The 72,089-nt window shown below is 41.4% G+C and overlaps 1 gene segment (V, D, J or C); it reads right to left on the bottom strand.

The window, feature by feature from the left end:
• Positions 1-42,902: 42,902 nt before the first annotated feature.
• LOC132381565 (Ig heavy chain C region-like) lies at positions 42,903-61,876 on the bottom strand. The segment is given in 6 exon segments: positions 42,903-43,564; positions 43,926-44,246; positions 50,295-50,612; positions 52,549-52,961; positions 61,268-61,646; positions 61,775-61,876. Coding segments are annotated over 6 exon segments (1,857 nt in total).
• Between the last annotated feature and the right edge of the window lie 10,213 nt (positions 61,877-72,089).

Here is a 72,089-nt window from a genome sequence, read left to right as displayed (position 1 = left end):
TAACCAATTTCATTTTGCTCCTATGGAGAAATAAAGGGATCCGTTTTTTACAGATTTTTTTTGTGATGGTCAATTGATAACTTTTGAAGAATTAATTAACAAATACTCTCTCGCTCATACGCATCGTTTGCAATTTATTCACTAATATATTAGTCATTTTTTACAAACATATTCACCTAAATTTCCTTATCTACATGAATCTGATTTGTTCGATACCATTTTGAAGTTGAATCCTTTAATTAGAGGTTCCGTTAGCAGAATTTATAATTTATTTTTGTTACAAAAAGAGAACCTACCACTAAAGATTAAAGAAGATTGGGAGAGAGAACTTAGTATGACCTTTGTTGATGAAGATTGATTTCGAATTTGAAAAACGTAAATGCTTCTTCTATGTGTGCCAATCACTGTGTAATTCAATTTAAAATTATCCATCGTTATTATTTAACAAAGGAGAGACTACCTAAAGTATTTCCTAGTGTAGCTAATTACTGTGATAGATGTAAAACTGAAGTAACTACTTTGTCACATATGTTCTGGTCATGTTCTTCATTAAAACTGTTTGAGAAATCTTTATTTTCTACAATTTCTAAAGATCTTAAAATTAATTTATAACCTAATAGACTAACTGTTCTATTTGGAATAGTTCTTCATCATATTCAGGGTATTTCATCTTCAGATGAACATGTAATTGCATTTGTTACATTGTTGGCAAGAAGGGCTATTTTATTAAAATGTAAAGATATCTCTTCCCCTACATTAATTGAATGGTTTTCTCAAGTAATGTTATGTCTCAGTTTGGAAAAAATTAGTAGAACTTTTGAACCTCGATTCGATTCTGAGAGAAGATGGGGTTCTTTTGCCAAATATTACCAGTTAATTTGAATTATTTTATAAGGCTTCCTTCCAATCTTATTATCTTTATTTTAAATATATGAATTGGTGGTTGATGATTTTTTTTCTTTATATATTTAGATGATGGTTAAACATTTTGCTTCCATGGGTTGATTCCTATTTTTTTTTTGTAGTTAGTGGGTTTTTTTCTTAGTTAGTTGGTGTTCCTTTCTTTCCTTTTTTCTATGTATAAAAGGTTTTTTTTTCATTTTTATGTATTACGATCAGTTTTCTTTCTTCAGCTCTATTAATTGTATACAGATTAATTTGTTGAAGTTTTGTATTATTCTATAGCTGTAGAAGATTATGTATCAATAAAAAGATTCGAAAAATGAAAAAAAGAAAAAAATGAGGAACAATTCTCATTCATCGTCCTTTTTGCCTACAACTGAGCAATAATGAATCCAACCCATGGACTTGCCCAAGAGCCCATGCAGTCAAACCTTCCAGAACAACCTCTCATGAGGGACCTTGTCAAAGTCCGTTCTGAAGTCCACATACTCAATTTCCGCTGCCATACTCTCACCTATACACATGGTAATATCGCAAGTACTGCAAAAGATTTGTGAGATACTACACCCAAAGAAAATAAAAAAATAGTAGGCCACCTGGCCTGATGTGCTTTCTCCTCCATTCAGTAAGATCATGGATGATCTGGCCATGGACTTATCCCCACCTACCCGCCTTTTCCCCGTAATGCTTAAATCCCTGTCCTATGCATAAAGCTGTGTTAACTGTTCTAATTCAGATCGTAACTCTCAAAATGTTGATAGATTCTATCTGTCAGTATTTCCTTCAGCAACTTGGCCACCATCAATGTCAGAATCAGTGGTCTGTAGTTTCCTGGCTCATTCTTTCTGGAACATCACTTGTGGCCAACGATGAAACAAATATCTCTTCGAGGGCCTCCACAATCTATTTTCTAGCTTTCCAGAAGGTTTGGGAATGCCTTTAGGACTTATCCACGATAAAGCACTTTAAGTCCTCCGATAACATGACACACACAAAATGCTGGAGGAACTCAACAGGCCAGGCCGCATCTATGGAAAAGAGTACAGTCAAGGTTTTGGGACAATATCCTTCAACAGTACTGGACAAAAAAAAAGATAGGTAGATTTGAAAAGTGTTGAGAGGGGAGGGAGAAACATAAGGTGACAGGTGAAACTGGGAGCGGGAAACATGAAGTGAAGAGCTGGGAATTTGATCGGTGAAAGAGTACAGGGCGGGAGAAAGCGGAATCAGATAGGAGAGGACAGAAAGCCAAGGAAGAAAGAAAAATGGGGCGTACCACCACAGGGAAGCATTGGGCTGACAAGGAAAATTAGGTGCAAGAGGGAAAGGATGATGGAGAATGGTGAAGTGGGGGCTCTTTTGAGAAATTGAGGTTCATGCCATCAGGTTGGAGGCTACCCAAACAGAATATAAGTTGTTGTTCTTCTAACCTGAGTGTGGCCTCATTGCAACAATAGAGGAAGCCATAGATTGATATAACAGAGTAGGAATGGGAAATGGAATTAAAATGGGTAGCCAATGGGAGATCCTGGTTCTTCTGGCGAACAGGCCACACCAGGAGCACTGTACACAGTATGTGATCCCAAAATACTCACGAGTGAAGTGTTGCCTAACCTGGAATGACTGTTTAGTGCCCTGAATGATATTGCAGGAAGTGGTGTAGGGGATAGTGTAGCACCTGCTCTGCTTGCAAGGATAAGTGCCAGAAAGGAGGTCAGTGGGGAATGATGAATAAACAAAGGAGTCACGTAGGGAGTGATCCTTGCAGAGGCAGAAAGTGGGGGGATGGAAAATATGCTTGGTGGTGGGATTCCTTTCAAGATGGCAGAAATTCCCAAGAATTCCAATAGTTCCTCTCCCTGCTAATTCACAGTGGTCCAAGATAACACCACTCATTTTCCACATTTGCTTAGTTTCCATCATTTTCACTATACTAAAAGATAAACAGAAATATTCATTAAATATATGTGTGATGTTGATAAAGGGCCTCAGCCCAAAACATCAACTAATTATTCCCATAATGACTATATCAAAAGCAAAAAACAAAGGAACAGTAACTTTCATTATCTGGGCACATTCCTTAGTCTCTGAGTGACACCTGTACCCCAAATGCAGGTTTATTTCCAAGTATATCTTCCCAATCTAGGTATGCCATAGGCAGTTGGTATACACAATTCGGAAACTTAATTTCTAGATTGTTCTTACCCATTGCTGGGACTACCTTGAAATATAACAATATATGGCTGATATCCACAAAGTGTTCATCCTGTCCACCTTCTTCATTCCATTAGATTGACCATCCCTTGCAGGATTATCTCCCCGGAAAGTAATCTGTACTGAAAGCATTAAGAAAATTCCACCCAGGCTGAGCAGTTCACATTAATATAACATTCAGTATCCATGCTAACCTTGGGTAAACTGAAATTCCCTTCTACCCCAAGAAAGTAACCACTAGAATAATACACTTAAGACCATGAATTTTATTTTCTATATCTGCATTCAATCAAAGATAACTACTTCAAGGATTGGGAAGTACATCTAATTTAGGTTTCAGCATTGGCCTTTATTATAGACGTTGAGAGGTCAAATTGAATTCATTATCAAAGCATTAACATGTCACCTTGAAATTAGTTTTCTTTCACACTTTGACAGAAAAGTAAAGAAATACAATAGAATTAATGAGAAACTGTACATAACAAAGACTGACAGTAATAAACATAAAAAAAAACTTAAGAAGGTAAATGAAAACAAATAACATGATTTGTTGAGTACTTCAAAATGAGTCTAGAAGTTGTGGAGTCAATTCAGCAGAGACGAGTGAGGTTATCCACACTGGTTGAGCAGCCTGATGCTTGTAGGGTAATAACTGTCCCCAAACCTGGTTGTGTGGTAATTGCGAGAAGAGGGCACAGACTGGATGATGAGAATGCTTGATGTTGCTTTTTGTTTTGTGGCAGTCCTTCTTATAAATGGTGGGAAGGGTATTGCCTCTGATCAACAAGGCTGTATTGACAAATTTATATCTGACATTCCAATCATGGGCATTGATGTTCCCATATCAGATCAGTAAAGGTACTCTTCACTGTGCATGTATAGAAATTTGTCAAACGTTTAGAGGACATGTTGAATTGACTGAAGCTTTTAAACTTCTAGACTTCTTTGTGATGGCACTTACATGCCAGTCTCAGGACAGATCCTCTGATATGGTAATTCCAAATAATTTAAAGCTACTGACCGTTGCCACTCTGGAACACCTGAAGAACACTGGCTCATAGATCTCCAGCTTCTTCCTCTTGTAGTTGATAATCAGTTCTCTGGTTTTGCAGAGGTTGAATGAGGGTTTGCTGTCTTGCCACCATTTGCAAAGATTAAGAGTGTTCTGTGGCAAGGAAGTTTTGATTAATAGCATTTTGTTTGTTGCAGATCTTAAGCTCAAGGCCCTTTCTTTCACTTGCTTTGCTGATTGAGTTAATGACAATATGGAGCTTGACCTCCAATCTTTCTGCACAGGGCAACGTAATGGCTGAGATTGGGTAATTCTGGTTCTGCAGTGGAAGGGATGAAGATTGTACAGCTTCTCATTCTTCCTGCACACTATCACCATTTTTGGCAGGGATGCTGTTGGAAGTGAGATAGTCATAAAGTAATAGAGTATGGAAATTGACCCTTCATCTCACCTAGCTCATGCTAAACATAGCACTCTCCCTGCTATTCCCTGTTGTCTACAATCAGTCCATAACTCTGCAAGTCCTTCCCCTTCATGCAACTATCCTTTGGAGGGAAGACTAATGAGAAGTGAGATGATCAAGCTGTACAAGCCCGGAAGTAGCTCAGGGGAAATGAATAGCCGGAGATCCATTTCAAAGGTGGAGCTGCCTGTGACACAGAGGCATACCTTTGAAGTGGTTAGAGGAAAGTGTAAGAGGGCTTCTTTTTACACGTTTTTTTAACAGAGAGTGGTAGGTGTAAGGAAACTCTTGCCGGAGGAGGTGGTAGGGGCAGAAATATCATGGGCATTTCAGAAACTCTTAGCTAGACACATGGATCTAGGACTATGTAGGAAGGAACGGCTGGTTTGATCAAATGGACAAATGGAATAGCATCTGTACTGAACAGGGCCTGCACTGTGCTGCAATGTTCCACACTCAGTCGCCATTATTTTAGGTACATTCTGTCCCTAATAAGGAGTCAGCCAAATGTATGCTGTAGCCCATACATTTCAGGGTTTGACATGTGCTTTCAGAGATGCTCTTCTGCACTCTTGTACACGTGGTTATTTTACTTGCTGTGACCTTCCTGTCAGAATGAAACAGTCTGGCAATTCTCCTCTGACCTCTCTCATTAACAAGGCTTGTTTTTTGCCACAGAACTGCTGCTCACAAGATGTCTTTTTCTTTTTCTCACCAAACTCCGGAGACCATTGTGCGATAAAATCTGAGGACATTAGTAATTTCTGAGATACTCAGACCATCCCTCACCAACAATCATTCCATTCTTAAAGTCACATTGCTGTCATTTTTTTTCCATTCTGGTGTTAGTTCTGTACCACAACTGAACCCCTTGTCCACAACAAAGATCAGCAGGAATGTGTACAAAATTCACACTGCAATACAAGGGACAGATCCTAGACTCTTGGGAGAAAATAGTTGTTGAGCAACCTGACCTTCACTTTATCTGTAGCAGGCAGAAAAAAACAACTCTCTATGAATTACCACAATTACATTTCAATTTCAAGGTCATTTCATACAAGCATACACATGTATGCAGTTAGCAGAATATTGTTCCTCTGCGTTGAAGTTGCAAAACACAGGCTCAGCACATACAGTCACATAGAGGTGGATTAGTCTAAAGATTGACAAGTTGTATAATATGTGAGATGTATATTTATGTAAGACTGTATCATGATACTGGCAATAAAATAATAGTAGTATAAGTATCTGAAATAGCCGCAATGAGTGTGTTACTGCGAGTTGTAAATTGGGCAAAGGGAAGAAGAGGCATCGGCAGGGTTATACATATTAGATATCCTTGTTTTATGTAGTTCACAGCTTGGGACGGTATCACCCAGTCTGAGAGTCCTAGATCTTCTGCCTGATCAGGAGATCAAAGATACTGCAGCAAGAATGGATTTTTTTTGACAATGATAGAGGCACTGCATATTCAGAGCTTCTGATATATAAGAGCAACAGGGAGGAGAGAGACCTCCCTGTTTTCCTGAATCATTTTCAGGAGTCCTCAATATGCGTTGCAGAGTCTTGCAATCTGATGCATTGTAATTTTTAATGAACATGTCAATGGTGTTCTAGCAGAATGTAATGAGAAAAGGGGAGGTGAATGAACCTCTCTTCCTTCAGTATCGTCAGGAAGTGGAGGTACTGCTGTGCTGTCTTGACTGTAGTTGAAGGACCTGATTGTCTGCATCCCAGGGTACTTAAAGTGGTGGCTCTAGAAATTGTGGACGCATTGGTAATCATTTTCCAGTGTTCTATAGATTCAGGAACAGTTCCTGCTGACTGGACGGTGGCTAATGTTGTCCCACTTTTCAAGAAAGGAGGGAGAGAGAAAACAGGGAATTACAGACCGGTTAGCCTGACGTCAGTGGTGGGAAAGATTCTGGAGTCAATTATAAAACAGGAAACTACGACACATTTGGATAGCATTAGAAGGATCAGTCCGAGTCAGCATGGATTTATGAAGGGAAAATCATGCTTGACTAATCTTCTGGAGTTTTTTGAGGATGTAACTATGAAAATGGACAAGGGAGAGCCAGTGGATGGAGTGTACCTGGACTTCCAGAAAGCTTTTGATAAAGTCCAACATAGGAGATTAGCAGGCAAAATTAGGGCACACGGTATTGGGGGAAGAGTACTGATATGGACTGAAAATTGGCTGGCTGACAGGAAACAAAGAATTTTGACATTGGTGTCCCTGGTAACCCAAAATATAGCCTGACTATCTTCCTGACAATGTTGTGTAACCTTTATTTGCCTATGTTTGCTATATGATGGCAATGAGAAATCAAGCATTTGGAAATTATCACAATCAACAATTGACTAAACTAGCAAACTGATTAGAGACAAAACTGTAAACACTTGTGGATCCTATCAGAGAGCTATAGAGAACGACTGCATAACCATCTTCTTTGTATTGTTGACGTTGAGAGAGAGTGTATTTCCCTGGTATGAGGCCTTGAGCTCTGCCAACTTTTCTGTGTGTGGCGTATCATCATTGTTAGTGATGAGCTCCAACATTTCTAGTGATTATTTGGGTGTTTAGTTATCCAATCATGTATGAACAGATTGCACAGCAATAGACAGTAGGTGCAGGAGTAGGCCATTTGGCCCTTCGAGCCAGAACCACCATTCACTGTGACCATGGTAATCCACAGATCCAAAACACACTGGGTGAAAAAGCTTTCACTCAATTCCATTCTAAATGGCCCACCCCTTATTCTTAGACTGTGGCCTCTGGTTCTGGACTCCCCCCAACATCAGGAACACGTTTCCTGCCTCCAGTGTGTCCAATCCCTTAATAATCTGATATATTTCAAGCAGGTCCCCTCTCATCCTTCTAAATTCCAGTGTATACAATCCCAATAGCTTCAATCATTCAACATATGACAGTACCGCCATCCCGGGAATTACCTTCATGATCCTGCGCTGCACTCCCTCAATAGCAAGAATGTCCTTCCTCAGGTTTGGAGACCGAATCTGCACACAATACTCCAGGTGTGGTCTCCCCAGGGCCCTGTACAACTGCAGAAGGACCTCTTTGCTCCTATACTCAAATCCCCTTGTTATGTAGGCCAATATGCCATTAGTTTTCTTCACTGCTTGCTGTACCTGCATGCTTACATTCAGTGACTGATGTACAAGGACACCCAGATCTCGTTGTACTTGACCTTTTCCTAACTTGACACCATTCAGATAGTAATCTGTCTACCTGTTCTTCCCACCAAAGTGGATAACCGCACATTTATCCACATTAAACTCCAACTGCCCACTCACCCAATCTGTCCAAGTCACCCTGCATTCTCACAACATCCTCCTCACATTTCACACTGCCACCCAGCTTTGTGTCATCTGCAAATTTGCTATTGTTACCTTTAATCCCTTCATCTAACTCATTTATGTATATTGTAAGTAGCTGTGATCCCAGCACCGAGCCTTGCTGTACCCCACTAGTCATTGCCTGCTATTCTGAAAGGGTCCCGTTAATCCCTACTCTTTGTTTCCTGTCTGCCAACCAGGTTTCTATCCATGTCAGTACCCTACCCCTAATACCATGTGGTCTAATTTTGCCCACTAATCTCCTATGTGGGACCTGATCAAAGGCTTTCTGAAAGTCCAGGTACACTACATCCACAGGCTCTCCCTTGTCCTTTTTCTTAGTTACATCTAAAAAAAATTCGGGAAGATTAGTCAAGTATGATTTCACCTTCATAAATCCATGCTGACTCGGTCCGATCCTGTTACTGCTCTCGAAATGTGCTGCAGTTTCATCTTTTATAATTGACTCCAGTATCTTACCCAACACTGATGTCAGGCTAACTGGTCTATAATTCCCTGTTTTCTCTCTCCCTCCTTTCTTAAAAAGTGAGATAACATTAGCTACCCTCCAATCCACAGGAACTGATCCTGAATCTATAGATGCAGACTATCAGGCCCTGGGGAATTAACAGCCTTCAGTCCCATCAGTCTACCCAACACCATTTTCTGCCTAATATAAATTTCGTTCAGTTCCTCCATCACTCTCGATCCTCTGGCCACTATTACATCTGGGAGATTGTTTGTGTCTTCCCTAGTGAAGACATATCCAAAGTACCTGTTCAACTCATCTGCTATTTCCTTGTTCCCCATAATAAATTCACCCGTTTCTGTCTTCGAGGGCCCAACTTTGGTCTTGCCTAATTTTTCCTCTTCAGATACCTAAAGAAGCTTTTACTATCCTCCTTTTAATTCTTGGCTAGCTTACCTTCGTACCTCATCTTTTCTCCCTGTATTGCCTTTTTAGTTATGTTGCCCAATACTCTGGCTTCCTGCTCATCTTTGCCATTTTATCCTTCTTTTATTTTTATACTGTCCTTGACTTCCCTCGTCAACCACTGTTGCCCCTTACGCCCCTTAGAATCTTGCTTCTTCTTTGGAAGGTACTGATCCTACACCTTCTGTATTATTCCCAGAAATACCTGTCATTGTTGTTGCACTGTCATCCTTGCTAGGCTATCTTTCCAGTCAACTTTGGTCAGCTGTTCCCTCATGGCTGCATAGTCCCCTTTGTTCAACTGTAATACTGACGATTTCGATTTTCCCTTCTCCCTCTCAAATTGTATATTAAAACTTATTATATTATGGTCACTACATCCTTATGGCTCCTTTACCTTGAGTTTCCTTATCAATTCTGTTTCATTACACAACACTAAATCCAGAATTGTCGAACCATAGAACACTACAGCACAGTACAAGCCCTTTAGCCCTCCATGTTGTGTTGACCCATATAATCCTTAAAAAATGTACTAAACCCACATTCCCCCATATCTCTCTACTTTTCTTTCATCCATATGCCTGTCCAAGAGGCTCGTAAATACCCCTAATGTTTTAGACTCCACCACCATCCCTGGCAAGTCATTCCAGGCACTCACTATCCTCTGTGTAAAACAACTTACCCCTGATGTCTCCCCTAAACGTCCCTCCCTTAACTTTATACATGTGCCCTCTGGTGTTAGCTATTGATGCACTGGGAAATAGGTACTGACTACCCACCCTATCTGTGACTCTCATAATATTCTAGACCTCAATCAAGTCCCCTCTCATTCTTCTACCCTCCAAAGAGAAAAGTCCCAGCTCTGCTAACCTTGTTTCATATGACTTGTTCTCCAAACCATCCAACATCCTGGTAAATCTCCTCTGCACCCTCTTCATAGCTTCCACATCCTTCCTATAGTAAGGTGACCAGAATTGAACACAATACTGTAAGTGCGCTCTCACAAGAGATTTGTAGAGTTGCAACATGGCCTCTCTACTCTTGAACTCAATCCCCCTTTTAATGAAGCCTAGCATCCCATAGGCCTGCTTAACCGCCCTATCAACCTGTGCAGCGACCTTGAGGGATGTATGGATTTGAACCCCAAGATCCCTTTGTTCATCCACACTCTTCAGTAACTGACCATTAATCCTGTACTCAGTCTACTGGTTAGACCTTCCAAAATGCATCACCTCACACTTGTCCGGATTGAACTCCATCTGCTATTTTTCTGCCCAACTCTGCAGCCTGTCTATATCCTCTTGTAACCTTCGACCACCTACAGCTCCATCCAGAATTCCTCCAATCTTCGTGTCATCCGCAAACTTACTCACCCATCCTTCCACCTCTGCATCCAGGACATTTATAAAAATCACAAATAGCAGGCGTCCCAGGACAGATCTCTGCAGCACTCCACTAGTCACCGACCTCCAGTCAGAATACTTTCCATCCACAACTACCCTCTGCTTTCTTCCTTTAAGCCAATGTTTTATCAAAACAGCCAAGGTTCCACAGATGCCATGCCTCATGACTTTCCGGATGAGTTTCTCATGAGGGACCTTGTCAAATGCTTTGCTAAACTCCATGTAGACCAAATCCACTGCCCTACTCTCATCAATTTCTTTTGTTACCTCTTCAAAAAACTCAATCAGGCTCATGAGGCACAATCTTCCCTTCACAAAGCCATGTTGGCTATCCATGAGTAGACTGTACTTCTCCAAATGCTCGTAGATCCTATCTTTAAGAATCCTTTCCAGTAGTTTGCATACCACCAACGTAAGACTCACCGGCCTATAGTTAACCATATAACATATAACCATATAACAATCACAGCACAGAAACAGGCCATCTCGGCCCTCCTAGTCCGTGCAGAAATCTCCCCATTACTTTTTTTAAAGAAGGGAACTACATTTGCCATTCTGCAGTCCTCCAGCACCACCCCAGCAGTCAAAGAGGATTCAAATATCATAGCTAATGCTCCTGGGATCTCTTCTCTCAATTCCCACAGCTATCAGGGATGTATCATATCTGGCCCAGAGGATTTGCCAATCTTAATGTTTTTAAGAAGATCCAGCACTACTTCTTCCTACACTTCCTACACTTACTATGTCCTGCAACACGTTATTCTGCACTCCCTTACATCACAGTGTTGCTCTGAATTAATCTGTATGGACGGTATGAAAAACAATGTTTCTACTGTGCCTTGGTTCATGTAGCAATAGTAAAACATCTTACCATTTTGCAATTTAATACTCTGGATTATACTGTGCATTGCTTCTCTCGTTCCTATAGTAATCAAGTGCTATTATTCACCTGACTAAGTAGAGAGCCTGATTGTGTTCTGAAATGTTTTGAATGTGTTTTGAATAACAGTTGTTTTCGTTCAAAAATCTGAATGTGGAGAGGAAGGAGCTGTTCTTAAATAGGGGGTTGCAGGTCTGCAATCTCCTGTACCTTCTAGCCTACGCAACATACACAATTTGCTGGAGCAGCTCTGCAGGCCAGTCAACATCAATGGAGAGGAATAAGCACTCCGTTTCCAGCCGAGAACGTTCATCAGGACTCGAAAGGAAGGAAGACGAAAAGGGATTAAGATTATGAGGGAGGGCAGTGGAATGAGTACAAGCTGGCAAGTGGTAGGTAAGACCAAATGCGAAGGCTGTTGGGAGAGAGGGGAATGGGCGATGGCGAGAAGTTTGGAAGAGGTAAAGGACTGAAAAGGAAGGAGTCTGATAGAAGTGGACAGTGGACCATGGAAGAGAGAGATAGAAGAGGGGAGAGGCTGGTGAGGAGAAGAGAAAGCATGAGAGGGGGACCACAATGGGAAATCAAAGGAGACATAAGGAGAGGTTGGTGGGGAGAGATTACCGAAAGATCGAGAAATCGATTTTCCTGACATTAGGGTGGTACTCATAAAATTGGTTGCAGACTACTCTAAATCATATAGTGAGTATCATAATAATGTTTACATCATGTTAGCACATAGCACTTTTAAGGAAAATCGATCTGTACACTCAATTGTGTTGAATGCTTTACTTTCTATTCAATCCATTTTGTGATAAGTTTGTGTACTTAACTACTCAGGGTGATGTGGAACTGTATAGAAATTGAATGTGGAGCGCTCAGTGCCATAGAATGCTCCAATTCAAGCTGAATTCTGTAACCTCCCTGGTAACGTTTTAATTGGAACAACCAATGACTTGGTTGAGTTCTGTAAACGGTAATATTCTACTGTGTAGAGATCCTGATTTTACTCAAAGTAACTTCAGGAGCTTAGGTAGCACACTCTTAAAATTGGTTGCAGACTACTCTAAATCATTTGGTGAGTATAATAATAAGGTTTACATCATGTTATCACATCCCACTTTTAGGCAAAAGTGAACTGTACACTCCATTCTGTTGAATGCTTTACTTTCTATTCAATGCACGTTCTGAGAAGGTATTGTACCTAACTATTCAGAGAGATGTGGAACTGTATAGATATTGAATGTGGAGTGCTCAGTGCCGTAGAATACTCCAATTCAAACTGAATTCAGTAACCTACCTGCTAATATTTGGAGTGGAACAGCCAATGACTTGGTTTAGTTCTGTAAACGGTAATGTTCTACTGTATAGAGAACCTGATGTGACTGAAAGTAACTGCTGGAGCTTAGGTAGCGCACTCAAAAAATTGGTTGCAGTCTACTCTAAATCATATGGTGCGTATAATCATAAGGTTTACATCATGTTAGCACATACCACTTTTAGGCAAAAGTGAACTGGACACTCCATTGTGTTGAATGCTTTACTTTCTATTCAATGCATTTTGTGAGGAGTTATTGTACCTAACTATTCAGAGTGATATGGAACTCTATAGATATTGAATGTGGAGTAATCAGTGTCATGCAATACTCCAATGCAAGCCGAATTCAGTAACCTATCTGCTACCATTTGGAGTGGAACAGCCAATGACTTGGTTGAGTTCTGTAAACTGTAATGCACTACTGTGTAGAGAACCTGATGTTCCTGAATGTAACCTCTGGAACAGAGGTAGCACATTCTTCAAATTGGTTGCAGACTACTCTAAATCATATTGTGCGTATAATAATAAGTTTTACATCATGTTAGCACATACCACTTTTAGGCAAAAGTGAACTCTATACTCCTTTGTGTTGAATGCTTTACTTTCTATTCAATGCATTTTGTGATAGGTTTGAGTACATTACTTCTCAGGGTGATGTGGAACTGTATAGATATTGAATGTGGAGTGCTCAGTGCCATACAATACTCCAATGCAAGCTGAATTCAGTAACCAACCTGGTACCATTTTGAGTGGAACAGCCAATGGCTTGGTTTAGTTCTGTAAACGGTAATGTTCTACCGTGTAGATAACCTGATGTTACTGAAAGTAACATTTAGAGCTTAGGTAGCACTCTCTTAAAATTGGGTGCAGACTACTCTAAATCATATGGTGAGTATAATAATAATGTTTACATCATATTAGCACATACCTCTTTTATGCAAAATTGAACTGAACACTCCATTGTGTTGAATGCTTTACTTTTTTATTCAATCCATTTTGTGATTAATTTGTGTACTTAACTACTCAGAGTGATGTGGAACTGTATTGATATTGAATGTGGTGTGCTCTGTGCCATCGAATACACCAATCCAAGCTGTATTCTGTAAATTCCCTGGTACCATTTTGAGTGGAACAGCCAATGACTTGGTTGAGTTCTGTAAACGGTAATGTTCTACTGCGCAGAGAACCTCATGTTACTGAAAGCAACTTCTGGAGCTTAGGTACCACACTCTTAAAATTGGTTGCAATCTACTCCAAATCATATGGTGAGTATAATAATAATGTTTATATCATGTTGGCACATATCACCTTTAGGCAAAAGTGAACTGTGCATTCGTTTGTGTTGAATGCCTACTCAGGGTGATTGTGTTGAATGCTTTACTTTCTATTCAATGTATTTTGTGAGAAGGTATTGTACCTAGCTACTCAGCGTGATGTGGAACGGCATGGATTTTGCATGTGGAGTGATCACTGCCATGCAATACACCAATGCAAGCTGAATTCAGTAACCTTCCTGCTAGCATTTGGAGTGGAACAGCCAATGACTTGGATTCGTTCTTTAAACCGTAATGTTCTACAGTGTAGAGACCCTGATGTTACTGAAAGTAAGTTCTGGAGCTTACCTAGCACACTCTTAAAATTGGTGGCAGACTACTCTGAATCATATGGTGAGTATAATAATTATGTTTACAACATGTTAGCAGATACTGTTACTGTTGGGGGTACTGTTGGGTGGGACAGCCTACCTGGTGGGAGTGACAGTGGCCGAGCCTCCGGCACAGAGGACGGCCCTGTAGCTCAGAAGGGTAGGGTTAGAAGAAAGAGCTCCATAGTAATAGGGGACTCAATAGTCAGGGGCTCAGACAGGCGTTTCTGTGGAGGTGACCGGGAGTCCCGTATGGTAATTTGCCTCCCTGGTGCCAGGGTTCGGGACGTTTCTGATCGCGTCCAAGATATCCTGAAGTGGGAGGGTGAAGAGCCAGAGGTCGTGGTACATGTAGGTACCAATGACATAGGAAGTAAAGGGGAAGAGGTCCTGAAACGAGAGTATAGGGAGTTAGGAAGGCAGTTAAGAAGAAGGACCGCAAAGGTAGTAATCTCGGGATTACTGCCTGTGCCACGCGACAGTGAGAGTAGGAATAGAATTAGGTGGAGGATGAATGCGTGGCTGTGGGATTGGAGCAGGGGGCAGGGATTCAAGTTTCTGGATCATTGGGACCTCTTCTGGGGCAGGAGTGACCTGTTCAAGAAGGACGGGTTACACTTGAATCGTGGGGGGACCAATATCCTAGCGGGGAGGTTTGCTAGGGCTACAGGGCGGACTTTAAACTAGTAAGATGGGGGGCGGGAGACTATTTGAGGAGACTATGGGAGAGGAGGTTAGTTCACCAGTGGAGCAAGTAAATAGACAGTGTGTGAGGGAGGAAAGGCAGGTGATGGAGAAGGGATGCGCTCAGCCCGAAGATGTAGGGGAGAAGAAAGAAAAGGATAATAAATTTGAATGCATTGTTAGGGATGGAAAGAGAGGAGGAGATGGAGAGTATCTTAAATGTATCTATTTTAATGCTAGGAGCATTGTAAGAAAGGTGGATGAGCTTAAAGCGTGGATTGATACCTGGAATTATGATGTTGTAGCTATTAGTGAAACCTGGTTGCAGGAAGGGTGTGATTGGCAACTAAATATTCCTGGATTTAGTTGCTTCAGGTGTGGATAGAGTAGGAGGGGCCAGAGGAGGACGTGTTGCATTGCTTGTCCGAGAAAATCTTATGGCGGTGCTTTGGAAGGATAGATTAGAGAGCTCCTCTAGGGAGGCCATTTGGGTGGAATTGAAGAATGGGAAAGGTGCAGTAACACTGATAGGAGTGTATTATAGGACACCTAACGGGGCGCGTGAGTTGGAAGAGCAAATGTGTAAGGAGATAGCAGATATTTGTAGTAAACACAAGGTGGTGATTGTGGGAGATTTTAATTTTCCACACGTAGACTGGGAAGCTCATTCTGTAAAAGGGCTGGATGGTTTAGAGTTTGTGAAATGTGTGCAGGATAGTTTTTTGCAACAATACATAGAAGTACCGACTAGAGATGGGGCAGTGTTGGATCTCCTGTTAGGGAATGCGATAGGTCAGCTGACAGATGTATTTGTTGGGGAGCACTTCGGGTCCAGTGATCACAATAGCATTAGATTCAATATAATTATGGAGAAGGACAGGACTGGACCTAGAGTTGAGATTTTTGATTGGAGAAAGGCTAACTTTGAGGGGATGCGAAGGGATTTAGAGAGAGTGGATTGGGTCAAGTTGTTTTATGAGAAGGATGTAATAGAGAAATGGAGGTCATTTAAGGGTGAAATTATGAGGGTACAGAATCTTTATGTTCCTGTTAGGGTGAAAGGAAAGGTTAAAGGTTTGAGAGCACCATGGTTTCCAAGGGATATTAGAAATTTGGTTCAGAAAAAGAGGGATGTCTACAATAGATATAGGCAGCATGGAGTAAAGGAATTGCTCGAGGAATATAAAGAATGTAAAAGGAATCTTAAGAAAGAGATTAGAAAAGCTAAAAGAAGATACGAGGTTGGTTTGGCAAATAAGGTGAAAGTAAATCCGAAAGGTTTGTACAGTTATATTAAAAGCAAGAGGATAGTGAGGGATAAAATTGGCCCCTTAGAGAATCAGAGTGGTCAGCTATGTGTGGAACCGAAGGAGATGGGAGAGATTTTGAATGATTTCTTCTCTTCGGTATTCACTAAGAAGGATATTGAATTGTCTAAGGTGTGGGAAACAAGTAAGGAAGTTATGGAACCTATGACAATTAAAGAGATGGAGGTACCGGCGCTTTTAAGAAATTTAAAAGTGGATAAATCTCCGGGTCCTGACAGGATATTCCCCAGGACCTTGAGGGAAGTTTGTGTAGAAATAGCAGGAGTTCTGATGGAGATCTTTAATATGTCATTAGAAACGGGGATTGTGCCGGAGGATTGGCGTATTGCTCATGTGGTTCCATTGTTTAAAAAGGGTTCTAGAAGGCAGCCTAGCAATTATAGACCTGTCAGTTTGACATCAGTGGTGGGTAAATTAATGGAAAGTATTCTTAGAGATAGTATTTATAATTATCTGGATAGACGGGGTCTGATTAGAAGTAGCCAGCATGGATTTGTGCGTGGAAGGTCATGTTTGACAAACCTTATTGACTTTTTTGAAGAAGTTACGAGGAATGTTGACGAGGGTAAGGCAGTGGATGTAGTCTATATGGACTTCAGCAAAGCCTTTGACAAAGTTCCACATGGAAGGTTAGTTAAGAAGGTTCAGTCGTTAGGTATTAATGCTGGAGTAATAAAACGGATTCAACAGTGGCTAGATGGGAGATGCCAGAGAGTAGTGGTGGATAATTGTTTATCGGGATGGAGGCCGGTGACTAGCGGGCTGCCTCAGGGATCTGTTTTGGGCCCAATGTTGTTTGTAATATACATAAATGATCTGGATGATGGGGTGGTAAATTGGATTAGTAAGTATGCCGATGATACTAAGGTACGAGGTGTTGGGGATAATGAGGTGGATTTTCAGAGCTTGCAGGGAGATTTATGACGTTTAGAAGAATGGGCTGAACGTTGGCAGATGGAGTTTAATGCTGAGAAGTGTGAGGTTCTACATTTTGGCAGGAGTAATCCAAATAGAACAGACAGAGTAAATGGTAGGGCATTGAGGAATGCAGAGGAACAGAGAGATCTAGGAATAACTGTGCATAGTTCCCTGAAAGTGGAGTCTCATGTAGATAGGGTGGTGAAGAGGGCTTTTGGAACGGTGGCCTTTATAAATCAAAGCTTTGAGTACAGAAGTTGGGACGTAATGCTAAAGTTGTACAAGGCATTGGTAAGGCCAAATTTGGAATATTGTGTGCAGTTCTGGTCACCGAATTATAGGAAAGATATCAATAAATTAGAGAGAGTGCAGAGACGATTTACTAGGATGTTACCTGGGTTTCAGCAATTAAGTTACAGAGTAAGGTTGAACAAGTTAGGTCTCTGTTCATTGGAGCGTAGAAGGTTGAGGGTGGATTTGATCGAGGTATTTAAAATTTTGAGAGGGATAGATAGAGTTGACGTGAACAGGCTGTTTCCATTGAGAGTAGGGGAGATTCAAACTAGAGGACATGATTTGAGAGTTAGGGGGCAAAAGTTTAAGGGAAACACGAGGGGGTATTTCTTTACTCAAAGAGTGATAGCTGTGTGGAATGAGCTTCCTGTAGAAGTAGTAGACGCCAGTTCAGTTGTGTCATTTAAGGTAAAATTGGATAGGTATATGGACAGGAAAGGAGTGGAGGGTTATGGGCTGAGTGCGGGTAGGTGGGACTAGGTGAGATTAAGGGTTCGGCATGGACTAGGAGGGCCAAGATGGCCTGTTTCCGTGCTGTGAATGCTATATGGTTATATGGTTAAATGGAAAGAGAATATAGACAAAAATGCTAAAAACCTCGCCTTTATATACCAGCATTGATCAATAGATGGCAGTAATGGGTGTACCTAAAATGAATTATCTTTCAGTCAATAAATTAGAACTGGGGATCCCCAGTTAGAATTATTATGGTTTCAAATTTTTTTTCCGCTTGGATCCAATGAACATGGATTATTATCTTCTAAAGAGAAGGAGTGTAGATCAGTCCTAGTCAAGAAGTCAAATTTATGGCACCAACTCTAACTAGGAAAGGAGAGCAGATATTCTTTCCAAAAGGACACGAGCAAACCAAGCCTGTATTTCATCTCCTGATGAACGGTTTCGGTCCGAAACGTCGTCAGTACCTCCTCCCATAGATGCTGTCTGGCCTGCTAAGTTCTACCAGCATTTTGTGTTTTTATTTTTTGTGTATTTATTCCGTATTTTTTTGCTCATGCCTTGTGTTCTTCTAAAGCTGACTTTAAAATAAGGACGTTCATTTATACTGAGATGATTATCTTAATTTCTCGAGTTTTTGGATTCCAACTCATGTCGTTGGCTGTTAATGCAGTGGCAAATATGTTTTGAAATTAGCTCTTTCCATGCTATCAAAGCTCTGCTGTTATTTTTTTTTCATTCACCTAATTCTACAGCAACACGCCTAAACATAATCCTGGCAACAGGCATTGAAAGCAGAAGAAACTTGGCAAGCGAGGCAGCATCTATTGAAGGGAAATAAACAGTATCTACGCTTTTTCCTTTTCCTGGTGCAGCTCCTTTCTTGTTCTATTTACCATGCACTGCGTCCATACAGTGTGCGGGATTGCCATGGACTCTTTGGTCTCACAAGCACGTGAACGTCTGATGTTATGTCAGTGCTATTTGTCTTTAATTCATTGCGGGAAAAAATTCTAACGTTCCAGAAACACAACCCTATGAAACTCACCCTCATTTCCAGCAAGCATATTTTCCTCTCGGTTCATATACATGATAATATTGCCCAAGTGTATCACGTCGTGTTGTCTTGCTGTCTGGACAGGTGGATGAGGAATTTAAGGTGGGGGTTTATATGGGAGGCAGGGTTTAAGGGTCGGCACAACATCGTTGGCCGATCGGCCTATAATGTGCTGTACTATTCCATGTTCCATGTTCTCAATTCTGTTACCAGCAAACTGATGAACCCCTTCTGTGTTCACCTTGACGAATTGAAACTGATCTTCTAAATTCAAAATCATCTCGTAAATCATGGAGGAACTTGCAACCACCTAATAAGGATATCTGCAGGGAAAAGAGTTGGACGTTCAGGTTCACCTGAAGGGGATGAAGTGCATTACACCTGTTGGTAGAAGTGGCGGATAAAAGAAGAGGAGAGAGAATGCAAAGCTAATTTTCTTCGATTTGAATGCAAGGAATCCAATTACTGAGGTAATCGAAGACAACATTTTAATTCAGACTTTGATTTTGATTAAGATTTTATTTCCTTTATTGTCACACGATTGAATATTGGGTAATTTGGCAACAGGGTATAAATCTTCTTTTTTCAATAAAAACAAGAAGAGATGCCAAAGAGGAGGTGGTACTTCAGTTTCGTAAATCTTGGATTGATAAACTTGGAAATAGTGTGTATGGGGATGGAGTTGTTGGGGTCATCTGATCAGCCAGGGGTACCGGTTATGTCAAGGGCACATCTCAGTGATGAATCTGTATTTATTTTAAAGAAGGCAATTGTGTATCAGAACATAGGACATAGAACTTAGAAGAGTACCAGAGGAACAGGTTATTCAACTCACAATTTTGTGTCGAACCAGCTACAAAACAAATCAGAAACACCCGAACAGTCATCCCTTCTACCTACACTATGTCCATATCCCTCCATCTTCCTTACATCAATACGCTGTTTCAAATATCTCTAAAAAGCCTCTACTGTATTTGCTTCTACCACCACACCAGGCAGCGCATTCCAGGCATCCACAACTCTCTGAGTAAACAACTTACCTCTCACATTCCCCTTGAACCTTGCCCCTCTCACCTTCAACGCATGCCCTCGGATATTAGACATTTCAACCCTGGGGACCAGAAACTCTGCATACTCCATCTGTGCTCCTCATCATCTCGTACACCGCTGTCAGTTCAGTAAACCTGAAGTTCTGACCTTCCAGAGAAAACAGCTAAGTTTATCTCGCCTCTTGTCAAAGCTCTAATCCAGGCAGTATCCTGATAAACCTCTTCTGCACCCTCTCCAAAGCCTCAACATCCTTTCTATGGTGGGTGACCAGAATTACACACAATACTTCAAGTGTGGCCTAACCAGAGTTTTATAGAGTTACAACATAACCTCCTGACTTTTGAACTCAATGCCAAGACAAACTTGAGCAAGCATTCTATATGTCTTATCAACTGTGGATCCATCTTCAAGTAGATATGAGCTTGCTCTGCTCAACGACATTGTTGGGGACCTTGCATTTGTCCCACCGAGGTGATACTCTTCACATTTATCTGGGTTAAACTACATCTGCCATTTCTTAGCCCATGTCTGCAACTAATACATATCATGCTGTATTCTGCCAGTCTTCTACACTATCCACAACTCCACCAATCTTATTATCATCCACAAATTTACTAACACACCCACCTACATTTTCATCTAGGTCATTTGTATATATTACAAACAGCTGAGGTTCCTTCACAGATCCTGGCGGAACTCCATTATTACAGACCTCCAACTCGAATAAGCTCCCTTGACCACTCCCCTCTCTCTTCTATGTGCAAGCCAGTGCTGAATCCAAACAGCCAATTCACTGTGCAAAGCATGCATCTAATCTTCTGGATTAGTCTTCATGAGGGCCTTTGTCTAAAGCCTTACTAAAAACCATGTAGAAAACAGCCACTGCCCTACCCTCAGCAATCTCTCTCATCATCTTGTCAAAAGAAAACTCAATCAAGATGATAAGGCACGACCTGCCACAAACAAAGCCATGCTGGCTCTCCCTAGTTAGACCATCGGTTAACCGAAGTTCATGTATCCTATCCCTAACAATTTTCTCCAGCAATTATCCTACAACTGATTTGAGACCAACCAATCTATAGTTCCAAGGATTTTTCTTTGTTCAGTTCCTAAAAAGAGGTACAACATTATCCACTCATCAGTCCTCTGGGACCTTGCGTGTGGTTAGGGAGGACATAAAGGCACTTGTTAGGGGCCCAGTAATCTCGTCCCTTGCCTCATTCAAAAGCCTGGGGTAAATCCCATTAGGATCTGACCTATCCACCTTTATAGTCATTAGAAGGCTCAACCCTTCCTCTCCCTTGACCTCGAAATGCTCTAACGTGTTTAGACACACAGTACTTACCTAATGGTCCACCATATATTTTCCCTTAGTAAATACTGAAGCAAAGTACTCGTTAAGAAACGCACTCCAATTTCCCCCAGCCCACTTTATCCATGACTGGTTCCTCCCTCTCCCTAGTTATCATTTTACTGTTGATGTATGTATGGAATACCTGGGAATTTATCTTAATCTTGCATGTCAATGACATTTCATGGCTCCTCGGCTTCTTTATACTCCTCGTGAGTTTTTTTGACCCCGACTTACAAAGCTTTAAATACTTTTTCCTCTTCTTCCTTACTTAGTTCATCACCTCACTGGACATGGTGTTCTGAACTTTCCATTCCTCTCCTTCCTTCTGATGGGAACAAACCTTTCCTATACTTTGTGCAATTGATCTTTAAACCCTCCTCCACATGTCTGATCTGGACTTGCGAGAGAAAAGGTTTTCCCAATTAAAGCTTTTGAGTTACTGGGTAATGCTCTCATCATTTGTCCTACTCCATTTTAAAACTTTCCCAGAAGGACCACATCTATCCCAAAGCTACCTTGAAAGCTAAGGAGTTGTGAGTACTGTTATCTAACTGTTCAACGACTGAAAGGTCAGTAACCTGGCGAGACTGATTCCCAACACAAGTTCCAGTATTGCTGCTCCGCTCGTTCAACCACTTACATATTGATTTAGGATACCTTCCTGGACATATTTAACAAATTCAGCCCCATCTGAAAGTCGAAGTTTACACACGAGAGATTGAAATTTCCCATGACAGCCACCCTATTATTTTTACACATTTCCTTAATCTGGTTGCATGTCTCTTCCTCAACTTATCGGTGCCTATTCGGGGATCTGTAGTGCATTCCTATCAGTGTGATTGCACCCTTCCTACTCCTGAATTCCACCTAAATGGATTCAGTATCTGACTCTTTCGAGTGCAGCTGTGATATTAATAGTGCAACTCCACTCGCTCGTTAACCTCCTCCTCTGTATTTTCTAAAACTTTGAAAACCTGGTACATTAATCATACAATCCTTCTCCCTTCTCTGCCAAATTTCAGTAAAGCCTTCAGCATCGTAATTCCATGTACTGATTCATGCTCTAAGTTCATCATCTTTACGCATAATGCATCATGCATCAAAATATGCACAATTCGAACTATCTGACCCAGCATTCTATGCATTTCGACTTCCAATAATTTCCTTGACATTTACCTTCTGCTTCGATCCTTCCCTTACTGACCTGCGTATCCGTTACCCAGCCCCTGCAAAAATAGTTTCAGCTCTCCCAAGCAGCAGCAACAAGTTTTTGCGGCCAGGATATTGGTGTTGCTCCAGTTCAGATGCAATTAGTCTGCCTTGTACAGGTCTCCCCTTCCTCAGAAAAGGTTTCAACTTGAACTTGAACTCTTGCCCTTTGCACCATCTCTGCAGCCACTCAATCATACGGGCTATCACCCCATTTCTATGTCATTGTTGTTAACATCTCCCACGAGCTCTGGTTGTTCCCTCTTCCGCTTGACAATATCTTGCAGCCGTAAGATGCATCATGGAGCCCAGCAATTGGGAGGAAACACACCATCCTAGTGACTTGTTTTGTGGCTACAGAATCTATTTTCTCTCTCCCTAACTATCGAGTCCCCTATTACAACAGCAGTGCCGAACTTTACCCTTCCCTGTCAGGACTCGGAGCCGGCCACATTGCTGCTGTCACTCTGCCGTGATCCGATGGCCACCCACACCCGGTAGTATACAAAGGAGAGTACTTGTTGCTGAGGAGAATGGCCACAGGGGAACCCTGCACTAACTTGTTAATCCCCAACCTCTCCTGGTGGCCACAAGTCTACTGTCCAAAGGCTATACACTGGGTATGAACATCTCTATAAAGTCTCATCTGTAATATCTTCAGCCTCCAGAATGGTCTTGATTACATCCAACCTGGCTCCAATGGGTGTGGTACCATCATAAATATGCTTGACATTGACATCAGTAAGGCCAGTAAAAGGTCTATTTTAGGAATATAATCTAAAATGTTAAGGCCTATTTGATTCAGGGAATGGTGTTAAAATGTGGGTTTCGGGTGATCTCAGAAGGGGTTTTCTGTGATTTGGCAGACAGACAGACAGACAGACATACTTTACTGATCCCGAGGGAAATTGGGTTTCGTTACAGTCGCACCAACCAAGAATAGTGTAGAAGCATAGCAATATAAAACTATAAATAATTAAATCATTGTAAGTAAATTATGCCAAATCGAAATAAGTCCAGGGCCAGCCTATGGCTCGGGGTGTCTGAAACTCCGAAGGAGGAGTTGTAAAATTTGATGGCCACAGGCAGAAATGACTTCCTTTCACGCTCAGTTTTGCGCTCAGATTTTTAGAAGGTGCTAATTGTTGTTCCAGAGGGATTGGTACTGGGAACCTTTGTGTTTTCAATAATGTGAATGGCATGACTGTTCATAGGAGTTAGTGTTAAATTACAAAGTCCACGTTTCAAATAAATTTATTATATCAAAAACATATATCGGCATATACAACTCTGAGATTCGTTTCATTCTGGGCATTCTCAGTAAATCCAAGAAACAGCAGAATCAATGAAAGATTGTACCCGACAGGACGAACAGCCAACCAATGTCCAAAATGGACCAATCTATACAAATACAAAAAAGAGAAATAAACAAATTGTAATGATAAGTCCTTGAAAGTGAATCATTGGGTTGTGGGAACGGTTCCGTGATGGAGTGTGTGAAGCTATACCAAATGGATCAACAGCCTGATGGCTGATGGACACTAACTGCTCATGAACCTGTTGGCGAGATTCCCGAGGCCCCTGTACCTTCTTCCTGAGGGCAGCAGCGAGACGAGAGAATAGCCCGGGTGATGGGGGTCCTTGATAATGGATGTTGCCTTCTAGTGAGAGTGCTCCGTGTAGATGTGCTCTATGGTGGGGAGAGTTTTACCCTTGATACACTGGGTCATATCCATTACCTTTCGTAGGTCTTACCGTTAAAGTACGTTGCTGTTTCCGTACCAGGTCGTGATGCAACCAGTCAATATACTTTCCGCCATACATCTACAGAGTTTGTTAGAGTTTCAGATGACAGGGCGAATCTTCTCAAACTAAAAACAAGCGGAGGCACCTCATACTACCGAAGTGAGAATTTAAAATTATCGGTGAACACATCAGCCATGATCAGCACATATTTTTAATACTCAGCCAGGTACTCAATCTGTGGTCTGTCAGAGTTCATGAAGGTTCATCCATGTTTTGATGGTCAAAACGAACATAGGAGGCATTCAGTCGCTCTGGGAACTAAGCTTTTGTCAGTAACACCAACTGAACTTTGTCTTTTTGTGTGTTTAGCCCCTAACCGTCAGTCTGTGGGTTTGTATTGCCATGTGCTCTTGTTTGTTTCCATGCCCCATGTGCTCCTGTCCCCGCTCCTGCTCTACTCCTGCCTCTGTATCACTGAGTACTCCGCCTCTTACCTCTTTCTCATAATTACCTGTTTTGCTGTGTTACGTACCCCGTAACCGGTTAAAAGGAGCAGCAGAAATGGAACACATCTGTGTCTTCTGTTGCAAACTCTATTTTATTAGTATCTACGTAAAATAATAATATAAAACAAGATAAGGCAAACAGGTTAGCAGAGTTTATGCATATAAAAGCGAGTAAATAAAGTTCCAAAATTTCTCCAAGCTCAGGTGCTAAATGATTCAGTATTTCGATGGTATAGGTATGAAGTCAGTTCAGTTCGTAATATTGAGTTGAGTAGATGAGTAGATTGAGTAGAGGGAAGGAGGGAGGGAGGGAGGGAGGGAGAGAGAGAGAGAGAGAGAGAGAGAGAGAGAGAGAGAGAGAGAGAGAGAGAGAGAGACGAGAGAGAGAGAGAGAGAGGAGAGAGAGAGAGAGAGAGAGAGAGAGAGAGAGAGAGAGAGAGAGAGAGAGAGAGAGAGAGAGAGAGAGAGAGAGAGAGAGAGAGAGAGAGATGATTTGTTTTCCTGTGCCGATGCCGTCGAATCACGTGGTAAATATATCAATCCAGGCAGGGGTTAAACACTCCGATAGCTTTCCACCGGTCACCCCTTTTCCACATTATGAGCAAACCCACCCTTTCCGTGGGCACACAAAACTAACCCAGTGTCCGTTTCTCTGTATTTCTGCGTGTCTTCCGTGTGTCTTGTGTGCCTGCTACAAAGCCAGTTGATCTTGTATATATTCCACAGAGGCTGAACACCAGCCGTCCGTCATATGGCTCCGCCCTGCGTAACCATGGCAACTTATGAGCTGTTCGTTACTCTCTCTCTCTCTCTCTCTCTCTCAATCAGCACACTCTCTCCTTTTAAAGGAACAGTCCATATTGAATAAAGTTTCTTATCTCGTCACATGTTGCCACTTCCGTCTCATTGTGCTCCACCTCATCTGCCTCTCTGTCTATTGCTCAGTGTGTTTCAGTCCTGTGTTTTAAACTGTTTGTTGTCAGATTGTGCCAGTGAATTTTCCTGAGCCTTTCAATATTTCTATCTGTACTCTATCCGTCTTAGTGACTCGGTCTGTTTCGCCAATTCTAGTTTTTGGATTTCTCTGGATGTTTTCATCTCTGCCTGAACTTCGACGCCGACTTTGTTTGCTCCTCAGGATGTGTTACTCGATTAATATCACTGTGTGCACAGTACTGGGTCTGCGATTGAATCCCTGTTCCAGCATCCTGACAGCGTTGTTATAACCCAGGTCGCGTGTTTTCGCTTTGTAAGAGGAGATGACATTAAATCCTTGCCACAGCGGTCGAGCATCCTTCCGTGGTTCAAATTTTGTCCGGAATTGCCACGTTGTGCCGTGAGTTGATTTTCCGGAGATCGTATGTGAAAGTTTTGTACCTTACAATGGTCGCTAGACCTCAGGAGATTGCGTATCCCATGGTTTATCCAGGGCTTCTGGATAAATAAGCTTGAATGAAGTCCCCGTCTATGATTTGCTTGTGTATGTATGTGTGTGTGTGTGTGTGTGTGTGTGTGTGTGTGTGTGTGTGTGTGTGTGTGTGTGTGTGTGTGTGTGTGTGTGTGTGTGTGTGGTGGTAAAGGAGCTGTTGGCATTGGTTAATGTTTAAATTGTCTCTACATTGGAGGCATATAAAATAAAAAAAAAACACGTTTAAGATAAAAAATGTAAAAGGGTAAAAGGGTTTCGAGGGAATTGGAGAGATTTTTCTCTAAGGAAATGTCGATTACCTAGAATTCAGTGTCCAAATGGAGCGGTGAAACAGAGTCGTTGACAGCATTTAAAATGTATCTGGAGGAGCACAGGAATGACCTCTGGGGCTCTGAGCCGAGTGCTGGAAGGTGTGATTAATACGGACATGTACTCACTGGTTAGCATGGACCTATAACATTGCTTCCAACATTGTCATCAAGCATGCCCTTGACAGAAGAACGTTGAAAGAACGACCTATAGGTTTTGTACATAATGGCGGCACTGTTGGAAAACAAATATTACATTTATGTTCCTTCATCTGCCTTCCATAACCACGAAAACACCACGTGTCTGCCGCGCATCACCCTTAAGCTCACCGGACCCATTCCAGAACATTTACCACATCACTCGTCCTATCCTGGAAACCCAGTCAGATTTAAAATTCTCGTCTCTCTTCTCAAATTTCTTTCCGATCTTCCCCTTCCTATCTCTGTAAACTCTGACTCTGTCCATCTCCAAATCACGTCCCCAAACCCAATAATCTCCCATTGATCATCCCCATACTTCGTAACGTTAGAATTAGCTTTTAGAACATAGAACATAGAATAGTACAGCACATTACAGGCCCTTCGACCCACAATGTTGTGCCGACCCTCAAACCCAGCCTCCCGTATAACCCCCTACCTTAAAATTCCTCCATATACTTGTCTAGTAGTCTCTTAAACTTCACTAATGTATCTACCTCCGTCACTGACTCAGGCAGTGCATTCCACGCACCAACCACTCTCTGAGTGTAAAACCTTCCTCAAATGTCCCTTTTGAACTTACCTCCCTTTACCTTAAAGCCATGTCCTCTTGTACTGAGCAGTGGCGCCCTGGGGAACAGGCGCTGGCTATCCACTCTTGTACACCTCTGTCATGTCTCCTCTCATCCTGCTTCTCTCGAAAGAGTAAAGCACTAGCTCCCTTAATCTCTGATCATAATCTATTCTCTCTAAACCAGGCAGCATCCTGGTAAATCTCCTCTGTACTCTTTCCAATGCTTCCACATCCTTCCTATACTGAGGCGACCAGAAATGGACACAGTACTTCAAGTGTGGCCTAACTAGAGTTTTATAGAGCTGCATCATTACATCGCGTCTCTTACACTCTATCCCTCGACTTATGAAAGCTAACACTCCATAAGTTCTCTTAACTACCCTATCTACCTATGAGGAAACTTTCAGGGATCTGTGGACATGTACCCCAAGATCTGTCTGCTCCTCCAAACTACCAAATATCCTGCCATTTACCTTGGAGTTTGTCCTTCCAAAGTGTACCATCTCACACTTCTCCGGGTTGAACTCCATCTGCCACTTGTCAGCCCACTTCTGCATCCTATCAATGTCTCTCTGCAATCTTCGACAATCCTCTACACTATCTACAACACCACCAACCTTTGTGTCGTCTGCAACTTGCCAACCCACCATTCTACCCCTACATCTAGGTCGTTAATAAAAATCACAAAAAGTAGAGGTCCTAGAACAGATCCTTGTGGGGCACCACTGGTCACAACCCTCCAATCTGAATGTACTCCCTCTGCCTTCTGTAGGCAAGCCAATTCTGAATCCACCTGGCCAAACTTCCCTGGATCCCATGCCTTCTGACTTTCTGAATAAGCCTACCGTGTGGAATCTTATCAAATACCTTACTAAAATCCATGTAGATCACATCCACTACACTACTCTCATCTATTTGCCTGGTCACCTCCTCAAAGAACTCTATCAGGCTTGTTAGGCACGATCTGCCATTCACAAAGCCATGCTGACTGATCAGACCATGATTCTCTAAATGCCCAGAGATCCTATCTCTAAGAATCTTTTCCAACAGCTTTCCCAGCACTGACGTATGGCTCACTGGTCTATAATTACCTGGACTACCCTTACTACAATTTTTGAACAAGGGGACAACATTTGCCTCGCTCCAATCCTCCGGTACCATTCCCGTGGACAATGAGGACACAAAGATCCTAGCCAGAGGTTCAGAAATTCTTCCCTTGCCTCGTCGAGCAGCCCGGGGAATATTCCGTCAGGCCCCGGGACTTATCCGTCCTAATGTATTTTAACAACTCCAACACCTCCTCTCCCTTGATATCAACATGTTCCAGAATATCAACCTCACTCACGTTGTCCTCCCCGTCATCAGGTTCCCTCTCAGTGGTGAATACCGAAGAGAAGTGAATACCATTGAGGACCTCGCTCACTTCCAAAGCCTCCAGGCACATCTTCCTACTTTTATCTCTAATCGGTCTTAACTTCACTCCTGTCAGCCTTTTGTCCTTCACATAATTGAAGAATGCCTTGGGGTTTTACTTTACCCTACTCGCCAAGACCTTCTCATGCCCCCCTCTTGTTCTTCTCAGCCCCTTCTTAATCTCCTTTCTTACCACCCTATATTCCTCAATAGACCCATCTGATCCTTGCTTCCTGAACCTCATGTATGCTGCCTTCTTCCACCTGACTAGATTTTCCACTTCACTTGTCACCCATGCTTCCTTCACACTACCATTCTTTATCTTCCTCACCGGGGCAAATTTATCCATAACATCCTTCAAGAGATCCTTAAACATCGACCACATGTCCATAGTACATTTACCTGCAAAAACATCATCCCACTTCACACCCGCAAGTTCTTTTAAATGTCGGGACACTCGAATTCCTTCACAGAACGTTACGGTTTCTTAACATGGCCGCCATCTTTAAAAAAAAAACTACCCATTGCTCTTGTTTATGTAAATATCTCCTGATGAGTTTCAGTATAAATTGATTCCGATTTTGAGTAGCACACTGAACGTAGAACATAGACACAGATTGTGCAGCCCTTGGCCCAAACGTTGTGCCGATCTATATAAATCTTCTGCACGATCAAGTCCATAACCCTTCATTTACTTACGTGGACAGTAGATTCCACTTATTTCGGACATTTCGGGACCAGTACAGTTTGGTCCAATTGAGTGGCCAAACTGGGGAAGTTTTGTGGAAATACTTTAAAACATATAAGAAAAGACAAACTACGGCTTAAATGAATAACAAATTATTTAAATGGAATACATAACAAATTAGAGCATTATTAATACTACTACAGTACTATAAAATTTTATTTCCTAATGGATATAATCGTAGGAGTTCATCAAAGTGTATGCTGCCCTGTTCATTTGATTTACTGTGAACATAATACCGCAGGCACATCGACGATTGCATGCTCAAAGCATTCAAGATAATTGTCGAAGCCTTCAAATTCTTCGTATTGTCGAATTGTTGAATTAGACAAATCGTTTCATTTTCACTCGCAGTGAGCAAAGCATTTCCGAATTGTTTTCCTGCTTACTTCTGACCAGCTAACAGTGACAGAAAGCACTGTTTCATGCACAGAAACACACACAACAGACGCTAATAAAAACTGTTCAGTCTAAGGACAATGTTCGCCACACAAGTTTACGCTACTGACGCTAGTTAGAAAGTTTGGCAACAGTGTCGTGGCTAAATTAACTTACATAGTGTGCCAGGTAAATGAAGGGAATCGGGGCAGTTTTCTTTCGAATACATTTTGTTCCTTCAGAATTGTCCCAAATAAGCTGCTGTCCTGATTAACCAATGGCCCATTTAACCGTAATCCACCGAATGTGCCGATCTAAGAGTCTCTAAATGTTCCTGTTTTATAAATGTTCCTCTTGACCACCATCTCAGGCAGAACCTTCCAGGAAACAATCAATCTCAAAGTAAACATCAAAACAATCTCTCACATCTCTCCGAAACTTTACTCCACTCTGCTTCAATATATCCTCTTTTACAGGCCATTGCCTCGCTGAGAAATAGAGCTCTCTATGCTTCTCGTACCCGGAAACGCCTTTGCTCCAAAGAGAAAGCCCTATATCGCACAATCTCTCTTCATAATGCATGCTCTCCAATCCAGGCCGGATTCTGATAAATTTCCTCTGCACCCACACTGAAGCTTCCAAATTCTTCCTTTCCTGAAGCAAGCAGATCTGAACTTGCTTTATTATACGAAAGATGTGGAATCTGTAAGTGCGGTATGTCCAGAGATTTATAGAGATCCAATAGTAGTTCGCAACTCCTGACCAAAATCCTCAGTTCAACGACCATCTGCCATTTTTCCTGCCAGCTCTGCACTCTGCCTGTATCTCGTTATTGCCTCTGATCACAACACCGCCAACGTTTGTGTCATCTGCAAACTTACTAACTCACCCTTCCACATCCTCATCGAAGTCATTTAAAATAAAACACAAAAAGTTGGTGTCACAGAACAATCCCTGCGGAACACCACTCGTCACCATCCTCCAGGGAGATTACCCTCCATGTTCCACCACGCTCTGACATCTACGGGAAAGCCAAATTTATTTCGTGCAGCTAAGCCTCCATGGACCTCATGCTTCACGTCTGTCTGGAAAACCCTGCCTTGAGGAATCTTGTCAAATACATTTTTAAAATCCATATACAACACATGCACTTCTCTACCTTCATCATTTTGTCATAACCTTCAAACATGCTCGTGAGGCGCGATTTCCCCCTCAGAAATCCATCAAAGTTTCGTGACAAAAACTGCACCACATCTTGTTGTGACCGAACCACTGCACGAGCTTTCTAAACTTCACTTCGTTCGCTCATGTTATGTTTTTGTGACAGAAATTACTTTAACCCTGACTTTCATACGGCAGTATTTGATAATAGCTTCAATGAGAAAGCCATCATTTTGATGAATGTCTTCAAATATCAAATAGTATATTACGAAGCGCATCGCAACAGCAGTTTATATCTATATGCTACTAAAATTTTCTTGCTCTGTTTGTCTGTTTGTGAGCTCCAATAAGCCCAAACGGTGCATTACTGCGGCACGTTTTTGACTAAATCGACTTAACCTACTGAATGCATGCAAAGTTCAGGGTTACATATTCGTATAAAATTATTCAGTCGTCAACCCGAGCAGATTCCAGCTTTACTGGAAACCGGGACACGACACCACGACGCATGCGAACGGCCAACCTTAGTAGCGCCTCACGATGCTCACAGCAGCGACACCAACCGCAGCAAAAGGGCAGGGCAATCACGTCCATTGAGGAGAGCGCCAACCACACCATCAAGTAAAATCAGCATCCTGGAGGCTTTGGTGTTGCTGCTTCGTATCTTCTATCAAGCATGAGGGTAAAAAATATGGACAGCCTAATTATGCAGCGTGGAAAGAGAGGGGAGACATTATGGTCAAGAGATGACGCCAAACGTCGTCGGGAAGCGCAAGGAGAGGGAGGGAACAAGACTCAAGCCAGGGCCGCATGACTCCAGGATCAAAAAGTCAGGACAAAAAAAAGGAGAGAAGAGACAGAGGAGGAGAGGTATGCACGTCCGCAAAATGACAACAATAAGCACAGAAGGAGGAGAAAACAAGAATCGGTCAGGCCGGGCCGCACGAATCCAGGATCAGAGTGAAAGAACAAATGGTAGAAGAGATGAAGAGACGAAGGACGAAAGGGCTGCCCGTCTCCAGAATGACAAAAACAGGCAGAGAAGGAAGACAGAAGAAGAGACAGAGGAGAAACTAAAACGTTAGAGTATTCTTGAAGTGTGGCAGATCAACCAGAAATGTTGTCATCAAGTGTCCTTCGTTAAACGAGGAGGAGCTGTATTTGACTTGCTACGCGTCTCTCTTCTTTAATAAATTGAGTTTTTCTTCTTCAATTTCCAAAGGACATCACATCAGACGGCTCTACCTTCTCTCAAAGTGTGCCCCTAGGTTATTCCCATTAATTAGTTCCGAAGTGGTGCTCGTTCACTTTAATTTAAGTATGGTTAAAATTTATTTAGATTTTCTAATACATTTAAAACATTTGTTTGGAAAACTACTGATTACATTTCATCGACAACGATAAGCAAACATTTTGATTTAAATCTCTCCTGATGAAGGGTTTCGGCCCGAAACGTCGTCGGTACCTCCTGCCATAGATGCTGTCTGTCCTGCTGAGTTCTGCCAGCATATTGTGTTTTGATTTAAATTATTAATGTAGGATTATTTCCTTTACTCATCGTGCGGATTTAATTAGCATTGTGGTTCGGTTTTATCAGTAGTCAGTGTAGCATTGAAATAGATACAGTATTTTTGAAAAAAGTATTCGTAGGCATAGGAATTTTAGACCGGAATTTTCAGTGGTTAAAAAAGCGGTCAATTGGCAGTTTACAGAAATCTGTTGTTTGGCATTCTGACAATAACATGACACAAATAAGAAACAAATAGTAGCAGTCAAAACTGCGATAAGCATATAATCTGTTGATGAGATCATATATTTTCCTCGTGATTTTATGGTCTCGATGACTGAACGTAACTTTTGCCTTGACGGCCAGTAATATCAGATTTTGGATTCCTGTGAGGATGAAAGATTGTGATCCTGACTCCTGTTGCTTTGGCGGGAGTATGTGTTCTCTATCGAGTGTTCTGATTGCTACATATCAAGGGCCCGCGCTGTGTCTCCTCTCACGGATAATTAATTGATGAATCTCAAGGTAGCCTTATTTCCGTTAGAAATGCGGAAAATTTCAAAGACAAATTGGGCTACCAGTGTAAATGAAGAACCGAGTAATGCATACATTTACAGCTACACTGTTCTTCCAATGCGAGCAGTCAGGTACCGTCCGAGCTGCGGTAATGCAGTTGTGTGCCCTCAGTGAATGCCATAATTCTGGCCACTCCGTGATTGCTGACTGCGATGGAAAAGCAACAGGGCAGCTTTTGTTTATGGCTGAGAACATGGTGCGATTCTTTCTATTGCCATTCTCTCTGATAGTGTAATTATATGCTTACCAATACACGCATTACGGATCTTGGCAGGTGTATACCTCGGCCGTAACATTTGCATGAAAATTCAGTGATCTCAGTCTTCCATCATGTAATATCTAGAACCAGAAAAGATTTTGCGTGTTTTCCATCAAACGTTCACGCTCTATAAAAGCACCGTACGTCTCGTGTATTTATTCTAAAGGTTTGTAGAATACAATCTGTATTGTATTTACATTAATATTCAAAGTTTTCTGCAATGAACAACTTCTTCACAATCATGTGAAGTATTTAGTTCTCATGTAGGAAAAAGTAAGGCTGGTTGTACTTTGGAGCACAGCATGTTCATTTGGTTGCAACGCACACAAACTGCTGGCAGAACTCAGTAGGCCTTGCAACATCGATGGAAAGAAGTGAACAGTCGATATTTCGGGCTGAGACCATTTATTAGCACTGGAAAGGAAGGGGAGAAGTTAGAAAAAGAGGCTGAGAGGAGGGAAAGAAGAACTATAAAATGTCTGGTGAAAGGAGACACCGGGAGGGGTAAGGATGCGAGTAAATAACTGGGAAGTTGATTGGTGAAAGAGATAAAGGGCTGAATAAGGGGGAATCTGATAGGAGAGGGCAGAATGCCTTAGAAGAATGGGACGGTGGTTGGAACACTAGAGGGAACAGATTGGCAGGTAAGTGTTCATTTGTTTGTTACATTTGAGGTCTTGAATACAAATTATGTGATTGGGCACCATCCCAAGCATCAGAATCAGAAAAGCTTTGGAAATTATTCGGAACTGCGGCACACAGCGTGGCAAAGTATCAATAAGCATAAACAGACGTAGTAATCAGTATATTCCTTTGTAGAATTCCAGAATGAGAGAATCACTTAAATGGAACAATGCAATTACTTCCAAAATCCAATAGATCTCCTTTAAGTTTTGTTATTCGTGCAATATCAGTATCATATTTGCACGTGGCACACTCCAACCTGATGTTTCTTTTATAAAGGAAAGTAACTGATTAAACTGCTGGACACAGAGAACTATAGTTTACTTAATCCTTTGCCTTTTCTCAGTGCAGAGCCTTGAGTATAACCTTTATTTTGAAATGCATGCAACGGAGAAGTTACGAAGAGTCAATTCGAAACAACTCCTAAGTTTTCTTTGCCAGTGAATATGGATAGTAGGGGAGGGCGCCGCTCATAAGGTCAAACTAAACTGATAGTTTTGTTCAAGCACGGAATTGGAATACCAGATTGCAAGGTGCATTTAACTCTTTCACATTTGTGGTAGATTCCAATCTTTCACTGCTGGACAATTATTTCAATCCAGTTTGTTTTACATCATTCAGAGGAATAAACATTGTATTTAATTGTTTGGCAACTGTTTTGTGAAATTCCAGCCAAAACCAGTCATTGACATAGCAGAAATCAGAATGAAACTGATAGGATATACAGAAACAAAATTATAAATTCACACACACAGTACTAAGAGTATTATAAAGGCAGCAGTCTGTTGTTATCATCTAACAAGAGATTTGGCAGATACTGGAAATGGAGCGGCATAACTATCGTCATTACGGGCGCGACCTTCATCAGGACCATCACCATTCGTCGGATGCCATTATTTGGCTTCGGGTCCATTAAAACAAAAGCTGCAGCTGCGTCTGTTTCAACATTCTCTACTTCACCTGAAAAGATAGAACACGAAGAGAGAATCCAGTGAGCAGATGAGAGAGGCAAACAGTCAAACCGACTGAATGGATCACAAGAGTACAGTAAGAAAATAAAATGTTTTAATAAATTCCTTGTAAATTTTTAGATTCGTTATCAGCTATTTTTTACAGGAAAAACATTGGTCGATGGGCTCGTTGGGTCTTTACGTTTCCAATCAGCATCAGATCCGTCATATGTCAGATCTGAAGGAGCTGGTGCATTTTACTGTTCGCTACTTCGTCTGACACCTGGTGCCGCATTGTGCAATGTCTGTGACTGGGCATTTTTTCTTCAAAACCTCTCAATGAACTACTACTCCAAAGTACACTGTTCACAACTTTTCATATTATTTTCATGAAGAAGAACCACCAACTGCGTTAAACACAAAGAATGAATTCTTCTTTGGTAGGTTCTGAACTGTTGTGTCGTCAGACGTAAAAGGAGGAATATTTCCAAACAAGGCTGCAAGTAATCAAGATGTGTTATGGAGCACTCGGCATCATTGCACAATAAATAGATGTCTAAATGTATAACGTGCGTCCGAAGGCACTCTTTGAATAATGCCCACGTTTCTGGTCTGCATAATGAAGGGCAACTTTTTTGTTTGCACTGAAAATACGGTAAAGTTTTAGTAGTTTATTCATTGGAATGAATAACTTGCCTCACAAGGAAAAATTGAATGGATTGCAATTACACATATGGAGTTTGGAATCATGTACGCTGATATTTTGAAGCAAGTAAAATCGTATTGTGCATGATAAAGATGAAGATTGTGAAAATTTCCACGCATGAGTGCCCTACAACAGAGAGAAACACACACAAAATGAAGTATATTGATATTAGGGATACTGACTCTAGGATACTGACTATTAGGGATATTAGGGATACTGTTATAATCCGATTGCAACATATGAAAACTTTCTACAATATCCGCAAAGCCACCAAACCGCGTCATCCGCAAGCTGACTAAAATGCCCTTCCACTTATTCATTTGTAAAAACTCCAAAGACCAGGGATACCATAACATTTCCCCGCGGAATAACACTACTCACGGAACTCCAGTCGGAATGCGCTCCATTTACTGCCACAGTTCTGTTTCTGTGGGCAAACCAGTTCCAACTTATATAGCAACTGTCTCAGGATCGCCTCAATCCTGACAGTCTTATTGAGCCTACTACGGGCAACCTTGACAAGTGCTTTACGGAAACGCATATTCATCACATCTGCTGCTCGATCTTTAATGATTATTTTTTCACGTCCTCTAAACAGTTAATAACGCTCGCGAGGCACTGCCTGAGCCACACAAAGGCATTTCGCTAAAAGCCCGTAAAAGCTGTCTGTGACAACCCTCTCTATTCGTTTGCCCACCACCGATATAAGACTCTATACTTTTAATTCCCAGAGTAATGAATTCTACAAATTTACATGACTTGATTTATCTGTGTACAGAGTATTAGTAATTGGTTGGTATTATTGACCCAGCTATCCTCTTTCTCAAATTATTTCGCTTTGAGTAAAGAACATTCTCAGACCAACGTGCTGTGATTGTCACCCTGCTAAACATTTTATACCTCATACATTATTTTCCCCTTAATTATGCCCCTTAGTTGTCTGATTCCAGTTGGTGTAGAACTTTTATCCCCGCATATCACCACCCATCCTTGTTCACATTTATCCTCGCCTCCTCGCTTGGATTCAGCTGGCCGATTGTTTGCTTTATCTTTCTCTGTCTCCACCTATCACATTTCAACAGATTCTCTTCCTTCTCACATTTACCTGCTTCTGCCCGTGTCTGTCACCTCGGCTAGGTAAGATTTTTACCTCCAGCCTTTTGGGCCAACTTTCTGCTCTCCACTTTATAGAGACTACATTCTTTCTTCACTTCAGTTCTGATACACCGGGTCACCTTCCGAAACGTTCCGCTTACAATCTTGCATGACCCGGCGAATGTCTCCAATAGTATGTCTCTCTGCCCGATTGCCAGCTTCTGCAGTTTTTCTGACCCATTTCTATGTCTGTGTGCCTCTATTTGCGTTCTAATTCTCGAAGAGTTCTCATTAATTCTTAGATCAGACAACCTTGTTTATATCTTATCACCGTGGTTCATCCTGGTTTTATCCTGTCACTGTCAGAAACATTGTACTTTACAAGATTCTTTGTCTCCTCGCAAGTTCTGAAGAAAGGGTTTCAACCTCAATTGTTAACGGTATTTTTATTCCCACAGATACATCAACTATTGAGTATATCCTGTGATTCTCTCATAATTCTCCGCACTTTTGAAGGTTAAGAAAACGTAACTTATTTCCTCTAGATGAAACTGCTGCAACCAAGTGGGAATGCCCTAAAACAATATTCCTAGGCCTCTGGCACTGAGATTCACATAGAATATTTTCGGCAAGGAAGCTATTACTGCTGTGGGTGAATATTTCAAAAGTGAACATGTTTGATTTATATTAGTCGTGTAAGCTTTGTATAATTCAAGAATTATATTATGATGTGCAAAAACAACTCGAGAATCCAATCGCCTGTCCTCTGTTTCTATGCAACAAATTCACATCTATTTTTACCATCACTATGTTTTTGTTTGTTATAACTCTGTATATGAACAGAATTCTATGGACATTTCATTATAATATTGACTATCACATTTTATTCATTGGTCTGTTGTCAATCTTATAAACGTCTCCTGTGTTGATTAGCATAACTCATTGATATTTGCTAAATACTAATTCAGTAGACCCACCAGTCAACTTTCTAATTACATTTACTCTTCCTGAAATTGGACGCTCTGATAACCTGCTGGAAAATTACTGTTTTCCCATCAAATTCCTAACCGAGAAATACCGCATCTCTTCCTAATCAATTTGCCCCTCGTTTCATCACCTCGATCAGGTTTAAGCATAAATGAATACTTTTATCGCCGAGTTCTCGTCTCGTTTACAGCTCTTGGTCTCTCTCTGCGCCTTTGTCTCAAACAAACGTGTGCGTGCACACACACACAGATACACACACACTCTGTCTCTCTAATCTAAGAGTTTTCTTCTCTTTTTATTTATCGCATTTTCTTGACTGGCATTGTCAGTAATTCCTTCCTTTAGTTATAATCTTTGTGCATGGTCTTATAATTCTTTTATGCACGGACGTCATGTTCATAAGAGATATTCGGTATGCACTTTAAGCCCATCGAAGCTTCCCGAAACCCAACCACACATTGGGAGAAACATGAATTAATTTTCTGTTAGACTGATAGTTTAAAAACTTGAAATGTGAAATATACCCCAAACATGTTAATGGATTTGCATAGACTATTGGACAATTGAAACGCGTTACTACCTTAACAGTCGTAGTAAATGCGCTGTACATCATACTCGTCATAAAGAGGATCACAAAGGTGATGAGCGCTGAAGAAGAATTAACATCTTCATCCAGTTTTCCTAATCCCTCTTCATCGCCTGAATAGTCGTCTAAGTCTTCCAGGGTTACACAGATTGCTGAAACGACAGATTAGAGATTTACTGGATTTTATATGTTTTCTTAGTAGAAAGCCAAATGACCCACTTCCCTTGATGCACTTGTTCATCAGACTGTTCTCAGCTTCAGGTTTCAATGTTATATTCGTTCAGTGCATTCCTTAAAGTGTACTGGCATTAGTTCTGTGTCGTCCTTGTCAATTCTACTTGATATATATTTTAAATAACTGATCATGTATCCACTTGATCTGGGTTTTAGATAACACAAACCAGACGGAGAAATCCCTTTCTCAAGTTCATGAAAGCGAGATTTAATTTAGGAGAGCGCTGTTAAGCGCCTTCAGGCGAAGGACAATATTTAACTCTCATTCCTAACATATACCGAGCAGTTGCCCCCTAATCACAACCCACAGAGCAAAGAAAAGACAGAATTCAGTACATACACGTGACATCCCTTTCCATTGGCTGGCTGTGCTTTATGTAGTTGCAGCATGCTTTCAACTTGCGTGTTTTACTCTTCTAAATGCAAACTTATATTATTCGCTTTTGGCTGCAGCTTTAGACCATGACATTGCAATAATCTGCATACACAAATGTATTTCGTCTCATTCCCGACCATCCACTGCTTCTAACACATTTATGTTTTAAAAATATATTTATCTTCTCTAAACTAAGCTCCTGACACTATACGATATTTACTGGAACTTGGCCTTGTCATGGTCCGGTCCATGAAATCCGCATTCGGGTTCGTGGTCTGGTCCATTCTATTTATTCCAGGTTTTCTGGTTTTCCCCAGTTTCCGTTGAGGCAGTTCATTCTCGTTTGGGCTGGCTTCATTAATAGCTTCAGGATTCAGCCTCTGGCTGCTGGATTGCTCTTGTCCAAACCCCCTGTCTCTAACCCTTCCCTTCACCAACGTCCTGCAGCCTTGCCTCGCCTCGCCTCGCCTAGCCTCTCCTTGCCTTGCTTCCCCTGAAGCCTTGGCTTGCTTCCCCTGAAGCCTTGCCTTGCCTCGTCTGGAGCCTTGCCCTGAAACCTGTGCCTGGAGCCTGGCCCCGCCTCGCCTTGCCTTGCCTTGCCTTTGCCTGGAGCCTTGCCCTGTTTGGAACTGTCTCTTTGTGTCCACGCCTCCGCTAGGTAGGTCCGGCCGCTTTGCCGCTACCAAGAGTGGGAACTGCCTCTCCGTGTCCATGTCTTCGCTAGGTCGTTCCGGCGGTTTTGCCGCTACCTAGCGTTTGGAACTGTCTGTCCGTGTCCACGGCTTCGCTAGGTAGGTCCCGCCGCTTTGCACCTACCTAGAGTCGGGAACTGTCTTGTCGTGTACAGCGTTCTGTGTAATGAGCCCCGGCCCAAGGTCCCGTATCCAAGGAGGTGTACTGGCTCGGTGTTCCTAGTTCCTGTCTCTCCCTCGACCAAATGCTTTGCATTCCTGTCTCTTCCTCGACCAAGTCAAGCCTTCGGGGTCACGTCCAAGGTCCTTGTCCTGTCCAGGCCTTTGCATTCTCGTCTTGTCATGTTCCTCGCCCAGCCCAGGCGCACCTTGCCCAGCCCGATGCTGAGGTTCGCTCGTCCTGTGCTGAGGTTTCCTTGTCCAGTCCATGAGTCTCACGTCCAGTCCTGTGCCTCTCCTCGTCCTGAAGCCACGTCTTGTCCTCACCTGGTTCTGGAATCCGAGCCGGAGTCAAGACCCAGGTTCTGGGTCCTTGTCCAGTCTCTCGCTCGGAGTCCAAGCCCAGACTGCTAGTTCCCAATTCTATGTCCCGGTTCCGCTATCCTCGTCATGTCCTCGCCCAGATCCAGGATTCTTGTCTCATCTGGGGACTGTGTAATGTCCAACGTCCTTTATTCCCCACTTTCCTTGCTCCCTTCTCACGCCTAGTCCTGTTCCTGGTAGTTCAGTGTCTATGTCTTGCTTTTGGGTCCACTCCCCACGTTCCCCTTTATGACTGGCCTGTTCTTTCATTTATTAATATCTCTTCATACTATTACAATGCTGTCATTTGTATGGTCATCAGTCACTTGCTCTTCACCGTTCTATCAGCTGAGTGGTTATTAACTATTGTGAGGAGTTCTAAATAGAATACATTGGACCCTATTGAGCAAGATGTACAATTCTCAAAATTCAGTTACCTGCACACGAGTCAAGAGAATACAAAACTGATTTAAGAGTACCACTTCATATCTTCATTTGGAATTCATAATTACGGACACAGCAACATTGAATTGAATTCGACTGCAGCTGACGCACCAATTTTTACATAACTACAGGTTCCACCCTCCTTGCAGGTCAGTTAATTCTGGACACCTGATTGTCCATTGCAGTCTAAGTCGGCGTTTCCTTAAACATGAACACTGTTCTCTTGTTGTTCACTTTGTTTGGCGCGGTAACCATATCAAGCAGGCCCTGAGCAGCATCATGCAGTCAAAGCCAGAAACCAAGTTTAGCTGATGGAAAGCCCGGGTCCGACAGGAACAGTTGGATGGATGATAGATCTCATTGAAGTGTATTTACTTAGGATATCACAGTACCATTCACAGAAAAGTCACGGGGAATATTTAACAACATATTTTTTAAATAATCTAAACATCTGGATTTATGTAGCATATTAATATAAATTGCCGAGGAAATGTGCAGTCCCTGAACTGGCTACAATGTTTGGGACCTTCACATGACTGCCAATTATTGTGCCGAGGAGCCCAACACGGGATCCAGCTTGAGATATCGGGTAGGGCATGATGAGATTGAGAGGACAAGGACGAGGGTGTGAAAGCTCTCAATTTGAAGATAATTATCTTCACAGAGAGACTTCGGCAGATCTATAACTCGTGTATGTCAAGATACATAGGGAAGGTAAGTCAAATAGCCCGTCTTCTAGAACATGGTGGCATAGTCTCTGTTATATAAAATGTGAAAGACTATAGAGCTTTTGGGAGGGCATTGCCATGTGCATGGGTGCTCAGAACTCATGCAAAGACCAGCTTTACAGGGTCAATTCAGTAGATGCAGACTGAAAAACAGGTGTTAAATAAGATCATATAATAGCCAACATGAAATCCGCTACTGCCATTTACTAGGAACCGGGGTGCTGGTAGGCGAACGACTTTTAGGATTCGCTGATGTCGATTGTTTTAGCCTTCTCAATTCTATTGAGCACTGGATGCGGTATAATCAGTGTTAGAGGCCAAATGGAATATGGAGGACAATACTATTTTCCTAGCATCAGGTATGTTTCTGCTTGAAATCTGCAACCAAGCATCATGTACTTAATTCACAAAGAGATGAGAAGGAAATGTGATTTATAAATTGCCCATGAAACTGCTGTCAGCAGAATTTCAGAGAGTGACAAAGAGGCGTACATCACTGAGACTAATCAGCTGGTTGAGTGGCGCCGCAGCAACAACCGTGTTCTCAACAAAAATAAGAGAAATTAACTTATTGTCGACAGCAGAAAGCAGAAGTCGAAGGAACACACGCCAGTCCTAATCGAGGAGTCGGCAGTGGAAAAGGTGAGCTATTTCAAGTTCCAGGAGGTATTCTCTGAAGATCTATCCAGATCCCTAAATATGGATGTAAATAGGTAAATAAGCACGTCAGTGGCATATTTTATTAAGACCTAGAGAAGATTTGCTATATCACCAAAGACCAGACCAAATGTTTGTCCAAGTCTAACATTAATAGCGTCAGCATTCTAACCGGCTAAATCGCCAGCTGGTATTATGGAACCATTGCATGGGAACCGTAAATACTGCAGAGTGTTGTGTGCAGGTATCCATAGACACGAGGCTCCCCAACATTGAGAACATGTCAAAACGCGGTGCTTCAAGGGGTTGGCAACAGTCATTAAGTGCTCCCACCATCCAGCACGTGCCACCTTCTCATTACTGCCATCAGAATTAAAGTGGCATGAAGACACACACTCAACTATTTAGGAACAGCTTCTGTTCCTTCTTCATCGGATTCTGAGCAATCCATGAAGCCACTAAAAGTACCTCACTAATTCCCCCCCCCCTTTATCACTACTTACTTATTTTTAAGCATCTCTTTCATATTGTATTTTATGTATTGCATTGTACTGCTGCTGCAAAACAATAAAATTCGCGACAATGTCAAAGAAAATTATTCTGATCCTGATGCTTATTCCGTGCAGTTGTCTATTGTCTATGGACCTTTAACTTTTCAAGTTCAGATGACAGGTGCACATGCACGAAGGAGCTTATCCGTCAAATCAGATCTCGAATCTAATCTCCACGAACCGCTTGGATCTAAATAACCTTAGTAATTTGCCTTATATCGTTACCTCTCTCGTCTCCCTGCCATACATGCGACATGTGAAAAGGAAAGAATAGAAGTATACCATATATATTAATGAAGCTAATATTAAAAAAATGAATAATGTTTTACTCTTAAGAGCAATGATATGAACACATAAGTGGAAGCCAAGTTTTCATTCTGAATTTATTTCAATATAATGTGGCGTACAGAATAAATCGCTATCTGCTATCTATTCCGCGACTTGCTAGCATCTCAAAAGCACTACATTTTCAGAATCAGCGTAAGGTTAAAAATATTCTAATGCTATCGAGAGCTCATCACAATGTTATCGAACAGATGAAATTAATGGAATATTTCATTTACGGTGTGATAATCCGAAGAGCGAATGCTATGCGTGTTCTACAGTAAATCAGCAAATCGGAAAATCAAACAGCTACGCAGTAAAAAAGAAACACTTCCAAGCTATTAGTCATCAAATCAAGGATGATTAGACGCACGATTTAAAGCTGTCAGTTAGAAGAACTGACACGTTAACTAAAGTAGGTTTACCCCGCGATTTATTAATACTTCTGACTATATTTGTTTGTAGCGACGGATGTCCAACCAAACAGCTATAGGTGGTTCCCTTCTCCCAGTCTTCTGCGCTGATCCTCAGTTTGCTGGTGACCGAGTTAGAGCCGTTTTCCTTATCGCTGTTAAACTGGATGGAGAATCCCGAATGCAAAAGGGTGTCATTAGCCATCCAACCGACGTATATATCTTCCGGATAAAAACCGGTCACCAGGCAAATTAGGGTAGCTGCTTCCTCGGCTAGAATCTCCTCAGCTGATGGGTACAAGAGGTAGGCTTTAGGGAGGTGCATTTCAGTAACTGGAAGGGAAAAAAAAACACATGTTAAATTAGTTTCATCTGTGACTTGGAGATTTGTATCTTCACCAGACTCCGGATGTTCAAATATCAATAAACTCAGAAATTAGATCAGTTTTTCATCTCAAGACATATCGGCTCCAAATATAAATAAGATGTTACATTTGCTCTTTGTTATTAATATACCATGTATAGTTTTGCAGCTTCTTTTCTACTTTACGACGGGTGGACATTTTTTTTCTTCTGGATTGTTGCTACGCAACGGAATGGAGGAGATTATATTTTCAACTCTATTGATTAGTTCATGAATGTCTGCCAAAAAGTTTATGTGATGTGCCTCAAGACGGCAGTTAATTGCGCTTACCCTTGGACTTTTTGGTGGCGGTTTTCAGTGGTGTTGGCAGATCACGGTATTCTACAAAGCACAGGCATTCAGTTCCACTGTTCCACTCCTCTGCACTGATCTTCAGTTTGCTGATGATGACGGATTTACTTCCCCTCCACTCTGGACCGCGAGTCTCTACTCCGTTCATTCTCCGACTCCCATTTACTCGCCAGGAGACTGTGACGTCATGTAAATCTGTGTAAACCACTTCGCACACAATTGTTGCCCTCCGAAGCATCCAAATCTCTTCAAAGGAAGGCTTTTTTATGATGGCATTAATGTCAGCCACACGGCATTCTTCTGGCAAAAAAGTGGGAATGGTTATATTCATTCTGTGATTGTTCAGATGTGGGTAATAACAACTATAACCAGGCCGGAGTAGCTCATAATCCCACTACTATTCATTTCTCTGTGACATTTTTTTCTGCTTCGCTCATACAGCTATTCTGGCCTTATCAACCTGACTCCTCTATCTTCCTTGTCTGATATCCTCATTGATTTTCCCGATTATAGAAACAACAGCGCAAACAGTACACTGACATGACTTTAACAGTAAGTATTTTTCCCATTCAGGGATGCAAACGTTCCCCCTTAGATCTTCAAACTACTGAGGCTTCCTTCAAAGGTATTCACACAAAATGAGCAAAAGGTTTGTCTTCCAGTCCCCAGTGTGATTCTAAAAGAAGTTGATCGAAAAGAACTATTAAGCGGAAAGTTATACTCAGTTAAAACTGCAGTACTTTCTCCTTTATGGACAGAGTTGCACGCTCTTCGAAATAAGAAAACAAAATATAACATGCCACTGAATTCTAATAAAGAACATGTCGTGTGATTAGCATTCAATGCATCACTACTATACGAACCGACGACGGACGGCCAGTCCTTCAATATTTTCGGTCATATTTTGTGGGAATTACTCCACCAGGAATAGGAAAATTTGCCAGTAACGTGAAACGGAAGCGGCCACGTTGACTCCATAGGTTAACACGTGCCATAAAATGTAATGGAACCACGTATTCGAAGGAAGTGCTTCCACTTAATTGATCTTAACAATTATAAAACTCTACTGCGATGTATGAGCCGACACCTGCATTATTTACCACCCAATGCATTCCAGAAAAAAATATAAACTGTGATATTAAAATACAGTAACATTTGGAGGATCAATTCAGTTTCAAAAGTGCACGAGCCTTTAGTAATTTTACGTTATTACTTTTGTTTCGATTCTTGATGCAGCTAGCAAGTTCATTGTTTACCTGTCTTGCATAGAAAATGTGAGCTATTTTCCTGAATTGCTTCAATGCTTCTGGTGAAGTATAATTTGCACAGCTGTAGGGTAGCGAGTTACAGAATATAAACCCATCGGAATTGAAGGGGAGGTGCCATCCTCTGTTTCCAAGTGACACCCGCGTATTTGAAGCCCATGTCCATCATGGTATTTTGTGTTTGGGTGATACTGTCAAAGTAGCACGGGTGAATAAAAGCAGTCCATTTTGTGCATGTTAAACAGTAGAGCAACCATGTACCAGAAGCGAACCCTTTACGAGTTTACGGACCTAAAAGCTGCGGCGAACAGGATGTCACGGTGATCGATACTGGTGCCTCAGATACTCTGAATCTATTTCAATTATTTTATTGGGGGATATACTGTAATATGTCTGTTTGCTGGAAATACAAACTATGTGGAATCGTGGGCTGGGGGAAACATTATGGGAGAATTTGGTGGGATTTACACAAGATAAGTAAATTGTTAAGTGCTCAACAGATTGAGTGTTACGTGGAAAACTTGAGGATACCGACCGAGGAGAAATAAATATGACGATAGTATGTTTTATGAATGGTCGGAAACTGGAAAATGTTGGTGTTCGGAGTGGTCTGAATGTTCTTGAGCGTGAACCATTGAATATGCGGAGCAGATTGTTATAATTTATTTTAGTTATTGTCTAGAAATTATGTCGTAGAAATCTCACTTTGTAGTTGGTGCCAGCTTTAGGATCTGATATCGATCTTCCCGCAGGAAGACATGGACTGCTTCATTTGATGAGGCATTGTGATTGGATTTGTTCGATATGCTTACATAAACGATCATCTGTGCTTATCCTGGAAAGGAGTTCACTCATGAAGCCCCTGAAGGGTACTAAACTGCCCTAACCATCTAATACGACGACGTTATTGTGCTTGAATAATTGATTTTCATTATTTTCTTTGGTGCAATTAGTGGCTCCGACCTTTGCCAACCAACAACACGGAACCACGGTAACGGGACGCTATTACCGGTCGGAACGTGATGGAGTTCGGAGTTTAATGCCTGCGCTATTCTATAAGGAGTCTGTACGTTCTCCCCGTGGAAGGCACGGGTTTTCCCCATCTACTCCAGAGTCAAAGAAAAACCGGGTTGGTTAGTTGGGATCATTGAGAAGCATAACTCGCATGTGTGTGTATCGCAATGGAAATCATGGAATTGCAGATGCATGAGAGAGGAGCTTGTCCAGGTAGATTGGAAGAGGATATTGGCGGGGATAACGGCAGAGCAGAGATGGCTGAAGTTTCTGGGAATAGTTCCACAAGGCGCAGGATAGATATGTGCCACAGAGGAAGCAGTTCTCAAATGGCAGGTGCCGGCCTCCGTGGCTGACAAAGGAAGATAAGGACTGCGGACAAGCCAAGGAAAGGTCATATAAGGTAGCAAAAGGGAGTAGGAATTTATATGATTGGGAAGCATTTAAAATCAAACAAAAGATAAATAAAAATAGCTATAAGAAGGGAAAAAGTGAAATTTGTGGACAGACAAGCCAATAATTTAAAGCAAGATATATAAAGGGTAAAAGGGAGGTGAGAGGTAATATTGGACCATTAGAAAATGATGCTAGTAAGGTAGTAATAGGGACAAAGAAATGTCAGATGAACGTAACGGGTACTTTGCATCTATTTTCACTGTGGAAGACACTAGCAGTGTAGCAGAGGTCCATGGACATCAGGGAGCAGGAGTGAGTGTCATTGCTATTACAAAGGAAAAAAAGTGCAAGGGAAACTTAAAGTTATGTAAGTCACTTAGACCAGATGGGCTACATCCCAGAGTCCTGAAAGAGGTTGCTGAAGAGATAACGGATGCATGGGGCAGGATCTTTTAAGAATCACTTGATTCTGGCATGGTCCCGGAGGACTAAGAAATTGCAAATGTCACTCCACCCTTTAAGGAGGGAGGGTTATAGGCCAGTAAACCTAATCTCAATGGTTGGAAAAGTGTTGGAATCTATTATTAAGGGTGAGGTTTTGAGGTCCTTGGAGACTGATGATTAAAAATAAGTCAAAGTAAGCATGGTTTCTGTGAAGAGAAATCTTGCCTGTCAAATCTTTTAGAATTCTTCAAGGAAGTAACAACCAGGGTGGACAGAGGCGAGGGAGTGAAGTCATTTACTTGGACTTTTAGAAGGGGTGTGATAAGATACCACAATTGAGTCTGCTCAACAAGATAAAATCCTATCTCTTTACGGAAAAGATGCTGGTATGGGTTCCCGAATAGCTGACAGGCAGGAGGCAGTGAATGGGAATAAAAGGAGCCTTTTTTATGGTTGTCTGCCGGGGAATAGTGGTGTTCCTCACGGGTCAGGAATAGGACACCTGTTTTTCACATTGTTTATCAGTGGTGTACATAGTGTAATTGATGGCTTTGTGGCAAAACTTGCGGATGATACGAAGAAAGGTGAAGGAGCACATAGTGCAATGCAGTTGCAGCAGGGCTTAGAGAAATAGGAATAATGGACAAAAGGTGGCAGATGGAAGAAAGTGTTGGGAAATGTATGATAACATATTTTGGTAAAAGGAACAATAGTGCGGACTATTATCTGAATGGGGAAAAATTTCAAATACCAGAGGAGCAGAGGGACTTAGATGTCCTCGTGCAAGACTGCCAGAAGGTTCATTTACAGGTTGAGCTTGTGGTAAAGAAGGCCAATGCAACGTTGGCATTTATTTCGAAGGGAACAGAATATAACAGCAAGGAGTTCCTGCTGAGCATTTATAAGGCACTAATCAGGCCGCACTAAAATTATTCTTAACAGTTTAGGGCCCAATATCACAGAAAGGATGTGTTGTCATAGGAGAGAGTCCAGAGGAGGTTCCCGAGGATGATTCCAGGAATGACGGGGTAAATATATGGCAGCTTTGGGACTGTACTCACTGGAATTTAGAAGAATGTGTGTGGATCTCATTGAAACCACTCTAATGAAAGGACGAGATAGGGTGATGTGGAAAGGATGTTTTCTATGGTAGGGTATCGAGCCCCGGATGGCACAGCCTCAACATTGACGGGCGTCCTTTTAGAACAGACGTAAAGAGGAATTTTTTTCAGCCAGAGAGTAGCAGATTTGTGGGATGCACTGTCACATAATGTGGAGTAGGCCGCCCGTGCATATAGTTAGGGTGGAAGTTGATCGTTTTCTGATCGTTAAGGGCATCAAAGGACATAGCGAGAAGGCAGGCTGATGGGGTTGAGTGGGATCCGGGATCAGCCATGATGGAATGGCGGAGCAGAGTCGATGGGCCGAATAGCCCAAGTCGGTTCATTTTTCATGGTTATTTGGTCTTACTGTAAAAGTTAAACTGCAATTAGGTTAAGGTTAATCAAGGTTGTGCAGCTTTTGGTGTGGCGTGGCTCGAAAGACAAAAATGGCCTATTCCATGCTGTATCACTATATAATGGGATCTAATGGTCAAAGTAATTGACAGAACTATGTAAACTTTGCATCTTCCTGTGAATTACGTTTCAGTTTCTCCATAAAAGGGATACGTCTGAAATCCCTAAACTTCCCGTAGATAGTCGTGGATGATATTATGTTTTGTTGTGAGATCCAGGCCGAGGACCATTAACACCATGCGAGAGAAAAAACTGACAGTCGTCAGGTCGAAGGTGTTCCACTCAGACGTGTTTTTTTCCAGTCCAGGTCAGATGGCTGCTGACGGTACGGAGGATTTCAATACTTACTTTACTAATCGTGGAATTGAATTTAGGAATCGAGAGGTAATGTTGCAGCTATATACGAACCTGGTCAGAACCCTCTTGGAGTACTGTGCTCAGTTCTGGTCGCCATATTACAGTAAGGATGTGGAAGCCATAGAAAGGGTGCAGAGGAGATTTACAATTATGTCTCCTGGATTGGGGAGCATGCCTTATGAGAATAGGTTAAGTGAACATGGCCTTTCCTCCTTGGAGCGACGGAGGATGAGAGGTGACCTGATAGAGATGTATAAGATGATGAGAGGCATTGATCGTGTAGATAGTCAGAGGCGTTTCACCAGGGCTGAACTGGTTGCCACAGGAGGACAGAGGTTTATGCTGCTAGGGAGCTGGTACAGAGGAGATGTCAGGATAAGTTTTCTACAGTGGTGAATGCGTGGAATGGGCTGCCGGCAACGGTGTTGGAGGCAGATACGATAGCGTCTTTTAAGAGGCTTTTAGAAAGATACATTGAGCTTCGTAAAGTAGAGGGCTATAGGTATGCCTAGTAATTTCTAAGGTAGGGACGTGTTCGGCACAACTTTGTGGGCCGGAGGGCCTGTATTGTGCTGTAGGTTTTCTATGTTTCTATGACTTTCATCAGTTAATTGGACCTACATTTATTTATTTATTCTAAGATATAGCGCAGAATAGGGCCGTCCGGCCATTCGGGCAGCTCAGCCAGCAACTCTCGATATAACCCTGGCCTAATCACTGGACAATTTACAACGGCCAATTAACTTACTAACCGGTAAATCTTTAGACTGTGGAAGGAAATCGGAGTAATAGGAGGAAATCCACGCATTGCACAGAAAGGACGTACAAAATCCTTACAGAGAATGGTCCCACCCAATTATTCACGCCAACACATCGGAGACTCATCGTTAAACCATCCTGCGTTACCTGTGAATTATTAGTATGCTAATTCGTGTGTATTGATTATACTTTTATTGAGCTTAAAAAAGTTTGTTTACAAGTGTGGCCCATTAAACTATTTTCTTAGAATATAATCAGAAACGACAAGAATGGGCTCCATTCATATTGTCATTCAACAATTAATGTTTGTACATATTCCTTCAGCTTTACCCTATTGAGCTCCCATTGGTGAGACAATTTAATATTATAATACATTTTGTCTTCGCAGGTTCAACAGTGATCCGTTTGCATCTTATGAATTTTAGTTGACGCTCATATATGTTATTTTAGCAGACCATCAGAGAGGTCTGATTACTACTATAGTACATTACAATGACCGTTCCACTCTGCTCATTGCAGGCGGTTGATGCTTTTTATCTTTTGTCTGGGATATCGAACACAGAATGGATGTGTGTATATTGGCAAACCTTACTTACCTTTCGGGGTCCTGATGTTTGCTTTCACAGTAGACTTTGAAGGTGGGTGCGTGACGACACAGGAGTATCTTGCGTCCTTCTTCCAATCGGCTTCAGTCAAGTAAAGGAGGCTTCTCGTGCTGAAGGTCATGTCCTGTTGAAGTGCCGTTGAGAAGCTGCTCGCGTTCGAGTAGAACGCGGCTCCGTCCTTCTGCCACAAAACGGTTATGTCATCGGGGTAGAATCCCGTTATCATGCATGTGAGTATAGCGATACTTGTAGTTTGAGTCTCCTCTGGAGACGGTGGCAAGAGGCGTACCTTTGGTTCCAATGGTTTGGCTGCAAGAGAAAGTCAACCAGTATTAATCTCCAAAAAACTGTCTTTCTGAAATGTGGTTGCAATGAAACAGTGCAAGTACTCAGCTGGACTTGCAGGATCTGCGGAGAAGAAACTGCTCTCCTTTCTATTTGACAAGCTTTCTATCAATACGCTTGTCAGTTTGTTTAAGACTCCATGGTGAGCAGCCTATTTGTTAGTGAGCTGCTAAGGGTAATGGTGACAATATCTTTCTCTTCGGAATTATGCTACGTGCGGCGTACCACAGTACTGTGATTTTTGTTGTCTGTGATAGAAATAACGATTTGCATGAACATATAGGAAATATAATTCCTGAGGTTATGTCTGACACTAAACTTACTGAATCGTGAAGTTTGGTGTCTACGCCTGTGACACGACACAGATCAAATAGAAAGTTACACGTTCGGCTGCAGGTGAACTTTATTGACTCATTATTAAGAAACTTTTATGAACAGAAATATACTGAAGTTCCAGCCCATAGTATACTGAAAGTGGCAGCACCGCTAGATGGAATGCTGACAAAAGAACATGACATACTTGCCTTCATAGATCAGGGTTTAGCAAGTGAAAGTTGGGAAGCTCAGTTTTAATTTTACCAAACACTCCTGCCCTCGCGTTTGAAATACGTGGTTCAGTTCTGATCGTCACTTTATAAAATGAATGTCACTGCACTGGAACGAGTGGATATCATATTCAACTGCATGTTAATTGGACTGGAGAACCTCAATTATGGGGAGCAATTAGGTAGGCTTGTCTCGTTTTCTTTGGAGTGAAGGGAACTGAGGAGTGACCCGATAAAACCAGATACAATTATTAGCGACAAAGATAAGCTAAATTGACAACATCGTTCCTTATTGCCAGCTTGGAATCCAAAGAGAGCATATGCTTAAGTTAAGAGAAGGAGCTTTAGGGAAAGGTATATCAGAAGAAATTGCTAAGATCTTGATCGTGGTCACCATATTGTGAAATTATTTGGACGATCACTGAAATCGGAAAGACAAAGAATGTTTTTGTTACTGCACTTTGGATTGAGGTAGTCGTGAAACAGCATTTAACGTGCGTTTCCGAGGGACATGGGTTTCCGTGTTGTGTAATTTTATGACTCAACGACGATTGAGTGTGGTAGCACAGGGATACCGCTATTAGCATGTCTCACACAAAGCGCATTTAATCTAGGTTTTTCAATTCTCATGTCGATAAACACGTAGGTACTAGATACGTTGACTACTGTAATTTATTCCTAATGTGGAGGTTGAGGGTAGACTCTGTGAGGAGTTCTTGAAACTACAAAACAATTTTTAAAATGTACAATTCCTTAGTGCCGATGCGCACTCAGTTTTACTGGGCCGAAGAGGCTGCTCTTATGTTCTAGCACCATATGTCTCCAACATTTCTGTTAACATTGCATCGGGGGTATTTTATTGGTGACGTAATTGTCGCGATGCCCGTCTAATAACCGTATAAAATAGCCATATAACCATATCACAATTACAACACGGAAACAGGCCATCTCGGCCCTTCTAGTCCGTGCCGAGCGCTTACTCTCACCTAGTCCCACCGACCTGTAGTCAGCCCATAAACCTCCATTTCTTTCCTGTCCATAAACCTATCCAATTTTTTTTGAATAACAATATCGAACCTCCCTCTACCACTTCTACTGGACGCTCGTTCCACACAGCTACCACTCTCTGAGTAAATAAGTTCCTCTTCGTGTAACCCCTACACTTTTGCCCTCTAACTCTCAACTCCCCTGAGTCTTCCCCTGAATTTTGTATTAACTTCCGGCTCTACCAGAGGGCAACTCGCTCACAGTCATGCCTGCTTTGCTCTGCAATCTGCTGCCTGACATCCAGCAGTTTCTGTTCCTCTTTCTGCATCTGCACTACTTTGCAGTTCGATTGTTCATATTGCACCCACCTTTTGTGTTTCGTGTCCGTTTTGATAACGGAGTATCTAATTGATCGTCCTCCACCGAGCAGGAGTATTCTACCCCGCTGTCCCACTCGGCAACGCTGCTGGTCAAACGGCTGACTGTCATGTACTGGCTTCCAATCTTTGTTGCCTGTCCTGTTTGAACATCATCAGCCCTTTTCTTTCCACCCACTGTCCAGGAGATGGAAACCTCAGCTGGAGTTGTGGCGATCACTTCACACACCAGTGTGGCAGTTTTGTTTATCCACATTTCTTCAACGGTAGGATCTCTGAGTAACAATGCGAAACCTAGAACACAAAATTGAGGGGATGATTTATTGATGACGAACCTGAAACTTAGCAATGATTTCAATTTAATAATAAAGAAGGGTGAAGGGACTGATACATTCAGACTTTCCCTGAAAGGACGACAGTCATAAAATACCGGAGTGGGGAACGGGTCATTCGCTTGTGGCAGAATAGAGAGAGGTATGGAGCTAGCCAGAGTCGCAGACTGAGGGGGGACAGAACACAGAAAGCTAGATCGTGGAGGCGAATATTAGATGGAAAAAGGTGGCAAAATATGCAGCGTCTAAGGACATTCCATGCAAGAATGAAAGACCAGTTTACACGAAGTTCAACTGTTTGAGTTGTCGAGTGGTTGCCTCGACTACTTTCTTCCATTAATTTATTTCTTTTCCAACATTATTATTGCATGCTGATTCCAGTCAGAGATATAACATATCCGTAAAATTTAACGTGCAACGAAATTTAAAAAGGATCGCAGAATATCTTTTCCCACCCCTTGCCCGTGCTCCTCTTTTAATCATTTATTATTATTATATTGTAACGTCCTTTACTGTGCCTATTGTCTTGTTTAGCAATTATTATACTGTCTTGCTCTGTTTTGTGCACTTTACAGAGTACCGTTCAGGCCTGAAGTCTGATGTAGTTTTGTGTTGTTTCATGCAGCACCATGGTCCTGGAGGATCGTTGTTTCGTTTTAACTGTGTACTGCACCAGCAGCTATGATTGAAATGACAATAAAAGCTACTTGACTTGATTTGGATTCCTTAGAATCGTTTAGGATACACAAATTCTATTCGATACATTAACATGATCGGAAATCAATATTCACTGATGCAACATGAGATATTAAGACGACTGCTTCCAAGATTTGTTTGGAATTCTTACCTCTGATATTTCATGTTTGCTGACTAATCGTTCAGAATCACATTCCAGTCTGTTCCTTATCCAAACTTTATATTAACAGGCATCTCAATCTTTACTAGTCTCGTTCTTTTCAAAACGCTTTGATAAATGATCAGAATCCAACAACTGTAAAACTGAGGATGAAAGTGGAAATATTCCACCTGTAAATTGGGAACTCCCTCTTACCTGACTCGGTTCGTATGTCTTTGCGGATATTGCCGCTCGTTGCAGAGTGGGATACGTGGCACGAATACACAGCACCACCGGCCCATTCATTCAGCGGCACTTTAAGCACACTTGCTGAGGTAAACGTTCTGTTTGATGTTTTAACCGGAGTACTGGTGGTAAAGGCAGAATGTACGGCTTGTCCGTTTTACTGCCAGATCACTGCGATGTTCTCAGGTAATTGTGTTTTCAACACAAAGCTACACTAGACTACGTGAAACGCTCATGACACAAATCAATTCCACAAAACCCAGTGCCTTTTGTTTGTCGGTTGCAGAATAGATTAGACTGATGTTTGGTGCGATCGGTTGCCTTGCTAAAATTAACAAAAACGAAAGACGTACTCTACTAATTTGGTTAGACACTTATCACTGTCCTGCAAAATATTAATCTTCAGAAATATCGTTGAAATGATTGGATTAATTTTACGTTGTTCTTCGTGACAACGTGTCAGGCATAATACAACTGCAATACTACTTAAATCTAGAACAATGTTAGCGCTTCTAAGACGTTTTGTCTGAAGGGGCGACTTAAACAACGGTATTTCATTCAGTATAGTTGTATCCGAGCTTGCAGTGAATATTTCGTGCACCTTGAATGGTACTTTATAATTACGCCTGATAAACCCTTGGCACGTTCAAAGGTACTCACGAAGCAACACAGAGAAGGAAGTTTGAAAACCTAGCTGCCAGAATAACAATCTTTCACTCAATGTCAGCAAGACCAAGGAGCGCATTATTGACTACAGGAGGAGAAAACCGCGGGGCCATGAGCCAGTCCTCATCTTGGGAGAGAATCACTAACTTCAAATTCCTCAAACTATCCTGACTCCAAGCTCATAAGTGTCATTAGAAAGATAAAGTCGCAGTAGAACTGCTTTCTTAGAAGTTTGGGAAGGTTCAGCATATCACCTAAAACTTTGCCAAACTTATGTCGATATGCGGCAGAATATACCTTTGGAAATTACATTGCCCTTGAGTGGAAAGCCTACAAAAAGGTTCTGGATACTGCCCAGTTCATCACGAGTAAAGAGCTCCACACCATTAAAAAACAACTACATAGATCGCTGTCGCAGGAAAGCCGCATATATCTTCGAGGACCACCGCCATCCGTGCCACAATCTCTTCTCGCTACTGCCATCAGAAAGGAGGTACAGAAGCCTCAGGACTCAAAGCATCAGATTCAGAAACAATTACTACCCCTTCACCATCAGGCTTTTGAACAAAATATACCGTCACGTAATTCATTCACCTGGTACTGAGCCTTTCCCACAGCCCACAGATCACTGTAAAAAAAAATCTCATATTGTCAATATTTATTGTTTATTTATTTATTACTGTTATTTTTATTTACTTTTTTAAATTGAATTGCACAGCTTGTGTTTTGCCCATTGGTTGTTCATCTTGATATGTACCTGTTTTCATTGATTTTATACTGTTCAATAGTATCAATGAAATTCATTTAATGTGAATACCACCAAGAAAATTAATTTCAGGCTTGTATATGATGACGTATATGTACTGTGATTATACTTTGAACTTTGTACTTTGATGATCATGATATACATAATACTCACAGAAAAAAATATGAGCAGGGCACTGCACCTCAGTGTGATATGGCAATTGTCCCGTATTGGACCGCAAAGCACTCCAGCGGGTGGTGAAAACTGCCCAGCGGAATATAAGCACCCAGTTGCCCACCATTGAGAACATCTACCATAAATATTGCCTGGGCTGAGCTAGAAGTATTATCAAGGATGCACCTCAGCCAAGCCATGGACTTTTTACTCTCCGCCCATATGGTAGGTGCTACAGGAGCCTCCGCTCCCGCACCTGTAGGCTCAAGAAGAGTTTCTTCCCTGAGGCTGTGACTCTGCTGAACCTCACATCACAGCGCTAAGCAGAATTGCACCCATATTGACCTGTCGAAGTACTTTTATATTTGTATGCTGTAACACTTACTTTTTCTTCACGGGTATTTTGTAAATAATACTATTCTTTCGCACTTCTGGTTTGATGCTAATTACATTTCATTGGCTTTGAACCTGTACTCGGCACAAGGACAATAAAGTTGAATCTAATCTAATCTAATCTGAAACGTTACCAATCTGTCCATAGCGCACCACACTATATTTTATAATCTGCACAATTACAATTTTCTCACTCTGCATCTTGCTGTTGATGAGTGTTCAGGTGCACTGAATGTGGAAATCAACATGGCAAGTTTACAGTGTGCCCGCTGAGATGAACCTGGAATTAGATAACTTTGATCATTATACCACATTAATTCTCCAAGTCCACCTTTCCCATTAAACATCCTGTTTTACACTACGAGAGACAATTTCCGGTACCCGGTGGGATGAAACTGAAGCAAACTCGTGAAATGCGCCGTTTGTGTCAAATCAAATTAGCCAGGAACGTGCTGGGCAGCCTGCAGCAAACACTGTTTCCGGCGCCGACATAGCATGCTCACACTCACTAACCCTAAGCATACGGCTTTGGAATATGGAAGAAAACCGGATCACCTGGAGAAAGCACACAATGTACAAACTCCTGACAGACAGGAATTCAGCCCCAATCTTATAGCCGACATTGTAATAGCGTTATGCCAAGAGCTCGCTAGAATCACGTGGATATGTGTTGGGTCCCGAATATTTATAATTAGTCTAAACGATAAGGACGAAGGAAACGTGGATATTTAGAAAGAGGTTTGGAGAAGCAGAAGGCACATGGTAACTCAACAGTTAGCACAATGCTATTGCAGCTCGGCCGGTCTTAATTTGGAGTTAGATTCCGGTGCCATGTCTAAGGAGTTTGCTCGGTCTGCCCGATACCGTGTGGGTTTCCTCCCGATACTCTCATTAACTCCTATAGTTGAAAGACAGAGCAGTTAGTAAATTGTCCTTTGATTAGGTTAGGGTTAAATAGGAGAGTTACAGGGTGGCGCTACTAGTTGCAAAAGGAAGTCCTTTCTGTGCTGTATCTCTGAATAAAATGAAAGCAACAAACGAAAAGAAAAGGAACAAGTGTTTCGATCTACCGAACGTGTGCAGAAATTGTACCAGTTACTTACACTGATTCTACATGAATCTATTTTGGTTTCTTCGCCTCCACAAGCCCATCAATTCCACCCAAGTTCTATCATTGTTCTAAGCACTGTGAACGATATTCTTTTGAAAATTAACTAACGAACTGTACGTCATTCGGATGTGAGAGGAAACTGGAGCATAAATATGAGGTCCCTCTTTTATGACAGAGTCCAGGTAAAGTTATCTTTTCTATTGTATTGTATTACAGATATTGAAAAAACTTATACGCAGTAGAAGGATGTTGCCATACTTTTTATGGAGAGATGGATGCGTACATACAAAGGGCAATCACACATCACGGGTGGGAAGTGAAGGATAGAGCACAGAATAAGACTGACGACGGTGAAGTGGAGAAGTAGGATTAGCGACAGCATGGCCATGTCCCATTTCATAATTTGTATATTTGCATTCTTGCCTTGAATGTTCATGTCAGCAAAGGAGTCAGAAGCCACTGATGAATAGAGCTGGTGGGTAGATTTAATTAAATCGTTGGACCAGTTGAGGGTAGTGGGATGAGGAATCACATCCATAATGTTGCTGGGGTGATGAAGTCACTGTCTGAAGGGTGCGTGCAGGAAAAAACCGTGATCCTATTTGGAAAATACATGGATTCCTACATTTTGCAGGATGGACGAGGTTGGGCTCATATTGGATATTATGAGATTAAAAGCGTCATCCATTCTGGGCCTTCTCACGCATGCCTGTGCTAATAGCCACCTCTCAATCACCTGCGCAGTTTACCTGAGGTGCGAAAGTGAACAAATATAAACGAGGAAGCGACAATAAGAGCAGTCATTGTGTGAGTGGACCAGTGTTGGAGTGCGGAGGATCTGACTCACTAGTCTTGAGCGACAAAGCGCTTGGGCAAGGCAAGTACCTGGTTATTTTCTTCTTCTACAGTCTTCCTCGATTGGTACAGAGAGCAGTGAGCATTGCTCCATGGACGTGTTGTGTTCTTTGTGTGAGAAGTGGAACCCTGGGAGACCTCCAGCCTTCTGGATAACCACATCTGTTTCACCGAAATGCAGCTCCTCAAACAACGTGTTATGGAACTGGAGCGGCATGTCGTTGACCTTCGGCTCATACGGGAAAATGAGGAGGTGAGATATAGAACCTACAGGAAGTGGTCACCCCGAAGCTTGGTGACTGTCAGGAGAAGGAAACAAAATGGGCAGCCAATGCAGAATACCTCAGTGGCTGTTCCCCTCAATAATAAGTATACCACCTTCGGTTGTGTGTGTGTGTGTGTGTGTGTGTGTGTGTGTGTGTGTGTGTGTGTGTGTGTGTGTGTGCTGCACTACGACGACCTACCAGCAGGGGTGATACCGCAGCGCAGTGATAGGGTTTCTGGCACTGCATCTGCTGCTATGGTTCAAAAGGAAAGGGGGCAGAAGAGGACTGAACTAGTGATAGGAACAGTTGACGCCAGAATCTATGGACACGATAGAGACACACAGATGGTATGTTGGTTCCTAGCTGCAAGTTTCAGAGACTTCTCAGAATGGATCCAGAGGATTTTAAGTGGGGAAGATCAGCAACCAGAAGTCTGGGTACATAGTAACACCAATGGCATAGGTACGAAAAGGGAGGAGTCCTGAAGAGAGAATTGAAGCTGCTAAGTAAAGCTGAAAAGCAGGACCTCTAGTGTTGTACTGTACTCTCTGCAGTTCTGCCTGTGCTACGCCACAGTGAAATTCAAAACAGGATGGTCTAGCAGATGAACGTATGGTTGAGGAACTAGTGCAGGGACACTGTTGAAGATTTATGGATCAATTTGATCCCTTCTCGATGACCAACACAATAGGAGCGTGTTTAGGGACCAGTATACTTGCGGGAATGCTTACAAGAGCTGTTGAAGAGGGTTTCAACTAACTTGGCGAGGTGATGGGAGACGGTGAGATAGTGCTGAGGAAGTGGCAGCTGGTATGCAAGCAAAGCAGTTTGCAGTGGGATTTTCAAGGTGGTCAGATAGATGGGCAAAATTACAGTCAGCGAGTTGCAGTGTAACAGGGGGACAAATGGAAAAATGTTGACGAATACTGGACAGAAGATCTTATATTTGAATGCACGCAGTTTGCGAAATAATGTAGATGATTTGTAGCGCAGTTTGAGACTGGCAGATATGACGATGTTGGCATCACTGAGTCATGGCTGAAAGAAGATTATAGTTGGGAGCTTAACGTCCAAGGATACATCTGGTATGGAAAGAACAGAAAGGTAGGCAGAAGTGATTCTGTTGGAAAAAAAATGAAATTCAGTCCTGAGAAAGAGGTAATATAAGATCGAAGATGTAGAATCGTTATAGGGAGTTTAAGTGGTTTTTAGACGACGATATGTGTTTCTAAATAAAATATATTTTATTCTATTCCAACACTGTATCAAGTTGTTTTCACTACGAGTTTATGATACAACTTCTCTGCCAAGTATCAAATGATTAAAAGACAGTTTATATTTCTGGCGACCCCTTTGTGCACTATTTCATCTTCAAACTTCTTTCGCATTTGGGTTCACTTTACACACTCAATGTTCATATATTTGAACTAATAAAGAGGTTTTCTCTAATGTAGTTGGCGCACGGCAATGTAGGTCATGTCTGCGACAGTGGGAAGCTAATCGGCACTCAAATATACAAATATATGAAAAATCGCATCATATCAATGTATCAGGTAACACTTTAAAGTTACTGTCGGGGGAGGCGTGCAGCAGGTCGAGGGGAATTGACGCGCTTCGATTTGTAAAAATACTCCAAGTTCAATTTTCTTCTTTTAAGCCAACGAAAGAATTATCATGGGAGGAAAGGCAGGTATTTAACTTCTTCTGGGACATCTCAGCGAGTTAGCATTCTTCTATTTGCAAAAGTACATTATGATATTGCACTACACCGTTGGTATCCATTAAGTGAGAATCTAATTGCCCTTCTCATCGAGGAAATTATGCGCTTGCCCAAAATGTAATAAAAATGTATCTTACCAGCTTTCACAGTCAGCTTTGTGCCACCTCCGTACGCAGTACACAATGATTTACTTCCTATTCATCCCAATGCGGAAAGTGATCATTAAAAGTAAACTATAGGGTAGGTCTTCCGGAATAAGACAGAAAGAAAAGGCTTAACAATATATTCTATTTGTCAATGGGTTTCAATTTCTTTCAGTTTTCATCTGCCTTTCTGTTTATTCGGTGCATTAAAAGGGATTGTGATATTGAAACGGGAATTTTGGTGATTAAGCACCAAGGAATGTAGGTGGAATTCAACCCAAAGAAGAAGTACCTTTTTAAAATTATGCCGAGCAACATCGTTGAACGTAAAGGCACAGTTTGTAATCCCACTTACAAATCGACGAACAAAAAGAACCGTCCCGGAGGTTTGTGCTATGGCTTAGAAGACTGTGGCACTGTTTTGACACATCGTTTCACGTGAGCACAATAACCTCACTGTTGTAAATAGTGTATAAATCCGTCAAGTAATCCTATACCTCCATGATATGAGGGAACTGGACATGAATGAAAAGTTTTTATTGGCTTCCGTCGATAATAACTCTCAGCCAGGCAGATATCAAGGAAAATATCAAGCTTTGTTATTGATATGATTATAACATTTATACTGCAATTACACAAATATATAGAGCAAGGCTGCATTTTGCGTACCAGTGTCTGGCAGAGGCACAATGTTCGGCAGTGAAAAGTTTTAGTCGTTGTCTTGCATTCGTTTTGCATTAAGAATTGCGGAGGAGATTTATGTATGACGGGGATTGAAGATTCATCACTGTGACACATTGCTGACACAGTCATTGATGCTAGTACTAAAAGTTTCCTTGTACATCAATACAAGATCATGTGGTCAAGGTGCAAATTACAATCTTGCTTAACGCCGTTTCTATTCCGCACAGCTCCTTTTATAGCCAATAATCCCTCGAAAATGGCGTCTGCATTGTACAGTTCAGAAAAGGGTTAGCATTGTCCTTTCTCCAATCACCAAATGCATTGGTGATTTTTGAATTGCAGAGTCCATGCTTTGGATCACTGTGGCAGTTGCTGTCTGTCACAGTGGTTCATTCAATAGCAATAATGTCTCCATTTGCATAACTCTGGAAGGACAAAGTGATGCTGCACCTCCAACTGTGCCCACTTGGATATGTGCGGCAGAGTGACTGTCGCTAACGTTTTATAAACCAACCTTCGCTCTACAATGGAATCCGTTACTGCTCAGCAATTTTCTTCCCCAAAAGACCGAAGCATTCATAGTTTCTCGCGTGAAAGATTTTCCAACGTATTTGAATAGGCTTGTGCTCAACTTTGTTACTGTGGTAGTGGAGAGCATGGCAGAAATACGTTGCTGTGTCTTCAGCAATTAGATTCGTGATCTGCAAGGAAAAGGACTTTGCTGTCTTGTTGACAGATTCTGCATATCGTCCTCCAATCGATAAGCTTTCATTATTGGTTTGACCGGGTCTTTGGCGGTACCAATATGTGCTATTCAGGTCACAGGAAGCATTTTTTAAAACACATTTGATGTTCAGATTTTCGCCTGTTTGTTTTGTTGTTTCTCTTGGTGTCTGTTCTACCCATGCACTGAAGGCATCTGAAGGGAAGAAAACAAACTTAATCATCACATATCTGAAGCAGCACAGGATGTAACCAAAAATGAAATTTGTTTACTCAACGGCAAAATAGTAATCATTATTCTCTTTAAAAATGAACTGCACGTACCCGGTAACCACGCTAAAAATATCAGAACAAACAAAATATTCATGGTTTCTTCTCCACCAGAAAGCGTGTTAAGCAGAGAAGGTTCCAGACATCAGCGTCGGCTGTCTGTGCAACCTTGTGAAGGAGCAAAGACTTTATAAGCCTCGAGAGTCTGGGCTCATTTGCATAATGCAGAAGGCGTATTAACTGTGATTATAGCTCGATTAATGATATTCATTATATCCGATATTTCCATAATTACATCGGTGAAATATTTGAGCACAAACGTATTGATAGAGATAGAGAGAAAGATTTCCATCCGCAGTGAATGTATTTCCATTCTTCCTTGCTTTATTATCTGGAGAGAGCTTCAAAAATGTGTTAAAAGCATCCATGAGTAACCATCAACTTGAGACAGCAAATGCACTAAAAGCCATTCGTTTAATCACCATGAATAACTAAATAATATTCCTGTTGTTGCACATTGCTGTCTTGCGGTCCTTCGACTGTTCAACATTGGTAGTCAACATGAATCTGAGGCCTGCAGTAGTTAGAAAACTGACCCTAAGTTTATTGTCCATGGTAGTCTCTTAGAAATTAGTGACCTCGCTTGCAGTGTATGTGCGTAATAACGAAGCAACACACAAGATTCTGGAGGAATTTGGCTAGACAGAAAAAATTACTGCGAAAAAAGAATTCAGATATTCAGAATTTAGGGCATTAATCCGGGTCATTTATGGTCAGGGAAAACACCAGAGGTAGATTTAGGGACGAAGATCCTGTCAGGTGGTTTACCTTAAAGATATTTCTTCGAAATTCGAATAACGTGGCAAAATACGACACACGCTCCATTATGAAGTGAAGGGAAGAAGTAGATGGGCAACGAATGTGAATAATTATCAACCTCCGAAGGTCGATGTTACTCATAAAACTGTGTAACTTGAATGGAATATACAACTTCTAAGGAACCTTCGATGGCGACAGGCGTGGGAAATTTAGACAATTAGAAAAGTAAAGCATCCATAATGTTTAGGAGGATAACATCGAACACTGATACCGAGAAAATATAAAGAATACCGAAAAGACGTTCAGTATTAAATTAGGAGACAGAGGGTACTATAATCGTATTTGGGCAAGGCGGACATATGTATCAAAAGGCAGGGGATAACTAGGACGAGGATAGATCCAGTGATAGAAAAAGTAGAAAGCATGTTTTTGGAGAGACAGCAGTGCGGTTCTAAATGTGCATTTTGCGTCAGTTTTCACCAAGCAGAAATCTTTACAGGATAGTGAGATCAAAGTGGAGCATGCTAAGATGGTAGGAAATTTTAATAAAGAAATAGGTAACGTTAGATCACTTTAAAATCATTACATTGAAGTCTTCCGGAGAGAGGCGATAGGTGCAATTACCGTTGACCAACAACTTTGTTTAGGTTCAGGTTCATTGTCATTTGACTGTACAACCCAAAAAAATATAACATTCAGTACAGCGAGACAACAGTGCTTCAACACAACAGATATCACACAGCACGTCAACCAATGTATTATACGATAAATGAGTTAATAAAATATAATTGGAAGTGTATCTTGTAAAACGCAGCGCAGGTAACCAGTAAACAGCTCTCAGTCCTAGTAAAGGGACCCCAGTTGTGGCAGAGTATTCATAAGTCTCACAGCCTTCAGGTCAAAAGATGTTAGCCTGTCTGGCAGACCTATTCCTGACGCTTATTTACCTCCTTCCAGATGGAAGTGGGAGTTAAAGATTGTGGGTTGGGTGGTATTGATCCACAAAAACGCTTCTGCTGAAGGTCATATATGAGTTGGGCTTGCTTGTGGGTGACCCCCAATGATCCTTTCAGCTGTTTTTTTTGTCTTGTGATCTTGCACCCTGATGCCTTGGAGCTTTGTTACCACACAATGATGCAGCCAATATGACCCTCGATGGCACTTCTGTAGAAATACGTTAGAATGGCAGCGGGAGCCTTGCAAGTCTCAAGTTCGCATGAAAGAGCTGCTGTGCCTTCCTAACTAGTGAATTGTTGTTGGACGTCCAGGATAGATAGTAGGTTATGTGCACACTGAGAAACTTTGCGCTGTTGTACATCTCTCTCCATGGCACTGCCAAAGGTGTGCAATGGATAGAGGTCCACCTGTGCCTTCCTGAAGACCATAATAATCTCTTTTGACTTATCCACCTTGAGACTCAAAATATTATTCTAGCAACATTTGACATGCCTCCATACCCCATCTCTGAATGCTGATTCCTGATTGTTGCTGATGAAGCCATCCACTTTAGTACCATCAGTGAAGCTGGGGAAGAGGGTTGAGATGAATCAGACAGTGCAGCCGTGAGCCTGAAGCATGAAAAGCAGGCTGAGAATACAACCATGGGGGCATCAGTGCTCAGCATGATTGAGCTTGAGATGTTCCAGCCAACACGGAGTGATTGGGGTATTTCCATCAAGGCGTCCAAAGTCCAGTTACCGAGAGGGGTGTTGAGTCCGAAAGTGGACAACTTAGCCGCCAACTGCTGAGGGATGATAATATTAAACACCGAGCTGCAGTCAATGAAAAACATTCTGTAGTACGAGGCATTCTTTTCCAGGTGGACAAGACGGGCTGAGTCTATGGCACCATCAATGGCTGATTATGCATTATTAGCTCAATTAGAATTAAAGGTTCTGATTATTAACATTAACAATCAAATAAAACGACTTGAACATATTATCATAAGCGTAGTATATAAAAGCCAGATTAGTAATCATTATAGATTTTGTTTCTGTTTGACCCATCATTATAGATCGTAGGATTTTTTTTTTTTTATTTTACATTGGTACAGTGGCTTTAGTAGTTTCAAACTGATATACTCTGGAAATCAGTTCAACTTGACGAAATATAGGGGAAAAACTAACGATGAGAATCAAGTCGTCCTTCTGAACATCTCAGATTAAAGATTCAATCACAAATAAGAGAAGATCTGCAGATGCTGGAGATCCAATCAACACACATAAAATGCTGGAGGAACTCAGCAGGCCAGACAGCATCTGTGGCTGTAACCCGGAACATTGACTGTACTTTCCATGGATGCTGGTTACCTGCTCGGATTAACGACTGTTGTAGTGAAAATGAATTTTGAAATTATGTCTTGACAACGGATAGATTGAAAGCAGCAGTCTCCTGCAGATTACGAATCTAAACTGTGGCTCGCTGATTAAAAGGTTATATTTCAGTGAATTGCGTATTAATCAAGGAAAGTTTAGTAGATTAAATGCGCGAATCAGAACATATCTTCATGTTCAACATATGCTTGGACAGCAAAATGAAGGGAAGACTCTGCGTTCTTCCGAAGAAAGATTGATGTGAAGAGAAATGTCTCCCTTGCTCTGGGTACAAATCAGAATAAACTTGTTATCCTACTTCACCAAATCCCCAAATTACTACTTTTCGGAATATAGAATGCATAATACGAAGAGTGTTTCAAACAATAATATTCATCACTTTTGTATTCCAACTTTGCAAAAAGCTCTTGGAATCTATGATGATTTCACACAAAAGTTGATATTGTAATTCTTTGAGGAAATTTGTTCCATGCCTTATGGTCTTTTATATCTAAAGCGTTGAACTTTAAAAACGATGTGTACCAGATAATCAATCAAAAGGCCCTCCCACATACCTTTCTCAACTTTCCAAAACAAAGTGATACTTCTCACACTGTCCAAAAATTTTATTTATTTACCCACATCCCTGTCTACCTCCGAAGCTCGTTACTCGCATGTTTATTCTTTACTACATTCTGGAATATTAATTCCTGTTAGTGACAATCGACTGAATAAATTGCACGGACGAGGGAACCAAGATTGGAGACCATGTTACGTGATAAAGCTGCGCCAATTTCTTGGCGCTATTTAAGGTTGCCGATTCGTCTAACGGGCACAACGAAATACTTTATTATCACTTGAAACTAATTGTGCTATCCACTTCAGTGCAAAGCTAAAGAGCAGAAAGATTTGAAAGCAAATTGAAACCAATATTCATAATTTTCACAGTCTAACAAGAATACTTTCGATTGATGATATTGCCGTGACTTTAAATATGTTTATTCATGCAAAAACCTAGTCTATTTCTTAATTCTTGGTACCATATTATCACTGTCTTGATGTAACGAGGTTGATGCTTCAAAGCACAACATGGAGATTTGTAAAAACATTCGCTATTTCGCTACAACATTGTGTCATGAAGGAACTGCCCAGTAAAAAATTGTAACATGTGGAAGAACAGATAAGTGACCCCTGCCCACCTATCTTCAGTTGCCATCCGTTATCGCCCATCTGTTCTGTATTGATGACCGCAACATCTGAGCGGGTTTGCCCCGTACTGCATTTAGAAGGAGGTGTTCACTTAAATTTCAGGAAGTAAAACTATGGGATGAATTAGTGAATACAATTATACCACAGGGTGGCAGATAGAATAGGTGGGCGGAGGCGACAGGATTCTTGTACAGCTGTTTCAGTGAACGGAGCTCCACCTGCACTGCGTTGAAAAATCAAAGTTATAAGAATATTCAATGGGCATTCACAGTGATGGTGGACAAATGTAAGCATTTGATTTAATTGAGATTTTAACCTGTGGCTTCTCAATACATTTAGCTTGTACGGTGGCTTCGGAACTAATACAGTGATCAGTTTGTAAACGCTCTCCAATAAAATTCAGAAAGCCCTATAGTCCCAATATTGTTTCTGGGCTCCAAATAAACACTGAGCAATTTTTTAAAACTCTGCTTCTCCAAAGAGTGATGGAATTGCTAACGGAAAACAAGAAGATGGCAGATGATTTGGTAAAATATATATTTTGTGTCAGAGGTTACACTCGAGAAAGTGTCGGAGAGCAAAAAAATGTAAAGAATGGGATCATTCGTGACAATTGCAATTGGCAGGCTAACAGTACTTAAAGAATTGTTGGAGCACGGAACGGCAAGTCTCTGGGTTTGACAGATTAGTCGAAGAGATGGAAAATAAGTGGCTTGTAAGACGGCTTTTGACTTTTCAATAACAATTCCAACGTAGTTGTGATTTCAGTGAATAGACCTAAAGTTCAATCAAATATGCCAATCAAATGCATCAAGTACATGAAAAGAACTCTTCGCATTTGTTCAGATTTTCAGTATTCTATATGGAAAAAACTACTATCAATGCAGTCCTGGGCCCCAACTCTTCTGCAGATTTTTTCAGGTTTTTGAAATGTGATTTCAAGGAATGTGTATCTCAAGGAAGGTACGTGTAACCCTTGTTACTGCTTTGCTCAAGAATGGAGATGGCGATAATTTGGAAATAATAAATTGGTGGGTCTCATGACAGAGGTAGGGAAACAAATAAGATGATTCTTAGGGACAGAATTTATGAGCATTTGGAAAAACATGGCCTAATTATTGATGTTCAGTATGGTGTTGTGCAAAAGCAGATCATGTCTGAGTAACATCATTGAGGTTTTCGAGAAGATGGAGATGAATGGTACAGATGGAGACAGAATAGGTCTGCGTAGGTTCAGTGAGATATTCGACCAGACCATTCTTCGGAATCTTGTATAGAATATTAAGAAGCATTGCATCCAGAGTGACCTGGCCGTTTGCATTAATAATACTTTTGCCTACAGAAGACAGTGTGTAGTAATCAATGGCTCTTATTCTAGTTGCAAGTATGTCACTAATGTTATTCTGTTCTAGGACTTTCGATGTTTGTGGTTATATATACAATCACATCGTTTTAACACAACCGTAGATGGGGGAATAGTAAATTTGTAGATGGCAGGAAGGTAGGTGGTATTATGGATAATACAGAGGCTTGCCAAGTGTTAGAACAGAAAATTGATCTATTGCAGAAATTGCAGAGAAAACTCAGACAGAGATTTAGCCCTGCAAATATAGATGCTGCACTCTTGAAGATCTAAAGTAAAGTCCCATCCACACGTTTAGCGACAGGACCCTTTCAAACTTTGAGGTACGGAGCGATCATGGGAATCCATGCCGACATCTCACAGTTGCAGCCCATTTGATAGGATAGTAAAGAAGATAAATGTCATGTTTGTCTTCATTAATCAGAGAACTGTGTTCAAGCATCAGGAAGTTATGTTTCAGTAATGCAGAACAGTTTCATTACAATGCTGTCTGGATTAGAGGGTATGGGGTATAAGGAGAGCTTGGGAAACTGAAATTGTTTACTCTTGACTAACGTGGCAAGAGAAAACCTGAGAGCACTTATAAAATTATGGGAAGCATAGAAAGACAAAGTAGCAGAAATATTTTCCACAGGATCGAAATGTGTAGTGTTAGAGGATATATATTTAAGCTGTGAGGGAAATTTGAATAGACATTCGGCGCATGTGTTTTGTATGGAGAGTGATGTGTGGAATCCTCGACTAAGGCTGATGGCTAAAATAGATACAATGGAGATGTTCAGGATGGTCTTGCTCAGGCACATGAAAATACAGGGAATTCTGTGTGCGTGTATGCAGGCGGGGGGCGTTGAATCATGTGCTGGCCGAACGGATGAGTATAATTATGCATTATTAGCTCAATTAGAATTAAAAGTTCTGATTATTAACAGTAAAAATCAAATCAAATGACTTGAACTTATTATCATAAGCGTAGTATATAAAAGCCAGATTAGCAATCATTATAGATTGTGACTTTGTTTGACTCATCATTATAGATCGTAGGTTTTTTTTTTAAATTTTACATTGGTATAGTGGCTTTAGTAGTTACAAACTGATATACTCTGGAAATCAGTCTAAGTTGGCGAAATATAGGAAAAATCTAACGATGAGACGATAATCGTCCTTCTGAAGATCTCAGATTAAAGATTCAATCACAAATAAGAGAAGATCTGCAGATGCTAGAGATCTAAGCAGCACACATAAAATGCTGAAGGAACTCAGCAGGCCAGACAGCATCTATGGCTCTGACCCGAAACATTGACTGTACTTTCCATGGATGCTGCCTGACCTGCTGAGTTCCTCCAGCATTCTGTGTGTGTTGCTCGGACTAACGACTGTTGTAGTGAAAATGACTTTTGAAATGATGTCTTGGCACCGGATAGATTGAGAGCAGCAGTCTCCAGTACATAATGAATCAAAACTGTGGCTCGCTAATTACAAGGTTATATTTAAGTGAATTGGGCATTAATAAAGGAAAATTTAGTAGATTCATGCGCGAATCAGAACATATCTTCATGTGCAACATATGCTTGGAGAGCAAAATGAAAGGAAGACGCTGCCTGCTTCCGAAGAAAGATGGATGTGAAGAGAAAGGTCTCCCTTGCTCTGGGTAAAAATCAGAATAAACTTGTTATGCTACATAACCAAATCACCAAATTACTACTTTCCGGAATGTAGAATGCATAATATTAAGAGTGCTTCAAACAATAATGTTCATCACGTTTGTATTGCAACTTTGCAAAAACCAGTTGGAATCTATGATCCTTTCACACCAAATTGACATTGCAATTCTTTGAGGAAATATGTTCCATGCCTTATAGTCTTTTGGGCGTTTATATCTAAAACGTTGAACTTTATAAACGATATGTATCAGATAATCAATCGAAAGGCCTTCCCACATATTTCAAAAGTCTTTCCAACTGAGGACCCACAGAGAATTTGGCAGGGGCTCTATTTACCATTATGATCCCGCCAAGACAGTGAGCAGAATTTTACTCTTGGTTGCTTATTGTAAACCTGCAATGTAGTTGAGCCAATATATATCCAATTCTTTAACTTCCTAGTTCCTCTTAACACAAGAACAATTACGTGATATATTCTTTTCTCAACTTTCCACAACAAAATGATACTTCTCACACTGTCCAAAAATGTTATTTATTTACCCAAATCCCTGTCTACCTCCGAAGCTCGTTACTCGCATGCTTATACTTTACTTCATTATGGAATATTAATTCCTGTTAGTGACTATCGGTTGAATAAGTTGCACGTACAACGGAACCAAGATTGGAGAACATGTTATGTGATAAAGCCATGCCAATTTCATGGCGCTATTTAAGGTTGCCAAATCTTTTAACGGGCACAACGAAATACTTTATTGTCACTTGAAACTAATTGTGCTATCCACTTCAGTGCAATGACTAAACAGCAGAAAGCTTTGAAAACAAATTAAAACCAATATCTATAATTTTCACAGTCTAACAAGAACACTTTCGATTGATGGTATTGCCGTGAATTTAAATACATGTATTCATGCAAAAAGACTAGCCTGTTTCTTAATTCTTTGTACCATATTATCAGTGTCTTGATGTAACGAGGTTGATGCTTCAAACCAGTACATGGAGGTTTGTAAAAATATTCATTATTTCGCTATAACATTGTGTCATGAAAGAACAGCCCAGTAAAAGAGTGTAACGTGTAGAAGGCCCAGTAAGTGACCCCTGCGCATCTATTTTCAATTGCCATCCATTATCGCCCATCTGTTCTGTATTGGTGACCGCAACATCTGAGGTCGGGTTTGCCCCGTGCTGCTTTGAGAAGGAGGTGTTCACTTAACATTCAGAAAGTAATACTCTGCGATGAATCAGTGAATACAATTATACCACAGGATGGCAGATAGAATAGATGGGCGGAGGTGGCAGTAGTCTTGTACAGCTGTTTCCGTGAACGGAGCTGCCACCTGCACTGCGTTGAAAAATCAAAGTTATAAGCATATTCAAAGGGCATTCACTTGCTGATGTTGGACAAATGTAAGCATTTGATTTAATTGAAATTTATTCTGTGACTTCTGAATACATTTAGATTGTATGGTGGCTTCGGAATCAATACAGTGATCAGTTTGTAACCGCTCTGCAATAAAATTCAGAAAGCCATATGCACACATTCACAATATAGTTTCTGGGCTCCAAATAAACACTGAGCAAAATTTTTAAACTCTGCTTCTCCAAAGAATGATGAAATTAATAATGGAAAACAGGAATATGGCAGATGATTTGTTAAAATATACATTTTGTGTCAGAGGTTACTCTCGAGAAAGTATCGGAGAGCAAAAAACTGTGAAGGATGGGAACATTCGTCACAATTACAATTGGCAGGTCAGTAGTATTGAAACAATTGTTGGAGAACGAGGCGGCAAGTCTCTGGATTTGATAGATTCGTCGAAGAGATGGAGAAGTAGTGGCTTGTAAGACGGCTTTTGACTTTTCAAAAACAATTCCAACATAGTTGTGATTTCAGTGAATGGACCTAAAGTTCAATCAAATATGCCAATCAAATGCATCAAGTACATGGAAAGAACTCTTCGCATTTGTTCAGCTTTTCAGTATTCTATATGGCAAAGCTACTATCAATGCAGTCCTGGGCCCATCAACTCTTCTGCAGATTTTTTCAGTTTTTGAAATGTGATTTGGTCCTTTGGTAGTTAATGGGTCCGTGGTGAAATAGATATGCAATAAATACTAGATAAGCTACTGGGTGACGTAATCTCAGAACAACTATCCTGGGCCCAACACATTGATGGAATCAGGAATTAGGAATTTGAGGAGATTTGGGATATCACCAAATCTTCCAGCAAATTTCAACATATGTCCGATGGAGAATGCTCTCACTGGTTATACAGTGCAGTCTGGTGTAGATGCTCCAATGTGAAGCATTGAAAGAGGCTGCTGAGTGCTATAGGCTCAGTCAACACTAGCACAGACATAATTTTTCCACCATCATAATTATCTTTCTCAAGCAGCATCCATCATTAAGCATTCTCACCATCTGAGACACACCCTCTGCTTATTATTGCATCGAGGAGAAGTAGAGCCTGGATACCCTCTCTGCCCCATCAGATATATGAACAATCCTTGAAACGATCAACACAATCTTGTTATTCTGCTTGTGTTTGTTTATTTATTGAAACTTATAATAATTTATGTCTTATACTATACCTCTGCTATGAAACAACAAATTTCAAGATGTCAGCGACGATAAATATCACTGATTCTAATTTCAATCAGAGTGGAATTGAAACCCATCCAACAAGGATGCACTACATCTTACATACTGGAGTGCAAAAATATATTGTCTGCTGCTGTTTTAGAGAATCATGATAGGTTTAGGATGCTCAGTTGTAATTTGAGCCTCGTGATCTGAAGATGCAGGTCAGGATATTTGGGAGAATTCATTGAGGAATTAATGAGGTCAGACATATATCTACTCAGTGAGAAAATGGCAACGATTTATAAAACAAATGCTGTGGAAGATTTGGAAAAAGATTAACTGTTTCTAGATATTGTCAAATGCTGAACCACGAAAAGCACAGTGAAGCAAAAAAGACAGTTATTAAGGACCACGGGACAAATGG

The sequence above is a fragment of the Hypanus sabinus genome, chromosome 26 (genome assembly GCF_030144855.1).
Source record: "Hypanus sabinus isolate sHypSab1 chromosome 26, sHypSab1.hap1, whole genome shotgun sequence".
Lineage (NCBI taxonomy): Eukaryota > Metazoa > Chordata > Chondrichthyes > Myliobatiformes > Dasyatidae > Hypanus > Hypanus sabinus.
The sequence above is the reverse complement of the archived record's forward strand: the minus strand, read 5'-3'. Positions and strand labels throughout refer to the sequence as shown.